We start from the raw sequence: 72089 nt of genomic DNA, 5'->3' as shown, positions 1-72089 counted from the left end.
GAAAACCTTCAATCTCTTTAGAGTTGCTTTAATATTTTATATTCTTAGATGTGCTACAAGACCCCATTATGTCAGAAATAGTAGACTGTTACTTTGTTACTTTAAGAATTATGTTTTCATAATTAAGAAAAAGTTATTTTTATTATATATACATATATATGCATGTTTGAGCATGTGTTTGGGAGTGCCTATAGAGGCCAGGAGAAGGCATCTGATACTCTGGGGCTGTAGTGAACCATGAAAGGTGGGGGGTGGGAACTGAACTCCAGCCCTCTGCAAGAACAGGAGGCACTCTTAAACACTGAGCCATCCCTTCATTTCCCCAATATTACCATGTTGGAAAGTAATCTACTTATGTCATGAACTCAGACTTGTGCACATACATTTTCTTAAATAAAATATTAAAACCTTTAAACACTAAGCTTAAATTAAATATATTTATCTTGACATGTTTGTCAAAAACTAATTGTGATATTTACACTAAAGAAAAGATGCAGATCATACATGGCTTCTGACACTCTTTGTCTCTGTGCCTCCCATCACTAGAGCTAGGTAATGAACATTTTCAGATTTGAGGGCTATCATCTTAAACTTGTATTGTCTTTCCTCTTTACTCTCTTTCTCCCCTTCTACTCTCTACCATTCTACATCCCTCCTTTTCTCTCTCTCTCTCTTCCCTTCTCTAAAACTTATTTATTTGTGTGTTTGTGCTCATGGCCCACATGTAGAAGTCAGCGGACAATTTGCAGGAGTCAGTTTTCTCCAACAATGTGGGTTTTTAGAATTGAACTCGGATTGTCAAGTCTAATGGCAAGCTCCTTTACTAACAGAACCATCGCATTGGGACATCTACAGAATGCCCTCATCATGTTTGATAATTGAAGAAATTAGATGGTAAAATAATTACATTAGGGTCAGGAAACAATGACCATGGTTATACAACACACAAAATCCATCTCATGGCCTATCTTTGTGAGATCTGCCAGAGTGCATACATGTTCAAAATGAAGACACAAAGACTCAAAATAATAATTGATTCAGACCAGTTAATAATTACAGAATAAAGTTAACAAAAACTGTCCTAGACTCCTAATGTATGCTGAAATCCTCACTTCCTGTCCATGGTGGCTGCATTGTCTCTGTTCACATGTGAATGATCAACCCTAACCAAATAAGAAGTGACAGAAAGGTCTCCTTACAGGTTGTTCTGTCTCAACATTTTTGTTTGTTTGTTTCATGTTATCCTGTCTCTCTTACTTGCACAGCCAACAGAAGCAAAAATACAGAAATTTATATTATATTTCATTTTAAAATTACTCTTGGCTGTTAGATCTACTAGACATATTCCAAATTGCTTTCTAACTGTCCTGCTGGTAGTGGAGGAATGTGTTCCCAGAACATGACCTTTAACGTCACTGTTTGTGGCACAGTAAGTTCTAATTCACAGAAACCAAGGACTCAGAAATTTTAGGTTGTCTATCCATTTCTTTCTCTTTTGACCCTTTCTTCATTTGAAACATATAAGTACTCTTTGGCAGATTTTACAAAATTCAGCCATGAAATGTATTTTGCCTATTGCATGTCCATGATCACTGTCTCATGATCTAATGTAAGGCATTGAGTGTTTACTATAGATTTGTACTCCAGACCCATGAATCTTAACATCTCAAGAGAACCCCAAACAACAGTACTTTCATAAGAATTAATCCGTAGGCACCGACAAACATAACAACCAGGGCATTGATGTAGTGACTAATTTCATGACAATAAAATCTCCCAATGACTAAAACTTAGAGGATATTTTTTTTTCCAAAAGTTACGGTGAGAATGGATGCCTGTTGTAAAATTAACCTCTTTATTTGTTAGAGCATTAACTTAGAATGCAGGTATTGGGAGGGAGAAGGGTTTTTCAGGAGTTTCAGGAATTTAACATTTAAATTCCATCATATGGCATATGGTAGTTGGGTGTGAAATTGATACTAAGCTGGGAAGCTCTTTGCTTTCCATATAGTAATCTGAGGCATAGCCCTTGACAGTGATGTCCTATCTTTGGTGATAAGCGTGATTTATCCTTTACCAGATGTTAAGGCAAAATGTAGAAAGAAAATACTTCTAAGACAAGAGCCCAATCTATTTTAATCTTTGCCTGCTTTCTCACCATTTATATTCTAGTCCAGACAATGTTTTCTTGTTTGATCTGATTTCAAGCATGTGAAACATTTGTGATTAATACATATCATCCGGTTGTTCATTTTAACACTTTCTGAGCAGCTGCCATTCCTTTCTCACTGATTTACTGTGCCTGTTGCAATCCTGCACTCTCACCAGGCTGCACCAATCCTTGCATAATAGATAAGTAAACTCTCAGCTTCCAACTCTTTCTCTACTTGCTGCCCTCTTAGTCAGTGGATGAAGGAGACAAGGCCAAGAAAGGACATGGAAGTCAGTGTAAGGCACATCCCATAATAAATAGCAGAGTTGAGAGGTTTGGAGAAGGTTTGAAAAAAAAAAACAGAGAGAAACAAAGAAATAGAGAGAGAGAAAAACAATATAGGTACAAACAAAATACTGAGAAACGAAGAATCTAGTCAAAAAGACAAGAAATAAAGGTAATTAAAAGCTGGAGAGCAAGGGTCCAGAATGAGCCCTAAGAGCCATCTGCAATTGCAGAGAATCAAGGTTTGCTTCCCAGAGCTCACATCAGACAGCTGCTGCTGGAGCCTCGATCCTTGGTCTTTGACACCTGTGAGCAGACACCCCAGCACACACACTCTCATACGTAGAGTTAAAAAGTAATAAACGTTAATATTTGTAAATGAGAAGTGAGTAGCTAAGAAGGGTTGTCTTGGGCTCTTCTCACTTGAGACCCTTCCCAGTGACTGATGGGGAACCTCACTTCTCACCTTCTTCTATTTAGCCTTCTATTTCAGCTTTGTGAAAAATCAGCACGACAGTCTGTACAGCATAAAGAATGCCTTACTGTTTGGCCTAAGTTTTGACAAATTTGTATAAAAAGACATTTTTTAGGATGCCACTCAAGTCAAAATTGTTTATTTAATGTATATCCATTCAAAGTAATTAACACACTAGAAAATTAGAATTGAGGGTAAGAAAGACACTAACTGACTTAGACCAAAAATTCACATGTGATTATGTATTTGAAATTGAGTGAGTCAACATTTGCTCTTCAACAGGAAGATTTCTCAAAAAAAACAGCAACTTTCTAATCGGTTCCAAACTTAAACTCTTAGATGCTGGGGTAGGAACACAATGTACAAATTAGATTAAAATATGGATAGTCACATACATGCACACATCTGCACACACACAAAACACTATCTTTTGCTTTAGAAACTGCTTTAAGGGATTTATTGTTCTGTTACCATGTAAACACATATAAACATATTTCTTTAATTGTGTCAGTCACTTTACATAAGCTCTTGCTTTATACTTACTGGCATCTAGGTTTCGAAGCTCTCAGTACATACGAAACTAGAAGGAACAGTCATAATGACTGGGCATAGTATTTTTGGAAAGAGAATATTCAATGAAAAGAAAATCAAGCAGCAAACTATGTCCCAACAATTCACCATTTAGAGAGGATACAGTGTGAATAGAATTGCTCAGAAAGTTGGGGGTGAGACTTAGTTTGTGCCTACATATGTGCATGTTGTTTGGTTTTTGTTGTTGCTGCTGCTGCTGTCTGTTGGTTTGAAAAAGGCTCTCACAATGTAGACAAGGCTGGCCTCAAGCTCACTGAGATCCACCTGCCTTTTCATTGAGTGTGATGGAAATGGTAAGAATACAGTGTAAGCCACTGCCTGGCCTGGGTCAGTTTTACAAGGATCAGCCTGAGACTCAGTAGGAAAAGTGAGTGTGTCTGTTAGCGATTATGCCAGCACAAGCATTTTAAAGTTCACCTGTAAACTACCTTTATCTTTTGCCAGTGCTGTGAATGTTAATCAAAAACTTGGAATAGTGCCTTCAACTACAAGTGCTAAGTGAGGATTGATCATCTTACCCCTGGTCCTCTTTCTTGTTTATCCTCTTTAGGTGTACAGATTTTGGTATGTTTATTTTATAGGTCTAGTACCCACTTATAAGTGAGTATATACCATGTGTGTCTTTCTGCTCCTGGGATACCTCACTCAGGATGATCTTTTCTAGATCCCACCATTTAGCTGCAAATTTCATGATTTCCTTGTTTTTAATTGCTGAGTAGTATGCCATTGTGTAAAAGTACCACAATTTCTGTATACATTCCTCAACTGAGGGACATCTGGGTTGTTTCCAGGTCCTGGCTATTACGAATAAAGCTGCTACAATCATGGTTGAACAAATGTCCTTGTTGTGTACTTGAGCATCTTTTGGATATATGCCTAAGAGAGGTATAACTGGATCTCGAGGAAGCAATATTCCTAATTGTCTGAGAAAATGCCAGATTGATTTCCAAAGTGATTGTACAATTTCACATTCCCACCAGCAATTGAAGAGGGTTCCCCATTCTCCACAACCTCTCCAGCATGTGTTGTCACTTGAGCTTTTGCTCTTAGCCATTCTGATGGGTGTAAGGTGATTGGAAGTAGGAGAAAACAAGTAACAGAATAGGAGCCTACTGTGGAGGGACTCTGAAAGACTCTATCTAGCAGTGTATCAAAGCAGATATTAAGACTCATAATCAAACCTTCAGCAGAGTGCAGGGAATCATATGAAAGAAGGAGGAGTTAGTATGACCATGAGAGGACAGGAGCTCCACAAGGACTGAATATATCAGGGCACAGGGGTCTTCTATGAGGCTGTTTCTCCAATGAAGGACCATGTATGGATATAACCTAGAACTCCTGTTCGGATGTAGCCCATGGTAGCTCAGTATCCAAGTAGGTACCCTAGTAAGGGGAACAAGGACTATTTCTGACATGAACTCAGTGGCTGGTCTTTGACTCCCTCCTCCCCCCTGAGAGACGAGCAGGCCACAGAGGAGGACTTTGAAGCCAGTCCTGAAGATACCTGATAAACCAGGGTCAGATGGAATGGGAGAAGGACCTCCCTTATCAGTGGACTTAGAGAGGGGCAGGGAGGAGATGAGAGAGGGAGGGTGGGATTGGAAGGAATGAGAGAGGGGGCTACAGGTGGGATACAAAGTAAATAACCTGTGATTAATATAAAAAATAAAAATTATATTAAAAAACTACAAGTGCTGTCCCCACAAAGGCGACTCATACGTTGAGGAGAGCTTGCTCTGGGGCTTGTATTTTGTGGCACCATCAGGAGGAAGCGGAAACCTTAGAATGTAGACTCTGCTTGGAAGTTCTGGGTCTGCTGCAAGAACTCTTTTGAATGTTATATGTCTCTACTCATCTTCTTTCTCTCTCCTCTCTCCCACTGGCACAAGGTTTTGCCTTGCTACTGCCCTAGAAACAACAGATCCTCATGTTTGGAATCTCTGAAACTTTCTCCTTTAAACTGATTTTTTTCTCAAAGACTCACAGTAACTGAAAGTTGACATAAGGAAGGATTCAAATATGAGTATTTCTCCTCACAGCTGATCCAAAAGTCATCCTTAATTAAATGGAAAACACCGACAATCTCAATTATATGTCAACATATTTGTGTTCTTGTATAAATTTACCTGATGGAAAAGTGAGTTAGGATAAAAGTGAGTTAGGATGGAAAAGTGCTCAAACGTACCAGGGACTGGTTCTTTCCTCCTACAGCCTTGTAAGAATGGAGATTCCAGAATTTTATATGGAAACATAATTCCCAGAATAGACGGCATTGTCTAACCTCCCTACTATCCTGTTACCATCTGGCCAACATCTGGCCAGGGGAGTGAAATATATGAAATTCCCGGGATATTTCTTTAGATGGGTGTGGTTTGTGCTGTATTTTTCCTGTAGACATGAAGTACCCAAGTCCCAGTGTGGAGTTCACACTTACTTCCTGATGGGAGAGAGAAGAACTGACTATGCACATTCGACTGTGACCTCTACGATAGCTAAAGCTCCAGTAGAAACCAGAACGACCCCATCCTGCCTCCTGGATAAAGGTATCAGGGACTTAATGACACTTAAACCCCATTAGCCTGGGAGGCTGGAGAAGTGCATTAATTTCTCTGAGCTGCTACTTTTTGATAACTGTTAAGAGAAACCTGAATGAAAGGAAATTACACATAATTACCCAATCTAGTTTGACTCTTAGGAGGCTATGTGTGTCACTGCTGCCTCAGATTTCAAGCAGTCATTCAAGAAAGAAGTTCATGGTTTTGTTCTTCTGACAAGCATTAATCTATCATTCAGAGAGTTGGCCATTGGTTTCCAGAAGCAAGTTGACCTTTGCAAAGTACGTCTTGTAGATAAATCATCTCGATGTGCCCTGCCTCATTCTGTCTAGAACAGAATGAACAGAATGGCCAGTTAGAGAAATGGTGTTGACCTGAACATCTCGTAGTTATGGCTGTGAATGTGGTACTGTTGAATTCATTATACAATATGTGGGATCACTGGACTCATCTAACAAATGAGGCCATGTGGCCCTCTTCTCAAAAACATCAGACTATTTTCTTAATAAAGTTGTCAAAAATAAATTTTCCTGTTAACCTTACTATAGATTTCTAAATTATAAAAGTCTGGGTATGAGTTTCTGCCTCAGAGTCCTGATAGTAAATGACTGTGACAGTAAGATGTCCAGTAAGATAGTAGGACAATAACAGCATTCTATGCTGGCACACTAGTACACATATAGTTACATGGTATTTTCTATGGCAGTCACTCCCTAGAAGGGAATGGAAAATGGAAAAGCTGCTCAGACATCTCTGACAGAGGGCTAATATCCAGCATATATAAAGAACTAAAGAAGCTGAAAAGCAGCAAACCAAGTAATCCTCCTATTGTGTATTAATGTTTATCACATTTACCATAGTATGGCAATTGAGCTTGGCTGCTAAATTTGGGGAATAAAATGACTCATTTTTCACATTTCATGTTTTTTTCTAGATCTTCCTACAGAAGAAAGACATAATTCAGTAACTCCAAAACTATTACATTATGGCTCTGTTGGTCTCCCCCAAAAACTGAGCCCTGGGGGCCCTACAGAGACTGATGCCCCAACCAAGGACAATGCATGGAGAGGACCTAAAACTCCAGCTCAGATGTAGCCCAAAGACTCAGTCTCCAAACGGGGTCCCTAATAAAAGGAGCAGGGGTTTTCTATGGCATAAACTCTGTGACAGGCTCTCTGATCACCTCCCCCATGGGGGGAGCAGCCTTGCCAGGCCACAGAGGAAGACAATACAACCGGTCCTGATGAGACCTGATAAGCCAGGGTCAAATAGAAGGGGAGGAAGACATCACCTACCAGTGGACTAGGGGAGGAACATAGCAGGAGAAGAGGGAAGGAGAGATTGGAAGAGATGAAGGAGAGGGACACAGCCAGGATACAAATCGAATAAATTGTAATAAATAATAATAATAATAATAATAATAAAATGTTTGTTAAATTAAAAAATAATATTACATTAGAAAACAACTTAGCAGTTGAAGCCATTATTAATATGTATGTGTGTGTGAGTGTGTGCATGTGTGCGTGCATGTGTGTGTGGGTCTGTGTGTGTGTGTTTGTTTCAAAGCCTGTAATTTAAGTTGCTACTGTGGAAAACAAAAGCATCCATACTAATGTATGTTATCTTATTGTAAATTAGATCCTTGAAATAAATGTATGTATTTCAGGTAAGAGATGGACTTTGCAGCCAGCCCTGAAGATTCCTGATAAAACAGGGTCAAATGAAAGGGGAGGAGGTCCTCCCCTATCAGTGGACATGGAAAGGGGCAGGGAAGAGACCAGGGAGGGAATGTGGGGTTGGGGAGGGAATGAGGGAGTGGGAAACAGCTGGGACACAGAGTTAACAAAAATGTAACTAAAAATAAAAATAAAATAAAAAAAAAGAGATGTGTTAAGAAAATGTCTTCCTTTGATGTGAGTATAATAATAAGATAGATACATAACTTTTGGCCCATTATGACAGTTATGATTTGATATATCCTGATAAAGTAGCTCAGATTTTTATTTTCATCAGTTAGTGTGCTGAAGCAGGAGAATCAAGAATTCAAAAACAGTTTATAGGATGTTGAGGTAGGAGGATAAAGAATCCAAGAACAGTTCAAGATATCTAGCAAATCCCTGTCCAAATAGCCTGACATCCAGAAATGATTCTGTTAAAGTGAAGAAGGGGTCTGCATGAAATCATTACTTTTTATATCATTTTGTCTTTTTTCTTACTTTATAAAAATAAAATTGCTCTAAGAATATCACAAATTCAGCAACCTGCCACCTTCAAGTTGTCCTACTCACTATTATTTTGCTTTGCAGAGTAACATCATTCAACTCTCTCGTGCTTGTCTTCCTCACTTGTTTCTGATTGTCAAGTAATGTGTACAAAAACATACATAAATCATTTTTTTCTATATGTATATAAATATCAAAGGCATATATACATGCACCCAAATAACATTCATTCAGGTTTTACTTTGGTCACCAGAGCGTTTTCTCATAGTCTAGACATGGAATGGTGCACTCCTGAGCCAGGTGGCTGTGAACCATCTCTGTGTGACTGACATTCTTTTTTCTTGGATTTTCTCACTGCTCAGTCACTTTCTCAGAGAGTACTTTGCTTTTTCATTAAATTTCTCAAATTTCTGCAACCAGATTCACCAGTGGCTGCGCTAAACTGCTCTTCTCACATTTGCTCTCTTACTTCATCCTCATTTTACTAGATGTGAATTCCAGAGACAAGTTTTGTGTCTCCTTTGCTCAAAAAAAATATTTTATACTACCGGTATCATTGCTAAGCTTCCTCGTTTGAAGGCTTCCTCAGTCGAAGTCCTCTCTGAAATTTTCAGGCATCGCCTTCACCTTCCAGCACCCTGTGCTGTGAGGGAGCCATCATTCCTGATGTAATCCAAACTCATCAGAAAAGAAGGCACTTGCTTCCAGCTCCCAAGTAGAGGCAAAACTCCAGCACTGGTCTTGTAAGTCCACATGTCTTCTATTTTTTTTTCTTTCTAATATATTTGTTCCTCAGGCCTTTACAGCTTCATTATTAAGCCTTGTGCATGACAATTGTAACTTCAGCAACGTCCCACTTAATTTCTGATAGCTATTTTATATTCAGCTGACTAGAAGCTAGTTCTGGGGCACACTGACCTGAAAGGATGTGGCTTTTTTTTTTCATTCCGGGAAGGGTGTGACATGCTAAAATCCAACATTACGACCATTCTGTTACTAAGGAAGAGAATGTGGTTAGCAACTACAGCCTCCTAATGCAAATTCCAGACGACTAACTTAATATCAGATAGAATGGTGTATTACTTTTCCATCACTGTGACTAAATGCCTGACAGAAACTTATAGGACGAAGAGATTTATTTTGGCTCACAGCTTTCCAGAGTTCAGTCCACAGGTGCTTGGTCCAATGTATTCAGGCAGAGCACCATAGTATCAGGACACTATGTCTAAGAATAGATGTTTATACTCAACAAACCAGGAAGGAGAGCATTACAATATCATGGACCAAGCATAAACTCCAGACCACCCATAGTCTTGACAGCAGACCCATGCTCCAAAAGTTCCGCAGTTCTCAAAACATGCTGAATGCCAGGTATTTGAAACATGAGCTTGTTAAAGGAAGGCTTGTATCAGATTCAGGCCTTGATAAATACCAATGAAAATATGGTATTAGCTATCTGTTTTTTTTTTTTTTTAACTAAAGACTTTCCCACCATGAAATAGAATACATTGTAAGTAGTAACAGCTAGAGAAAATTGGTTTATATAGGATAATTACTTGAAAAGAGTTTTGAACAAAATACATTCTCATTTCTAAATTCAGAATAAGACTTCAACTCATAGTTGATCAATCGCATACTTACCATCTTTTTCTCTTCTGGGACAGGGTCTTAGGTAGTTCAAACTAACTTCAAACTCCTTATGTAACCAAGAACTCCTGATCCTTCTGCTTCTCCCTCCCCAAAGCTAGAACAACATACAATCACCACTGGGATTTTATGCTTTCTGAAAAGTCGCCTCAGGGTCTCAAGCGTTCAAGAAAAGTCACTCCACCAATTAAGTTGCAATCTACATCCCTCATACCTTTTAAAGAATATAAAATATGATAATATGAATAAATTATAACAAACTGCCATCAGAAATTTCATTGTCATTTAAATATTAGAGTAGAGTTTTAAGTTACTTTGATACCCTGCAGAAGCCTGGATTACTTACTACAGAAACAGTGACACCCTTTGGCTGCTCCAGTTTTAGAAGATGCACTTGGGGGCCTGAGAAAGGGAAGAGGAGTTTAATTTCATCAACACCCACCCTCATCCACACAGCCATGTATGTCACAGATCCTTCATTCTCACTACCCACAATTTTTTTAATTACATTTTCATTCTTTATCTGGTCAGTTAAACTAAATCAGAAACTTAGAATAATTTGTATTTACTTGAATAGCTGCCATATGATAATGAAACCATCTTTTTACCTTAGAAATCAAGCATCTGTAAAGAGAAAATGTCACTGAAAGGTTAAAAAAAGCATCTCTCGAAATCTCTCTGAATGGGAATTGCACTTGAAACAGTATTTCCTAATGGTTGTAGCTGCTTCAATTCTACTAAGTTAATACTAATATTTCTAGCTATTAAATATTTAAGAATTATTGTTGTTTAAAGAAACTAAAAAGAAATTGATTAGAATGCTCTCATTGGGTTTTATCTTATACCCATCAGAATAGCTAACTAAGATTAATAAAAACAAGTGACAGCTCATGCTGGACAGACTTTGGAGTAAGGGAGCACTCGTTCATTGCTGGTGGGAGTGCAAACTTGTATAGCCTCTATGGAAACCAGTGTGGTGGTTCCTCAGGAAGATGGGAGTTGATCTACCTCAAGATCCAGCTATGCTAGTCTTGGGTCTATACCCAAGAGATGCTTCATTCTACCACAGAGATAGTTGTTCAACCTGTTCTTTGCTGCTCCATGCATAATATCCAGAACTGGAAACAACTAAGACATCCCTCAGCAGAAAAATGTATTAAGAAAATGTTATCAATTTATACAATAGAATATCACTAGGTGGTGGTTTAAGTGATGAAATGTCTGCACATAAATGGATGTAACTAGAAAAAAAATCATTCTGAGTGAGAAAGATAGAAAGACAAACATGGTGTGTATTCACTTATATGTGGTTATGAGTTGTTGAGTCAATGATAACCAAGCTACACTTCATAGAACCACAGAGGCTACGTGTGAAGTAAGGGGCTGGGTCAGGCAGATAAACTCCCTAGGAAAGGGAAGTACAATAAATAGTTATAGATAGAGGGCCAGAGTGGAAAGGGAAGATCAAGTGGGGAGGGGAATGGACAGAGGGAATAAAGGAAAAATCAGCCAAAATAAAGGACCATTTGGATTGTATTATGGAACCCTGATACAGCAGAAGCTTCCCCAGTATGCACAGATATGAAGACTACCCTAATGAAGTCTCGGAGTAATGAGGGTGGGATGGGAGGCTGGAGTCACCACTAACATCTCTTGTCACCAAAGCTTCTTGTATCCAGTCCCACTAGGGGAGAGCCTAGTTGGGCACAAGGAGCTTCCAATAAATCCAGTTGAGTTGAGTGTCGTGGGGATTCCTCCAAAAAACAAAGCTGTTGCAAAGGCTCTCTGTTGCTCTCCACAAACTGGCAGTGAGGCCCTGTTGTTGAAGACAGCACCCTCACAGATCATTGAGCATAAAGAAGTCAAAGCGGTGCCTCCATAGAGCCTTCACCCTCTGAGCTAGTATCTTCCATGCAGGGAGGTACTCTGCTCACTACCAAAGGAGAAACATAAACACCAACCCAGCCACAAACCCTTTGATCTTTACTGGTGTACTGGTAGCAAGATAGGCTAGGATAATGGTGCCACAAAACTTGTAGGAGTAGCCAACCAATATCTGATTTGCCTAAGGCCCACTCCAAGAGATAGAACCCATGCCCAACACTACTTCTGTGACCAATAATCAAAGACTAGATAACCCAGGGATCTAGGATAAAAGCAAATATTACTTGTCTAAAAAAAATACATATAGTGATAAAAGACTACTAGTGACACTCTGCTCTACTCATAGGTCAGTGCCTTGTTTAACCATCATCAGAGAAGCTTCATCCTGCAGCAGATGGAAACAAATACAGAGACCCACAGCCAGATGATATGCAGAGAGAGAGATCTTGGAATACTAAGCCCTCAATAAGATGTCTCCATCAAATCCCTCCCTGCAGGGCTCAGGGAACCCCTTGGAAGAGGAGGGGAAAAAAGGGCATAAGAGCCTAAGAGGTGATGGAGGGCACCATGAAAACAAGGTTCTCTGAATCCAAATGAGCACAGCTCTCATGAACTCACACAGACCGAGACACCATGCCAACAGAGAACAAATTGAACAGCATCTTTGGAAGTTACTTTTTTTCATAATGTCAGGTCAGGGCATTTTCTTTTCTTTTTAAAATTTTCTTATTTATTTTTGTCTTATTTATATTTTTTTCTTCCTTCTTTTAACCCTAAAGGTCCTTTGTGTGTGTGTTACAAATCTAGGCTTAGTGTTTTTATGGGACTCCCGAGTGCGTGGCTGAGTGGGTCTTGAGCTCTTTTCCTTCTGTTTTGTTGTTGTTGTTGTTGTTGTTTTTCCTATTTCAATTTGTCAGTTTTTGTTTTGTGTTAGAAGTATGTTTTTTTGTTTTGTTTGTTTTTTCTAATTAGAGACAGAAAGGGATTGTGTCAGGATGGAAGGGGAGGCCTGGAGGAACTTGAGGGAGGGGTACAATCGGAATATATTACATAAGAAAAATATCTATTTTCAATAAAAGGAGAAAATGTCCTTAATGTTTATTTTATATTCATCATTGTTATATTTGAATTTATGCTCTATCTTTCAAAACAGAAACATTAGAATTTCTGTTCATAAAGTTTTGCTGCTGGGCGTCTGCATGAAATATTTCTGGGCTAGTGGCCTTTGTTTTGCTGTGTTGGGTTGTGTTTTTAAGAGACTCACACAGAGATTCAAAAGTAGCAAGAAAACTTTGTTTCAAACAAAGGGATAGTAAAAATCAGAATACACTTCAAGCGAGCAGAGGGTCACTTGAATTTAGATACTCAAGAGCACTGATCATTGCTTAGGGTGTTCCTTCATGGAGTCCAAGGGAAGCATTTGATTGCTAAGAGGTTGGGGGTGGGAGGTGATGTTGTATGACCTAACCTATCATTTAGGATATCCTTTTTGTACTGTGATACCCTTTCCCACAATGCATATGATTTTAATCACATGCAGGCCCAATTATGCATAGGCATAAGATGGTAAACAGGAATTTTCCCTGAAAATTCACTTCAGAGTGCCCATTTGCCTTAGGAATTACGTACCCAAAACCAGTCCAGGCTGGATCAGCCTTTCCATTCTTTGTATTGAATGCATTGGGAATATATCTGAATAAAAACTGGTTGTTTGTTGTCTGAAAAAGCCAACATACCATACCATAGTTTGCTGAAGAGTTTGTGTTAGCCCGATGCAGAGGGGTCTGAGGTTGCTGGGTGTTTCCTTCATAGTGGGATGGCCGTGCATGAAATAGCAGGTAAAGGAGCTAGGCTGCCAAATGACTTGCTAGAAGGTGGGTGGCTGGATAACAGAAACCAGATACAGTCCCAGGTTCCTAAAATCTCATGTTTGTCTGCCTCAGTGATCCCAGTACTGTACATTTGCAACACTGTAGCCAGCATATATATTTACAATACATCTCTGCAGATGCCATTGTCCTTGTGCGCTACAGCTTTCTCTTCTTTTGTTACAAATGAAACGACAAAAATATGAAAGACACACAAACCCAGACATATAGATCTGTCCAATCTTTTCTGAGACTGGAAAAACTCAAAAGGAACAGCAAGCTAAGCAGAGTCATTCGTGGTTCTGGAAACTATTGTTTCTGGCATCACAATTACAGCAATATTTGCAATTTCCAGAAATAATCAAGGTTTGGATTTATGATGAGGAGCTAAGAGCTATTCCTTATTTTATTTTTAAAGGTGGAAGATTTATAGTCCTTGTGGCTTGACCTGATGTGGTCCATTCATTCCAGAAATGTGGGATTAAAGGAATCTGAATCTGAAGCCAAAACATTCTACTGCACCCAGGTGGAAGCAGGACAGGAAAAGGGAAGCAACTAATTGAATGATTTATTTTAAAACGATTGTGAAAATTTCCTTTCAGCTTCAAAGTCTGGAAAGATGTTAGAGTTCTATCTACATCATTATATTATTCATTTCTATAGATATAAAGTCTCAGAAAAGTTTTATATTAATTTCAAGAAAATACCCACTTTTACAGAGATGCCAATTTATTTTATAATTAATGTGCAAGGGAAAGTGGTTTCTGCTTAATTTTTGCTCCTACTGCACCCCTTTCTACATTTTTATCTGCAGAAAATTTTCTATTTTAACGCTTTCAATCCCAATAATTTTTTTCGTAATTATTGTGATTTTATCATTATTTCTTAATTGTTTATTAATTACATTTTATTTACTTTGTATCCCCCCTCTAGTTCCCTCCTGCCTTCTCTTCCAATCCTTCCTTTCCTCCCCCTTCTCGACACATGCCCCTCCAAGTCCACTGGTAGGGGAGAGTTTCTTTTCCTTCCTTCTGATCCTAGTCTGTTAGGTCTCATCAGGAGTGGCTACATTGTCTTTTTCTGTGGTCTGGTAAGGCCGCTCCCCCTTCAGGGTGAGGTGATCAAAGAGCAGGCCAATCAGTTCATGTTAGAGACAGTCCCTGTTCCCATTATTATGGAATCCACTTGGACACTGAACTGTCATGGGCTACATCAGTGCAGGGGTTCTAGGTTTTCTCCATGCATGCTACTTGTTTGGAGTACGAGTCTCTGGGAAGACCCATGTGCTCAGATTAAGTATGGTACATTTACACAATGGAATACTACTAAGCAATAAAAAACAAGGAAATCATGAAATTTGCAGGTAAATGGTGGGAACTGGAAAAGATCATCCTGAGTGTGCTATCCCAGAAGCAGAAAGACACACATGGTATATACTCACTCATACAGACATATAATATAAGATAAACCTACTAAAATCTGTACACCGAAAGAAACTAATCAAGAGGAAGGACTCTGGCTAAAATGCTCAATTCCTATCCAGAAAGGCAAAGAGGATGGACACCAGAAGAAGGAGAAAACAGGGAACAGGACAGAACCTGCCACAGAGGGCCTCTGAAAGGCTCTGCTCTGCAGACTATCAATGCAGATGTTGAGACTTATGGCCAAACTTTGGGCAGAATGCAGGGAATCTTATGAAAGAAGTGGAAAATAGTAAGATCTGGAGAGGACAGGACATCCCAATAATTTTTACCCTCATGAAGGAAATATATTTTTCCAGGTACTTTATCATTTTTACTATTTACATTTTATTTTGTTCTACATTGAAGAAAAACAATACTTCACTCTGGGGTGATGAGGTGGCTTAACATGTTAAAGGTGTGTATTGTTCTTCCAAAGAATTGAATTTGACTCCCCCCATCCCCCAAATCCCTCACTCTCTTTCTGTACGCCTAACTTCTGTGATTATATAGATTGTAGCTTGCTGATCCTTGGGATAACAGATAATATCAACATTTAAGTAAATACATAGAATATCGTCTTTCTGGATCTGGGTTACTTCACTTGGAATGACTTATTCCACATCTATCCATTTAGCTGCAAATTTTATTATTTCATTTTTGAAAATTATAACCAAATAAAATTTAGCAGCATAAAACAAAACCTGTCACATCAAAGTCGTAGAGGACAAACCAACATAATAAAAAGAGCCCAAGAGAGGGCGAAAGAGTCACTCATTCATGTGCACACTCAGGAATCCCAAAAAAAACACTAAACTAGAAGCCATACTGTATACACAGAGAACCTGGTGTGTAAACCTGTGCTGGCCCTGTGCACACTGCCTCAGCCTCTGTGAGTTCATATGAGATTTGATCATGTTCATTTAGTGTCCTCCACCATTTCTTAGTGTCCTCCACTGGCTCTGGCTTTTCCACCCTTTCGACTTCTGAGCTCTGAAGCTAGGGGGTTGATGGAAACATTCCATTTATGGCTGCGTGTCTGAGGTTTCTCACTCTCTGCACATTGTCCAGCCGTGGGTCTCTGAAATCTGTTCCCACCTGATGCTGGAACTGCTTCTCTGATGGTGGCTGAACAAGGCACTGACCTATGAGTATAGTAGAATATCAATATTACTGAAGAAATAAGTTCCCTTCGTTTCAATTCTGTCTTATTTTAAAGATTTTTGAAAGAATTTTTTTCTACACAAGTTCAAGAAATATTTTGTACTAGAGAATAGCAGGATAAAGTGGTGATGTGAAAAATTTTAATAAAATGTACAGAAATTAATGCAGAGTTTAATACTCCACATTTTCCTTTTCTTTACCCTCCCTCCCTTCTTTCCTCTCTTTCTCTTTTCCTTCCTTCCCTCCTATATTTCTTCCTTCCTTCTTTCCTTCCTTCCTTTCTTGTTTCTTTCTTTTCCTTTTTCCTATCAACTTGTTCCTATAAAGAGTAGGTCACAGAGTTACTCATAGCTTTGAAAGGTTCATTCCAGTAGCAGAAGGTTGTTTTATAATGAATCCTTTTGTTGTTAAGATGAATCTCACAATGAAGAGTACAACTTTAAGTTAAATCAATGTGATCTGAATGAAATTATCTCCATAGTCTCATAGGGAGTTACACTATCAGGAGCTGTTGCTTTTTTTTTTTTTTTTTTTTTTTGATAGTGGTTGTGGTTTTGGGTGGGGGGAGGAGTGGGCTTTGAGGTTTCAGATACTTAAGCCATGCCCAGTGGTCACTTTCTTTCTTTTTTTTTTTTTGAAAAGTCACATATTACATTGTCAGAACCCATTCAGACAAAATACAAAGAATTATTTAGAATTTAAATACTTTTTAAATTTATAATAACATTGGTACATACACATAAAGCTTCCTACAAAGAAAACAAAGTATTTGATACTTATTATTGTGAAAATACTAACATATTAATGCTGATAAGACACAAAAGGGCACATATGAACTCACAGAGACTGTAACAGCATCCACAAGACCTGTTCAAATTCAAGCTAGTCAAAATCACAGCAGGGAGAAGGCAGGTGGACAGGAAGCCTGACCTCTAGCTGATGATCTATTTGCAAATGACAATGATGGGAGAGTGTGTGAGCACCTCATGATCGCACAATCCCTGAGGACAACTAACACAAGTAAAACAAGTGATGTCCAATTTTTGTTTGTAATTGATTTTAGCAGGATTTACATGGTTTTTTCTTTTATTCTTTTTTATTTTTAATTATACTTTATTTACTTTGTATCCCCCTCTATTTCCCACCCTCCTCTCCTCCCAATCCCTCTCTTCCTCCCCCTTCTCCACACACTCTCCTCCCCAAGTCCACTGGTAGGGGAGGGTTTCTTTTTCTTCCTTCTGATCCTAATCTGTTAGGTCTCATCAGGAGTGGTTGCATTCTCTTCCTCTGTGGCCTGGTAAGGCTGCTCCCCCCTCAGGGACAGGAGGTCCACAAGGAGAACAACAGAACCAAAAATTTTGAGCACAGGGGTCTTTCCTGAGACTCATACTCCAACCAAGTACCATACATGGAGATAACCTAGAACCCCTGCACAGACGTAGCCTATGGCAGTTCAGTGTCCAAGTGGGTTCCATAGTAATGGGAACAGGGACTGCTTCTGACATGAACTGATTGGCCTGCTCTTTGATCAGTGTCACTCTCTTTTCCTGCTGCGGGAAGATCTGGATGTAAAACTCTAGGCTACTTCTCCACCACCTTATCTGTTTACATGCCCACATGCTTCCTGACAATAATAGACTCATCCTCTGAAAGGTAAGCCAGCTCCAATTAAAAGTTCTCCTTTACATGAGTTGCCATAGTCATGGTGTCACATCACAGCAGTGAAAAACCTAACTAAGACATGAATAAAACAAAGCTATATATCTGTTTAAAGTTATGTTAACACATGAAAGCTTGGTTAGATGGTTCTATGTCTACGATGCTTATTTCTTTCTCAAGAAGTTAGACTGATATAGGTAATAATATATTAAAAAATTCAGTGGAAAGAGTTTATCCAGGATTTTATACCAGAGTTTTCAGGATATTTTAAGTTTAACTAAACTGTTTTTGTCATCAACTTTATTTCCTTAAAAATATTGAAAATATGGATAACACATGCAGACAAACATTTTTTTAGGTTATGCCATATGTTTTTAGAATAATAAATGGATTACTTCAGATAGAGTCATTTTAAAATATGCCAAATCATTTCCTAGAGTATGTGTCATGTGCCACCTAGTCTCAGCATTCCTACTTACTTACATTTGATTTATTTTTCCTCCATCTAGTCCTATTTTATATTTCTTCAGATACTCAATTGTTGCATGAAAAAAGATGTTTTAAACCACTAAGAAAGAGTGTATCACCTTATCACATTCGAGTTTCGTTTCTGGAATTCAGAATTAGAAACAGAAAGCAAAGACACTTGGCAACATCTTAAAATGCTTAGAATCCCCCCTTTCATGTTCACACGTCCATTTGTGTCATCCTGTTCCAGCTCATGCTTGGGCAGCCATGTTGGTGAGACTTCAGGGGCATAACTTTCCTGACATTCCTAGGAGACACAACCTCACCGCAGACATCATTTTCTTCTGGGTCTTGGAATATTTCTGTCTTCTCTTCCACAACGTTTCTTGAGTTTTAGGTGCAGAACTTGTTATAGGTGTATTACTGGCGCCTGGACTCTATGAGATTACTTGTTCTGTGTATTCTGATTGTGTGAGGTCCCAACGACCAACAGCTACAAGCAAGGAAGAATCCCGAGAGCAGAAGGAAGTAGTCTTCTCCAGGGAAGAATCCTCCAGTTGGTTGTATACAATACCCAGTGGTAAACCTTGAAGTCATACCCATACTTGTCATTTTGTATGGGCTAAGCATGTTGTATTTATATATTTGAAAATATATACAAAAGGGACAAGAAACCCTGACTTTGAGAGAGAGCAGGAGAGGCATGCTGGATGGGTTGCAAGGAGAAAAGAAAAAAAAAAAAAGAGGAAGATGCAATATTTTAATTTCAGATAAAACAACCAAAATAAAATATCTTCATTAAAACATGAAAATGCTCAGAATTATCTCCCCACATTTAACTAATTATTCTGAAGCTGAACTTCATTTTCTAACCAATATCATTCTCAAATTCTTAACCATTCCTTTAGAAATATACCAGAAGTTGATATATGCCTTAGACAGTTGGTTTTAAGATTAATTATACTTCAGAAGGTTTAGAGGAATTCACAAGTGTAACTTTCAGTGACGTTGTGAAGTTTTAGTTTGTAAAAGAAACTTACGCTAAGTCTTCTGTATGAGAGAAGTGTTCACTGGACGGATTCTGCAGCATTTCTGCCACCAGGCTTTTTGAAGGTGCTGCTTGCCATGCAAAGCCGAGAAGCTTTCTTGGGAAAAAAAAAATGGCTTCTTCGTTCTGAAAATTATCCAGAGGGTATAATTATGGTATAAATAAAAATTAGTTTATTATTTTCAGAATATAATCTACATATGAGTTTTGATCATTTCTGGTTTTTTATTCTCCCTCTTCTCTATACACCCAACCTTGTGTACTCAGCTTTTGATATGTTAAGTAATAGTAAGTGTGTGATTTGCAGCCTCACTAATAGTGGAAAAATGTGTCACTTCTTCACAGCTTCTTCAGAAAAGTAAGCTGTGAAACTTTTTGCTCCCAACTTCTGCTTGATAGTGGTAAATAGTGTCTCATTGCACTTCCTAAATTCATCTTTTTATAATTGACTTTCAATGTCTTTTCCGAATAATTGAAATATTCATATTTTTATGAAGTAGTTGTATTTTTCCTTTCTCAGTTTTCTGGTCTTTTTTTCCTATCAAGTTTTTTTTTTTCTCCTTAAATATTTTTCGAAGAATAAATGTACTTACAATCTTTTCATGACATAACATTTTTACTTTATTTACATGATTTTATTGCATGGTTAGTGTTCATCAGCAATGGTCTAAGGTCCTGAACAATCTATCCAGTGGTTTTGCTTTTTACATGAAGTTGTTGATTCAAACATTTACTCAGAAAATTTTAGAGTTATTTACTGATTTCATCAAAAATTTCTATAAAAAATCAGTTTCAATAAAATAATTCTGACAGGAGCTCCACAAGGAGAACCAAGAAATAAGAACCAAGAAATCTGAGCACAGGGGTCTTTTCTGAGATTGATACTCCAACCAAGGACCATGAATGGAGATAACCTAGAACCCCTGCACAGATGTAGCCCATGGCAGCTCAGTATCCAAATGGGTACCCTAGTAAGGGGAACAGGGACTGTCTCTGACATGAACTCAGTACCTGGTTCTTTGATTACCTCCCCCTAATGGAGAAGCAGCCTTAACAGGCCACAGAGGAAGACAATGCAGTCACTCCTGATGATACCTGATAGGCTAGGGTTAGATGGAAGGGGAGCAGGACCTCCCCTACCAGTGGGCTTGGAGAGGGCCATGGGAGGAGAAGAGAGAGGGAGGGTGGGATTGGGAGGGAATGAGATAGGGGTCTACAGCTGGGATACAAAATAAATAAACTATAATTAATATAAAAATAAAAATAAATTAAAAAAGAAATTTATTTTACTTAAGATAAGTTGACTTGGACTCCAGTCACATAAAAACACTAAGCAGGGTAGTCAACTCACACTATATGCAGGTACAGCTTCGCTCTCCGGAGTTCTTCTCCAGCTGGCGACTAGAGAACCGTTCTTTTCCATTGTGATGCCAAACCTTGCCAGGAAGAGCATGGGTAATTCTCAACAAGGCTGAATGAAATGTGTGCCACCTCTACACAGGCCTGAAGGCCAGAAGAAAAGAAATTTTATATATATATATATATATATATATATATATATATATATATATATATACCTGTGGTATTGCCCCTGCCAATAAGCAGTTGATTGGAACAAGATTTCCTTATGATTAGAACATTACTTCCACTGGCTATTATTTCTTAGAACATGAATGAAAGACACGCAATGTGGAATCTTTATAGATAACTCCGAAATAACTATAAGTTAAAAAAATGTAAAAGGAAAAAAATTACAATGAACTGCTACCCCAGTCTCACAACTGAACTACATTGTGTCCATTTTGAAAGGGTATCAAACCTTCTCCCCATTGTTTACCAGTGACATAAGGTCTGTGCTCTAAATAGCATGTGGCTGTTTCCGGTTAGTATACACTTCCAGACATTATGACTCTGAGCTGTGCTCGATTCAGTCATCTCCATCTGTTTAAGAGTATTATTGAAATCTACCTTCATTTTTAAATCATAATTTCCGTTTGTGGAAATGATGATTCATTTACTTCTTATCTGTTGCTACAGTCATTTTAAAACGTGTGACTAAAAAGGCAAAGAGAATGTCAGATGTTTTCAGAGCTTGGATGACATTTTTTCAGAGTTGATGTCAAGGCGCCCCTAAACAAGGAGAGCTCCTCTATGACAACCCAGAGCATTAGGCCTGCTGGCAGCAAGATAAACATGATTACTCTATCTCTAAATACTTCCTTCTTGGTTTCACATTGCGTGAGAGTCAGTTTGTACATCACTACATGTTTTTATATCACTACCAATATCATAAAAGGAGATTCCTCAGATTTACACTGAATGCTTCATCTTGTTAACATATGCTCTTCTTCCTCAAAACTCAAGTCTGTCTGCATTGTCTGTATGTTTCTCCCATGCTTCCAAGTATCCTGAGATTCTTTGTTTAGGACCAATAATTTATGTGTCCCACTCTTGCTGGCCACAACTATTCATCAGTATGGGTGTAGCTTCTTCATGAGGCTGGGGGACTCTGAAATAGCATTTTTGCTTCTAGATCTCTTTGAAACTTTGGGGGGAAGACAATTAACTCTCAAGAGAAAGAACTCTGATGTCTTCAAAATTCTAATAGTTTTTCTTTTAATTCTTCAAAAATTTCACACATTTATGCCATGTATTTTTAATCATACCCATCTACCTCTGACTTCCTCTCACTCCTTTTATTGACCCTACTGACTATGACTCCAAATATGCCTTAATTTTTGTTGTTATTTATAATGCAGTGAGTCTATTAGTGCTATTCATATGCACAGGGGTGTGAGGCATCCATTGGAGCCTGAGCAACCTAACAGTGGCCAAATCTCCAGAAGACAGAGGCTCTTCTTCCCTCAGTATGGATTAACCCCTCCGATAATACAGGGCACTCCAGGCCCCTCCTCTGGCCATGCTAGAATTTGGGCTGGTTTGATCTTGTGCAGGTCTTGATCACATAACCACAGGCGCTGTGGATTGATGTATGACATGTGTAAAATCTATCTCATCATGTTCAGAAGTGAACATTTCACAGCTATCCTTCCCCATCCACCGGCCTTTACATTCTTCCTGCCCCTCCCCCACCTGCTTGTGAAGCACTCTCAGCTTGGATGGAAGAGGTAGATATAGAGGGTCCATCTGCCGCTGAGCCTTCTGGTGGTGTATACTCAATGCTTTAACTGGTTATGAGTCTGCATTAACCACTCCTCGTCTCAAAAGGAAGCTTCTCTGACCAACGTTCTGAGCTGCACAAACCTATTTTTAGAATGCAAGTCACAGCATGACCATTTAGGAAAACAATGACAATAAGGGCCTATGATCTCCAATCATAGAGTTTTGATGAATACTACAGTGCTTATAATACTATAAGCAAAATGATTCCTGTGGAGTAGGAGGCCTTATATCCAATCAAAAATTGGTTGGTTATCCTTATGATTGCCTTGTCACTATTATATTGTAAATACATCTTTCCAGGCAGGAGGGTGTTATGGCATGCAGGATCCAGTGCCGGGTAAGCCCGTTGATGGAGTTTCTACTTCAGCAGCCTGAAAAGCACAGTCTGATGCTATGAAAGGTAGCCAACAAGAAAAGATGTTTCTGGTCAGTTCAAGGTGGATTTCTCTACGTCTTCCATCAAAAGTGAGTGACGTTTTCAACACTAGGGTCTTATCTTCTAGGTACAGCAGGCAAACAAAAGCAAAAGCCCGTGTTGTTTGGGTTACCTCTGGAGTCCTCTTTACCAATAATTCACAGGGAGTTACTTCATAATGGGAACTATACCTTCTGAGAGCAGCATTGTCTACCATGTAGGGGACTTATGTTCATGCTCCACATTAAAACTTTAATATATAAATATATTAAAGTATGCTTGTAATACATAAACATATATTACATTGTATAGCTTACAAACAGTGGATTTCCATAAAAAAGGCTTCTCCATATATCTCTACTTTGAATAACCCAACCCTTACAATCAATTGCTTTTTTGTTATAGGGTATTTCAAACATAGGTCAACATAGAATACTAGATGTCAAATGCACAACATTTGGTTTCAATAATTGCTCAGATATTTTCATTTTAGTTACATATATATATATATATATATATATATATATATACATATACATCCTTCACACTAAGCCCAGATAGTTGTAAAGCAGATCTCCTACACCATATAATTTTATATACACATATACACAATCACATGTATTTTTATGGGCATGTGTATGTATATAATATCACATAATCCAGGTATAATTCATGTATAGCCACTGTGAACAACAACAAAGCAAAAGGACTAATGTGTGTGACAAGTAAGCTCACTCCACCTGACCCTTACTCTAGCTAGACCATAAGCTATGCCTACTTCCTATTTTTCTCTTCCTACCCAGAGTATAAGATGAAGTCCCCTTATTTAAATGCAATTCCTAAATAAAAGAAGACAAAGGCATCGACAACATCCCATGTGAACGGGGAGAAACGTTTTCACATTTCACTTAAAAGTGATTCAGAACTCTCAACACTTGCAGGTTTGGACAAGCCCTCCTGTTAGAATTTCCATGAACTCTGTGTTCTAGGAAGTCTTGGGAAAAGGAAAAGTCAGACTTGAACCGATAATAACAATCACATGGGATCCTAATTAGAAGTTGAGGTCCATTCCCTATAGAGTGTGAAGTTTAGCTGGTAAACACACAGACACTATCATTCATTGTTTCCTCGGAACAATTTTCTTTTGCCTCATTGAAATTCAGATTTGGCAATATGTGTTTTATATGGCATTCCTACTAGCTGATGTTGGAGAATCATGTTGCTCAAGTGCACGTCAGATGGTTCTTATTACGAGCCTTGAACAGACACTGGGGGACGTTCCTTTCTAGCCATTCTTTCCAAATCACCCCTAACATACCCGTGCTGGCCAGGTAAATGTCTCCAACATCACTGTGAGTTACTATTGATGACTACTTTGCTGTCCTGCAACCAAAATTATCCAGACTGCTCTGCATATGCCACTGGGGCTTGGTTCCATCTTTTGTTGATTTTAGCACTAAGATCCTATTTATAGTTTATATTTGTAATTCATAATAATCGTTTTTATTTTGAACATCAGAAAAAATTCTCAAGACACACTAGAAGCTGCAAAAGTGTTTTTTGTTTGTTTTTTTTAAATTTGGAATTTAACGTCTTTTCTTGACCTTCAGCTTATGACATCATTTGAATTGAACTGAACAGTGACAACAGTTTGATGAACCTTAACTCACAGTTTTCTCTTTAGAGATTCCTTGTCTGTGGAATGTGCTTATTCTCTTGGGCAAATGAAGCAGGAACTGAGCTTCCTGGCTCATAGGATACATTCAGGGGTCAACTGTTTACAAAGACGTTTGCCAGAGGGCTCAAAAGAAAAGGATGCAGATGGTAGATTAAATGCCTCATCACATATAACTCCCTGGTGGATCAGTGATGAAAACACTGCAAGAGGCAATATCTGTAATTTGACCTGTTAAGTTCATGAAAAAATCAGCCTCATAGACTTGGAAGGTTTGATGCTTCAGCTATTTCCAGATTTCTGAAGTCAAGGTGTGAGAAACTAATTGCCAAACTACAGAGATGGATTTAATAAGCATATCTCAGCCCGGCATCAATAGCTGAGAAACCCAAGAAAATTTCACAAGTTGATTCTCAGAACGCTCACGACCTCTTGGAACTTTCCATTAGAGAAAACGCAAGCAGATCTGCTGAAGCAATGCTATCCTTTCATGATAAATAGACTTCTTCAGCAACCTCAGAGGCCTCTGATGCTTTTTATTTCAAAAGTCCCAAATGTTCATCAGGGTTTTACACTTATTTTCAAAGACTTAGAGACTTTTTTCACTTTACAAGATTCATATTCTAGGGCCACTGAAAGATACATTAGGACTCTTTCCTCCTTTATCAGGGCCTTCTGGTGAATGGAAAGATGATGCCATACCAAGATGGTTGCTTGGCTGTGCCCAAACTAGGACTTGAAATCAACACAAATTGATAAGGTCTTATAAAACGATTGTTGCTGTAACTTTTAGGAAACATTTAACTTTATTACTTTATTGAAAACTTTGGCTACTCATGGCTGCTTGCCCTCACTATTTATCCCAAACAGTTCAACAACTACAGCAGAGAACATTATCGCTTGTCAAGAAAAGTCATCTGGACTTGCATTCAAGCTACAAAGTATGACGAGTGTGTGATTTCTCCAGCAAGTGTTAGAACTCAGGAGAGATGAAACAACCCTCAGGATGTATGAACTGCAAACTAGAACTTTGAGTCCTTAAACAAGAGGTTTGTGCTATATTATGCAAGCTTCCTGATGTCATTGGATCTTCTTGACTAGTGCTTGAGCTAGTCAATTTATAGTTGTTTTTGAAGATTTAAATTATCTCTTCTAAGCAGTATTCAATTCAGTTGCAATTGTTTTTAATGATAATACATTCGAAGAAAATATTTTAAGATAGTAATGAACAAATATAAAGCTACAAGGAGAGAGTTTGATTTTGTAGCCTGCATTGTTAGAAAGTAACCAGAGAAAATAAAATTCCTCAGTACATTCTTAGAAGATGAACCACAATTTCACAGAAAGCAGAAATGTGGGTTTAAGTTTGCTGACTATAAATAAGATTGATTTTTAATTTATTCAAATATAATTTCAATTGCTTACTATTTTTAATAAAGTTTATATTAAGATTTTCATTCTATAAACATATAAATATTTTGTAAATCAGATATACTGAGTGATACACTGAGAAACACCCACCACTACCACAAATATTGTTTCCTGGTGGTATGAGACAAGGAAAAGCACAATATCTTTATCTCTATCGTAAGATTCTTTAAGCATAGCAAGACTTGAATGCAGTTTCTGTAAGTTTTTAACTAAGAAGTATATACTGAAAAAAATTTACTCATAAAATAAATTGACAATGTAGTGAAATTATACTATATGAGCTATTACACAAGAGTATAAAGGATATTTTACCTGTACAACTGAATAGAGGAGAGGGTTCTGAAAACAACAGTTTGATAAGTCTGTATGACAATAACACACTCTTTTCAAGGAATATACACATTGGCCCAAATCAACCAAGAAAGTTTAAAAAGCCATGTTATCTTTCATAAGCCATGCAGTCCAGCTTTTTTTTTTAAACTACTGAAGGATAATACTTCCCTGCCCAGAGCTATAACCTATCTAACAAAACCCCAATACCATGCTTGAGAAAGTTCCTTGCCAGTTTCTGGTAGGAGAGATCAAGAAACTCCATAACAATATAGGCTATTTCTCTTGCTCTTGGTTTCCCACCAGAACTTTTTAGTCCATGGTGCTGATAGTAACAAACACTTTGGCACCCAAATTGGAAGATTCAAGCTGATTCTGACCTGAAAGTCTTCTCCTTGAGGACTACCTTTCAAAGTATAAGAAAGTGATATTCAAGCTGTTAAAGAGTGAGGGCATGTTTCTTAGCTGTCTTGAACTGACATCTAAAGGGCTTTCAGGAAAGTAATAGGGATGACGGTAAGGACTTGTACTGACTGAGCTGTTTATGGGGTGCCAGAGGGAAAGGTGAAGCAACTAGCTGGTCACAAAGCTTGGAGATCCCAAGATGGAAGACTCGAAAAATGAACAACAAGAGATATCGCATAAAAGAATGTGAAGGATGTACTCAAGGCAGGGTCTTGTGAACACACCACACTGAGTCCATGATCCACGACACTGATCAGACTCCGTGGGGTGAGGAATTCAGCCTGTTCTGGGAACATGGAGCTATTAAGCACTGTTCATCACGAAGTGGACATTCCAGAAAAGTCTTAGAGTGGAAGAACAGAAGAGTGAGCAGTGAGGAGAATGCGGAGAAACTGTTGTTTTTTTTGTTTTTTGTTTTTGGGGTTTTTTTTGGTTTTTTGTTTGTTTGTTTGTTTGCAAACTTGATGAAATGTGTTTTCCACTAGTGTCGCTTATAGTAACATGCTTAAACATTCCTACTCAGTCAGTAAAGCAGTCTGCTTCCATCTCAGGAAAAAAAAAATCATACCAGTGCTATGTTTCACATAGACTACCCTATAAAGGAAAACAATCTTGTGTAAACAGAAGGAGGGGTACAGTTACATTCTCATCAATCATGCCGCTGTGACGAGACTGAGAGGAATCAAACAGAAAAACAGTATTGAAGTGGGTTTCTATAACTGTGAATCGAAGAGGAAAAAAATGCCTGATGCACCCATTATGAGTGAAAGAAAATAATATTTGCTGATGGGAGAGGCAATAAATCATACATTTTGTTTAGCTTTAATGTTACTGTTTGAATTGTTTGCTTTTAAGACAGAGCCTGATTATCTATCACTATACAGAAAAGCTGAGTTTGGACTCACTGAGTCCCGCCTATCATTGGTTCCTGGGTGCTGGAATCAAAGGCATGTGCCATTGTGGCCGACAAATAATGCTTTTAAGTTAACACTCCCAAACAATATATGTGGGTTGTTTTGGCACCTGTTTCAGTGTCTGCTTTCATCACTACATGCTTAACTTCTTTCTTTTTATGTATAATAACACACCTATATGTGGAATTTATTTCCTTCATTGTTCTTTCTATATTTTTCTTGTGTTTCTGTCACTCATTTTCTTTTTTATTTTTAATTTTTATTATTAATTGCATTTTATTAACACTGTATCTCATTCCCTCCCAATCCCACTCTCCGTCCCTCATCTCCTCCCTACCCCTTTCCAAGTCCATTGATTGGGGAGGACCTCTTCCCCTTCCATCTGACCCTAGCTGACCAGGCATCTTCAGGATTGGCTGCAAAGTCCTCCTCTGTGGCCTAGCAGGGCCGCTCCTCCCTTGGGAGGTGGGGAGGTCGAAGAGCCTACCATTGAGTTCATGTCAGAAATAGTCCCTGTTCCCCTTATTAAGGAAACTCACTTAGCTACCAAGGGGTACATCCTAGCAGAGGTTCTAGGTTATATCCATACATGGTCCTTGGTTGGATAAACAGTCTCATATAAGACCCCTGTGCCAACATCACTCATTTTCAACTTTCTGGGGCATCTCCCATTCATTCTTTTTGCCATATTCCCATGTTTTACTTACTTCTTTTTCTATTAATCCTGTTAATTTACTTTTCTGTTAATTTCTAAAAATTCTGTTAATTTTTATAATTAATTTTTTTATTCACTTTACATCCTGTTTGTTGCCCCATCTCAGCTCCCCTCCCACTCCCTCCCTCTTTCCTTCTCTCCTCTGGCCTCATCTATTCCTCAGAAAAGGGGAGCTCCCTTTCCTATCCACTGAAGCTCATCAAATTGCATCAGAACTGAGTTTGTCCTCTTCCCTTACGGCCTGACAAGGAAGTTCTGCCACGGGGTAGTGATCAAAAAGCTAGCAAGTGAGTCCATGTCCTATGCAGTCCCCACTTCCCTTACTAGAGGATACACATGAAGCCTAAGATGACCATCTGCTACATCTTGTAGAGGGCCTAGGTCCAGTTCATGCATGGTCCTTGGTTGGTGCTTCCACCTCAGCAAACCCCTCTGGGCCCTGGTTAGCTGGCTTTGTTGGTCTTGTGGAGCTCCTGTAACCTCCGGGTTATTTTCTCCTTCCTCCAACATTTCCGTAAGACTCTCTGTTTATTGCCCAATGCTTGGCTGTGAGTCTCAGCATCTCTTTTGAAGCACTAGTGGATAGAGTCTCTCAGAGGAAAACTCTGACAGGCTCTGGTCTGCAGGCTTAGCAGAGAATCATTCATAGTGTCAGGAGTTGGCACTCTCCAATAGGGTGGGTCTTTGGTTGGGCCAGGCACTGGTTGGTTATTCCCTCAATCTTTGCTCTATCTTTATTGATGTATACCTTGTAGGGCAGGGTAAGTCTTTGGTAATATTTTATGGGTGGGTTTGTGTTCCCCTCCCTCTACTAGAAGACTAGTATAGTTAAAGGGTGTCCACTCCAGTCTCTATGGTGGCCTCTGCTGCTTCTTGAATCTCCCTCATATCCTCCTAGGAGCATATGCTGATAATGAACTCAAGAAATCAAACACCAATAAATAAAATAACCCAAATAAGAATGGAGCACAGAACTAAACAGAGAATTTTCTCTTTTTTAATTTAATTTTTATTTTTTATATTAATTATAGTTTATTCACTTTGAATCCCAACTGTAGCCCCTTCCCTTATTCCCTTCCAATCCCACCCTCTCTCCCTCATCTCCTCCCTGCCCCTGGATGTAACCTAGAACCCCTGCTCAGATGTAGCCCATGGTAGCTAAGTATCCAAGTGGGTACCCTAGTAAGGGGAACAGAGACTATTTCTGACATAAACTCAATGGCTGGCTCTTTGACCTCCCCACCTCCCAAGGAAGGAGCAGCCTTGCTAGGGCACAGAGGAGGACATTGTAGCTAGTCCTGAAGATACCTGATAAGCTAGGGTCAGATGGAAGAGGAGGAGGATCTCCCCTATCAGTGGACTTGGAAACAGAGAATTTTCAACAGAAATGTTCTGAATGGCAGAGAAGCACATAAGAAATGCTCAATGTCCTTAGTCATCAGAGAAATGCAATCAAAATGACTCTGAGATTCCATCTCATACAGGTCAGGATGGCTAAGATCAAAATCTCAAGTAACAGCACATGCTGGCAAGGGTATGGAGAAAGAGGAACCTTCCTCCATTGCTGGTGGGAGTGTAAACTTATATAGCCACTTTGGAAATCAGTCTGGCACTATTTCAGAAAACTGGGGGTAGCTTTACCTCAAGACACAGCTATACAACCTTTGAGTGGAATATTCAACCATATATCAAGGACACTTTGTCAATTATGTTCATAGAAGCTTTATTCACAATAGCCAGGATCTGGAAACAATCTAGATATCCCTTAGCCAAAGAATGGATACAGAAATTGTGGTACATTTACACAATGGAGTACTACTCAGCTATTAAAAACAAAGAAATGATAAACTTTTCAGGAAATGGATGGAACTAGAGAAGCTCATCCTGAGTACAGTAACCCAAAAAGACACATATGCTATATACTCACTTATAAGGGGATTTTAGCCATATAATATAGAATGAGCATACCATGAGAGAGAGACCCCCCAAAAAAAATAACAAGGAGGATCCAAGGAAGGATGTAGAAATCTCACTTGGAAGGGGAGATAGAATAGACAGAGGTAGTGATTGAAGAGAGGGAACAAGTTAAGAGATGGGGTACAGAGAGTTAAGAGGGTAGAGATTAGACCTGGGCAGAGAGAGGGAGAGATGGCAGACGGCCTGTAGAGAAAAGAGAAACTGAGGTTGGGGGTATCTCTGTGACAATATTTTTCTTGTTGTTATGTTATACTTTACCTGAATTCCATTCATTCTTTCATTGTATACACACACACACACACACAGACACACACACACACACACAAAAGATTGGTCATAGTTTTGTTGTTGTTTTGTTTTGTTGTGCTTTAATTGCTGGCTTCTTTTCCTCTTCTGTTAGACTGCATACTCTAAGGTCTAAATAACTGTCTAATGTATTCACTGTTGTCTCCCTGGAACCTGATAGGGTATCAGGTACGAAAGAGGCATTCAATAGATTTTGAGCAAGGAAATTGGAAGCAAAACAGATGAGTACTATACTCAAGTGCTGGAGCAGCTTTTTCTTGTGGATGAAATCACTGATACAAGTTTTTCATATTACCAAAGACACAATCAGCGTAAGGAATGATGATGTTGAAAGTAACATACTTTCCTAACTGCATCAGTTGCATGTAAAAGCAATAAACAATTCTCAAGAAAAATCCAGAGCAAATACTTTGGTTATCCAAGAATGGGGAGGAGCTGCCCACCAGAGTTTTAGAGCAGAGTGATGACTGTCTTTTTCCATAAAGAGTAAGCCAATTCTGCAAAGGCCTATGAGTTCTTCCGTTGATTCTGTCACTCTGCTTCTTGAAACGGTATTTTCATGACAAGTGTCTGTGACTATAGAAGTTAGAGGAGGGTAAAACACCTAAACAATTCCAGGTGCATTACAACCCTATGTTCAATTGTTAAATCTACTTTAAATCTTGAAAAAGACATTAACTTTCTTAACACAAAGATGGGTTGTTTATTTCTTCTTGCCAATTTTTAGTGACTGTTAGTTTCCTTGGCGTGATTTCAAGGCTCCTTGTGAGGGTGAGCAGACATTTCCATGTCTGACATTAGTTCACGAAGCTTTATTTACAAGTAATTATTTGTTATTGAACTCACTACAAAGTTGCTTCTTCTTTAAGATTGGTGAACTTAAAATGTGGTCAAATTGTCTCAAGTCTTAGATGCCTACTCCACTTCAAAATAAACTGAACTTGTTCTTTTTTTTTCTTTATTGAAATAAAATTAATATGTAATTAAAGTCAGTAGTTTTAAGTGTACACTCAATGGGGTTTGAAAACTGTATACTTTCATAGGTTTGTATTCTCTTGTGTTATTGTAGGCACTGTCTTCCTCTCTACCCTACAACCCCATCTTAATCTGACAGAGCTAACTTTCTTTCAGCCATGTAACTTTCACTCTTTCTAGTAACACCTTATAACAGTTTGTGTATGACTTTTTTTCTTTTGACTTAGTGTAATGAATTTTAGATTCACATGTGCATCCTGTGCAAGTATTATGGTTCAATTTTATTAGACTTAGAATACAATTCTTATGGCTACACATCACAGTCTGTTTACATTTGGTTGCTATGACTACTGTGAACAATCATATAAAATATATCTGTGGCTATATTTTTTAAATTATCCAAAGTGAATACCTAAACATGGGATTCTTGGTTAGGGATACAATAACTTGCTGGTAGTGTCCTTGCCTAGTATGTGTAAGGCACTAGGTTTGACTTTTAAAAGAAGGAATTTGGTAGAGAGACATTGCTGAGTTTTATGATATACGTATTTCCTAAGTGATTGTGGCATTTCTTCTCCCTACTAGAAATGTATAATTCTACCAAAAAGAACAGAAATATATCAAGACATAAAATACATTGGTTAGTGTTTAATAAAAAATAGTAAATTAATTTTTGTTATTTTTTTTATTTCTGGGCCTGGAGAGATGGCTCACCAGATAAGAGTACTTGCTTCTCTTGCAGAGGATCTGGTTTTGGTTCCCAGAACCTACATTGTGGCTTACAACCACCTATAATTCCAATTCAAGGGGACCCACTAGATGCCACAAGCCTGTGAGCCAGCAAACACACACACACTCACACAGACTCATAAACATACTCGCACAAACACATGTATATGCACAGACACACAGAGACAAATACAGATACAAACACAGACACACACCCAGGCATATTCAAAGACACAGAAACACAGACATGCACACAGAGATGCATACACGCACTCAGACACAGCATATACACACAATGGCAAACATAAACAAAAATATTTAAAAGAAAGTTGTGAATTATGAGTCTCTATAGGTTGATATTTCATCCTGATTATGCATCACATTTTCCTGAATCTTTGATTATTGCACTCTTTATGTTTTCTAGCACTCAAATGAGCAGGAAAAGCAGCTAAATATTGAACAACACAGATAATAAATGAACAATGCACAATGCAAATTATGTGACTTTCACTTTTTTTCACTAGATTTTTGTTGTACTCTTTTAAATGGTATCAAGGTTTGTTTGACACTTATTTGCTGTAAGCTTTGCTAAAGTGGACATGTGTCTATCTTCAGACCAAGTCCAACACAAACTACTTCAAGGCAATAGTCTTGTAAGGGTTCAGTTCAATACCCTGGGAATGATGATCTCTATTCTGTTCTCATTCATGGAAACAGAAACTATTCCTGGATCTATTTTGATTCCTGCCTCACAGTATTTTTGTCTAGTGCTTGTCCCCCCCCCCACACACTTCATTAATTTTGTTACGTTAAAGGAAAATACTCAGCCAGTGACTCAAATCCCCCAACCTACCTCAGCTTTTTCACACAGATCTCTGACATTTTATCATCCACCGTTTCCTCTCTTGATTTCACAAGTGGGAGCTATTTTGACTCCTTGAACCTCCAATCTGCTGGTGCTGCTTATATTTCTCCTGTCTCTCTGCCACATAGGACATGCCTACAGTCAATAAACTGAGGCAACTGAATAATTTACTTTGCTATCTCTTTCTACCCACAGTAATTCCTGGTCTTACTGTTTGTATCAAATGCTGGAAAATGGTGATTATCTGTGAGTGAAAGTTGTTTGATAGGGATCTGAGTTTCTAGCTGCTTATGAAAATAAACGATGACCTGATGACCACAGCCAACATCAAAATCAAGAGATCTAACAGCCACTGGTCATTAATCTCTCTCAACATCAATGGACTCAACTCTCCAATAAAAAGACACAGATTAACAGAATGGATACATAAACAAAACCCAGCAATCTGTTGCATACAAGAAACACACCTAAGACACAAAGATAGACATTACCTGAGGGTAAAGGGTTGGAAGACGACTTTCCAAGCAAACGGACCCAAGAAGCAAGCAGGAGTAGCCATTCTAATATCTGATAAAATAGACTTTCAACCAAAATTAATCAAAAGAGATGGGGAAGGACACTTCATACTCATCAAGGGAAAATTCCACAAAGAAGACATCACAATCCTGAACATCTATGCCCCAAATACAAGGGAACCCACATTTGTGAAAGAAACGTTGATAAAATTTAAAGCACATATAGATCCACACACACTAATAGTGGGAGACTTCAACACCCCACTCTCAACAAAGGACAGGTCAACCAAACAGAAATTAAACAAAGAAACAATGTCTCTGACAGAGGTCATGAATCAAATGGACCTAACAGACATTTATAGAATTTTACACCCAAACACAAAAGAATTTACCTTCTTCTCAGCACCTCATGGAACCTTCTCCAAAATAGACCACATAGTGGGTCACAAAGCAAGCCTCAACAGATACAAGAAGATTGAAATAATCCCATGTATCTTGTCTGATCACCATGGAATAAAGCTGGACCTCAACAATAACAGAAATAACAAAAAGCCTACACACACATGGAAACTGAACAACTTGTTACTAAATGACAGCTGGGTCAGGGAAGAAATAAAGAAAGAAATTAAAGTCTTTCTAGAAATCAATGAAAATGAAGACACAACATACCCGAACTTGTGGGACACAATGAAAGCAGTGCTAAGAGGAAAGTTCATAGCACTAAGTGCCTTCAAGAAGAAATTCGAGACAGCTCATTCAAGCACCCTAATGGCTCACTTAAAAACCCTAGAAAAAGAAGAAGCAGACACACCAAGAAGGAGTAGACGGCTGGAAATAATCAAACTCAGGGCTGAAATCAATCAATTGGAAACAAATAAAACAATTCAAAGAATCAATGAAACCAAGAGCTGGTTCTTTGAGAAAATCAACAAGATCGAGAAACCCTTAGCCAGGCCAACTAAAAGGCAGAGAGACACCACCCAAATCAACAAAATCAGAAATGAAAAGGGGGATATAACTACAGACACTGAGGAAATCCAAACAATCATTAGGACTTACTTCAAAAGTCTATATGCCACAAAATTTGAAAATCTAAATGAAATGGACAATTTTCTTGATCGATTTGACTTACCAAAGCTGAACCAGGACCAGGTAAATCAACTAAATAGACCTATATCCCCCAAAGAAATAGAAGCAGTCGTCAAAAGTCTGCCATCCAAAAAAAAAAAAAGCCCAGGACCAGATGGCTTCAGCGCAGAATTCTACCAGACCTTCAAAGAAGAGCTAACACCAATTCTCTTCAAACTATTCCACAAAATAGAAACAGAAGGAATATTACCAAATTCATTCTATGAAGCCACAGTCACCTTGGTACCTAAACCTCACAAAGACTCAACAAAGAAAGAGAATTTCAGGCCAATCTCCCTTATGAACATTGATGCAAAAATACTTAATAAAATACTTGCAAACCGAATCCAAGAGCACATCAAAGATATTATCCACTATGACCAAGTAGGCTTCATCCCAGGTATGCAGGGGTGGTTCAATATACGGAAATCCATCAATGTGATCCACCATATTAACAAACTGAAAGAAAAAAACCACATGATAATCTCCCTAGATGCTGAAAAAGCCTTTGACAAAATCCAACATCCATTCATGTTCAAAGTATTGGGGAGATCAGGGATACAAGGCACATATCTAAACATAGTAAAGGCGATATACAGCAAGCCTATAGCCAACATCAAACTGAACGGAGAGAAACTTAAAGCAATCCCACTGAAATCAGGGACAAGACAAGGCTGCCCACTCTCTCCATCTCTTCAACATAGTGCTGGAAGTCCTTGCTAGAGCAATAAGACAGTTGAAGGAGATCAAGGGAATACAAATTGGAAAGGAAGAAGTCAAATTATCACTATTTGCAGATGATATGATAGTATACGTGAGTGACCCCAAAATCTCTACCAGGGAACTCCTACAGCTGATAAACACCTTCAGCAAAGTGGCAGGATACAAAATTAACTCAAAAAAATCAGTAGCCCTCCTGTATACAAAAGACAAAAGGGCTGAGAAAGAAATTAAGGAAACAACACCCTTCACAATAGCCACAAATGACATAAGGTACCTCGGAGTAACCCTAACCAAGGAAGTCAAAGACTTGTATGAAAAAAATTTCAAATCTCTGAAGAAAGAATTAGAAGAAGATATGAGAAGATGGAAAGATCTCCCATGCTCATGGCTTGGTAGGATTAACATAGTAAAAATGGCCATCTTACCAAAAGCAATCTACAGATTCAATGCAATGCCCATCAAATTACCAACACAATTCTTTACAGACCTGGAAAGAAAAATTCTCAACTTCATATGGAATAACAAGAAACCCAGAATTGCTAAAACAATCCTCTACAATAAAACATCTTCCGGAGGTATCTCCATCCCTGATCTTAAGTTGTACTATAGAGCAACAGTTTTAAAAACTGCATGGTACTGGCATAGAAACAGAATGGTGGATCAATGGAACCGAACAGAGGACCCAGAAATAAACCCACACACTTATGGACACCTGATCTTTGACAAAGACGCCAAAACCATACAATGGAAAAAAGATAGCATCTTCAACAAATGGTGCTGGTCCAACTGGATGTCTACATGTAGAAAAATGAAAATAGATCCATACTTGTCACCCTGCACAAAACTGAAGTCCAAGTGGATCAAAGACCTCAACATAAAACCAGACACATTAAATCGGCTTGAAAAAAAAAGTGGGAAATACCCTAGAACTCATTGGTACAGGGGAAAACTTCCTGAACAGAACACCAACAGCACAGGCTCTAAGAGAAACAAGCAATAAATGGGACCTCATGAAACTGAAAAGCTTCTGTAAAGCAAAGGACACCGTCATCAAAACAAAGCGACCACCTACAGATTGGGAAAGAATCTTCACCAACCCTTTATCTGACAGAGGACTCATACCCAGTATATATAAAGAACTAAAGAAGCTGAAAAGCAGTAAACCAAGTAATCCACTTAAAAAATGGGGAACAGAGCTAAACAGAGAATTCTCTGTAGAGGAATACCGAATGGCAGAGAAGCACTTAAAGAAATGCTCAACCTTACTAGCCATTAGGGAAATGCAAATCAAAACAACCCTGAGATTTCACCTTACACCCATGAGAATGGCCAAGATGAAAAACTCAAGTGACAACACATGCTGGAGAGGTTGTGGAGAAAGGGGAACCCTTCTCCACTGTTGGTGGGAAAGTAAACTTGTACAACCACTCTGGAAAGCAATCTGGCACTTTCTCAGACAACTAGGAATAGCGCTTCCTCAAGATCCAGCCATACCACTACTGGGCATATATCCAAAAGAGGCTCAAGTACACAAAAAGGACATTTGCTCAACCATGTTTGTAGCAGCTTTATTTGTAATAGCCAGAAGCTGGAAACAACCCAGATGCCCCTCAACTGAAGAATGGATGCAGAAATTGTGGTACATCTACACAATGGAATATTACTCAGCAATGAAAAATAAGGAAATCATGAAATTTGCAGGTAAATGGTGGGATCTGGAAAGGATCATCCTGAGTGAGTTGTCCCAGAAGCAAAAAGACACACATGGTATATACTCACTCATATAGACATACAACATAGGACAAACCCACTAAAACCTGTGCATCGAAAGAAACTAAGCAAGAGAGAGGACCCTAACTAAAATGTCCAATCCCCATCCGGAAAGGCAAAGAGGATGGACATCAGAAGAAGAAGAAAACAGGAAACAACCTAGGAACCTACCACAGAGGGCCTCTGAAAGCCTCTGCCCTTCAGACTATCAAAGCAGATGCTGAGCCTAATGGGCAACTGTTGGGCAGAGTGAAGGGAATTTTATGTAAGAAGTGGGAAATAGTAAGAGCTGGAGAGGACAGGGTCTCCACAAGGAGAGCAACAGAACAAGAAAATTTGAACACAGGGAACTTCCAAGAGACTCATACTCCAACCAAGGACTATTCATGGAGATAACCCAGAACCCCTGCACAGATGTAGCCCAGGGCAGTTCAGAGTCCAATTGGGTTACATAGTAATGTGAAGAGGGACTGCCTCTGACATAATCTGATTGGCCTGCTCTTTGATCACCTCCCTCTGGGGGGTAGCAGCCTTACCAGGCCATAGTAGAGGACAATACAGCCACTTTTGATGTGAAGTGACAGACTAAGATCAGAAAGGAGAGGAGAACCTCCCCTATCAGTGGACTTGGGGAGTGGCATGCATGCAGAGGGAGGAGGGAGGGTGGGTTTGGGAGAGGAGGAGGGAGGGGCTTATGGGGGGATGCAGAATGAATAAAGTGTAATTGATGAAAAATTTTAAAAAAAGGGAAAAAATAATTAAAAAAAATTAAAAAAAGAAAGTAAACGAGCTTAGTTGTCCTTACCTCACTCACATAACAAGTGGAAGCCTTGTCATTTCACTATTGGGTAAAGACAAACAAATAGTAATAAAAACCACCCTCACTTATGTAGTAGGTTGAGAATGATAATCAGTGTGAAGGAGCAACATCGTCATTATTGTATAAGTGCTTTTCTGATTCTTCATAAAATAGCTCCGGTAGTAATTTTTTTTTGAATCTTCAATTTTGTTAATATTTCTTAACATAGCAAAATTGAAACAATTCCTATCTGTTTTTGGAGGATAGTTCAATCTTTAATCTCTTACCAGATATTTTAGTTGATACAATTTGGATGATTGTACTTTTGATATACAACTGCATTTTTATCATGTATCTCACTCTTTTTAATAAACCTATGTACAACAGTCAAGTTTACCATAAATTTTAACATTTAAAAATGGAATGTAACTCTAAAATACATGAAAAAAACCCTAACATTTGACCTTTCTTTTCTTAATTAGTTCCATGGCATTTTTCTCCCTTCCATAAACACATTTCTCTATAATCACACTACTTCTGACTTTTCTTTGATTTTATTTCACATGTTTCCTTTGGGCTTTCTGTATATTTGCTTTGAAGCTGTTACTTGCAGGACCCCACTGTTCAATGGCTTTGGAGGAGGACTGTACAAACTTCTCCTCAAAAAGAATTTTGTGTAGATATTTTTTCAATAGACTAGATTGTTTCCGAACTATGGTGAGATTTCAGTATCATATTAAAAATAGACAGGGCCAACAGAATGAAAGTTCTGATGACTGGAAAATACAAGTTTGTGATTAACACCATGCAAGTCAGAAAGGTCAGGGGTCAAAGACTGAAATTTTGTCCACATACTCTAATCACTTATTTCTGCTCTTTAAATTGGAAGCTTCTATTCTTCTGTTATGCATGTCTTTATCTTAAAGCAATCGTAAAAATGAATGTATGAAAGATGGCACAGTGATATTAGTTTTCAGAGCTTAATGTGACAGTTGTAGCAAATGTCATTTAGAAAGCAAGTGTGTTGGAACACCTGAGTTGTTTCCAGGTTCTGGCTATCATGAATAAAGCTGCTATGAACATGGTTGAACAAATGTCCTTGTTGTGTTCTTGAGCATATTTTGGATACACGCCCAGGAGTGGTATAGCTGGATCTTGAGGTAGCACTATTCCTAATTGTCTGAGAAAGCACCAGATTAATTTCTAAAGTGCTTGTAAAAGTTTACATTCCCACCAGCAATGGAGGAGGATTCCCCTTTCTCCACATCCTCTCCAGCATTCATTGTCACTTGAGTTTTTGATCTTAGCTATTTTGATGGGTGTAAGGTGGAATCTCAGGGTCGTTTTGATTTTCATATTTCTGATGGCTAAGGACCTTGAACATTTCTTTAAGTGTTTCTCTGCCATTCTATATTCTTCTACAGAGAATTCTGTTTAGCTCTGTACCCCATTTTTTAATTGGATTACTTGACTTGTTGCTTTTTAACTTCTTTAGTTCTTTATATATTCTGGATATTAGCCCTCTGTCAGATATAGGGTTGGTGAAGATCCTTTCCCAATCTGTAGGCTGTCATTTTGTTATGACAACAGTGTCCTTTGCTTTACAGAAGCTTTTCATGAGATTCATGAGATTCTCATGAGTTTCATGAGATCCCATTTGTTGATTGTTGATCTTAGAGCCTGTATGTTGGTGTTCTTTAAAGGAAAATGTCTCCTGCGCCAATGAGTTCTAGGCTCTTCCCACTTTTTCTTCTTTGTGGTACATTTACACAATGGAATAATACTCAGCAATTAAAAAGGAAATCATGAAATTTTGCAGGCAAATGGTGGGATCTGAAAAAGATCATCCTGAGTGAGGTATCCTAGAAGCAGAAAGACACACATGGTATATACTCGTTTATAAGTGGATACTAGACATATACTATAGGATAAACATACTAAAATCTGAACACCTAAAGAAGCTAAGCAAGAAGGAGGACCCTGGGTCAGATTATCAATCTTCATTCAGAAAGACAAATGTAATGTACATTGGAAGAAGGAGAAAACAGGAAACAGGATAGGAACCTACCACAGAGGGCCTCTGAAAGACTCTACCCAGCAGTGTATCAAAGCAGATGGTGCGACTCATTACTAAACTTTGGGCAGAGTGCAGGGAATAATATGAAAGAAGAGGGAGTTAGTAAGAACTGGAGAAGACAGGAGCTCTACAAGGAGAGCAACAGAACCAAAATATCTGCATACAGGGGTCTTTTCTGAGACTGATACTCCAACCAAAGGCCATTCATGGTTATAACCTAGAATCCCTGCTCAGATGTAGCCCATGGTAGCTCAGTATCCAAGTGGGTACCCTAGTAAGGGGAACAGGGACTGTCTCTGACATGAACTCAGTGACCTGGTAAGCTAGGGTCAGATGGAAAGGGAGGAGGACCTCCCCTATAAGTGAACTTGGAGAGGGGCATGAGAGGAGATGAGGGAGGTAGGGTAGGATTGGGAGGGAATGAGGGATGGGGCTATAGCTGGGATACAAAGTGAATAAAATGTAATTAATGAAAAAAAATTTTAATTAAAAATGTAACTTATAAAAAAAGAAAGAAAGCAAGTTTGGTGCAGATTTCGTGACACAAAATTGTGAGGTAAGCATCTTTAGCTCCATTTTACAGTTGCATTTAAGTTATTTAGATGCAAAGAACACTTTGCTCAAAGGTATTGAGGTGAAATTTTTAATGAAGGATTTGAACCTTATTTGTGCAGTTTTGATTCCATGTTTTCTCTGCCATACTTGCAGCTTCCTGTGTCTATCAATGATCACTGTGGTAGACATGGATCAGAGCATGTCAGGTCTAAGGACTGAAACAGGAGCTCGGGATAAAGGCATAATTTAAAGCCAGAGAATGCCAACTAACCTTTACAATGGACTCATGAAAGAAATATGGTTACAGGCTTTAACATATGAGCTTGGAAAAGAAATTCATGCACAATGTGACTGCTAATTATGATAATCAATGGCTTTTTTACAAGAAGAACAGGAAATTCCATGAAGAAGGAATAAATTCTTTCTGCAAAGGTGCTAAAACAACTGGACGTGTGTGTGTGTGTGTGTGTGTTTAGTATATCTTGACAGAAACATGCCAGCTTACACATACACAAAAGTTTATCATCTCATATCTAATTTGAAAATATAACACAAATCTACAAAATTTCTAGAGGAAAACATTTTTTTTAAATCTGTCTGGCCATGAAATTGTGGGTGTTTTTTTTTTTCTTTAAATAGAAATAGTGACAAGAGTGTTACAGATCTGTATTAAGTCTCACCTGGCTTTTCATGTTGGTTCTTGAGTTTAAGTTCATGTGATCATGTGTGGCAATACAAATGTGAAAAGCCCTGTTATCTTAAGCATTTGAATATTTATTTCTCAGTCAGTGATGCTGTTTGGGGAGGCTTAGATGGTATGGCCTCCTAAGAAAGTAGCTTATAACCATGTATTTTTGGCTTCATTAACTAGGTGTGTCTAGAAGTAATGGTATTCATGTAGCTATGTAAAACAGTCTTCTTCAAGAAAAGGAATAAGCAAGCACTCTTTGGAGAAATAGTGATGCTAGGATGAAATGAGGAAAACCCACCATGAGGGTAGAAAATATTTTCACACAAAGTAAGAAATTTTCCAATCAGGAAATAATGAACCAGACTAACATGATTCAGAAAGCAACTGAAGAGCTCACAATGGCCAATAGGGAATTATTTGACCAATCAAACATAGTTTTATTCCAGAATACAAAATAAGTCCATGAGTTGATACTAATATATATGTGCTTAATTAAAATAAATAAATAAATGGAAGAGAAGGAGTAAATCTAGATTAGAAGCAAAAGAAATGTGGAAGAAAGTACCTAAAGCAAGGAGAAAAGAGTAACAAATTGGGGATGCAGGAGATGGGCCCCTAGGCAGATTTCTTTTCTCTGTCCTGTGTAGTAATAAGTTTAACATTTCAAATACCTCAAATACGTCTTCTGAAGCAGTACAAGAAGGCAAGTATAAACTACAGCAGAAAGTCGGGAATGTCAAGTTACTTCAGTCCAAAGTATTTATTCACTCAATAGTACATTTGAGAGAACACAGGTCAATCACAAAGATGATCCTTTGTGGGAAACAGCAAATGAGAGCAAGAACTAACAGATCCCCCTTTGCTTCTTCTGGGACATCTAAATGAGAACAATGATGAGAGGGATAGAGAACATTCCTACATCTTTAATTCCTGCCTCTCTACCAGTAGTGATGTGCAAATCTCCAACCACCCCAATCTCCCACTCTTTTATCATCAGAACCCTCTTTCTGCCTTGAGGTATCCCTGTCATGTTTGGTTCAATATTAAGAACTGTGCTGTATATTTCACAAGATATAAAAGAGGAAAACTAGAACTAGCATTTGGATAATTTATAACCGTCCCATAATGCTTCTGTGGACCTGCTTCATCCTGTGCTGTTCTTTAATATCCCAACTTTTTAATCACCCAACTGAAAAAGCAAATGAATTATTTCCCATGGCATGACCTGACATATGAAATTAATGACTGGTCAGGATATTATTTTAAGCTTTTAATTATGTGCCCTGCCAGCAATGAAATTTATTATGTTTTCTATAAAAACTAATGTTTTCATAATGTTCTTCTCATAGTCGGTATGATAATTCCAAATCCATGACAACGTAAATGATTCTGGTTAAAATTAGTGGGTCACAAAAAAAAAAATCAATGTGAAAGACTTGTGGGAAAGAGGGACACACTACACGAGTAGAGTAAAAGGGAGACTGAAAAAGTTATGAGGAAAGAGTAAACAGAATGTAAGCAATAGATGTATAAAATAATCAAAGAATAAATTTAACCAGTAATGAGACACTGCTCCAAGAAATAATAGGTTACTAAACCAGAGCCTCAGTGCCAAGTATAGTATACATTCTTACAATTCGTTGACCAGGAAACCTTCAGAGATTCCCAAAACAGTAGAAGATACTGCTGCTGCTCTTGGTTGTCCACCAGAATTAAATATAATAAGATCCTATTGCTGAAATCAACTCACACTTTGGATACACAACACGGAGAAACAAAGCTGGAACTGATCTAGAACCATCCTCCTGATGACAAATGTCCACAGTACTATAAGGCACTGTGCAACTGTTAGAAAAAAAAAAACTACAAAAACCAAACAAACAGACAAACAAAAATTAATCTACACCAAGAACTAGCTGTGTACCTACATGCAACAGTGCTGATCTGCAAGTTACATATAGGCTTACAGGTAAAATCATAACATGATTGTTCTGGGAGGAACAAATGGCTTCCTAATTGAATCTAAAGCCTACTCCATGGAAAGGAATATTTGTCTGGTACTGTAAATCTGGATATATTATCTACTTTTGTTTCTGTAATAAAACACCATGACCAAGGAAACTTATAGAAAGAAAAATATATTTGGGTTTATGGTTTGAGAGGGGAAGTCGATAATGGTGGGAGACGCATGGCAAGAAGCAGAAGGCACAGCAGTAGGAATAGAAAGCTGAGAGACTAAGCTTTTTATCCATACTCAGAATTCACAGAGGATGACGGAGAAGTGGAACAAGGCCGAACACTTTCAAAGCCTACCGCAGTGGCATACTTCATCTAGAAAGTGTCACACAGAAGTTTCATAAGCACCCCAAACTTTGCTCCTGAGTATAGACTAAGTATTCAGTTACTACAACCTTTGAGACACATTTCTCATCCAACCAACTAAATCCCCCTCCCTGGCTTCTATAGACTCATGGCCATATGTGGTGTTTTGGAAGAGAAGTTCTTCATACCTCTAGGGCATTTAAACAATTGGTTCCCTGTTGGTGGCTGTTCAAGGAGGATTAGGAGGTGTGGCCCTGCTGGAGGAAGAATGTCATTGGTGGCAGGCTTTGAGCTTTCAAAACTCTTATGACATTTCCTGTGTACTCTCTTGGTGTCTTGCTTGTGGTTCAAGATGTGAGCTCTCATCATTTCTTGCCACCATGCTTCACTCCACCCTCATGGACTCTCACCACCTGAAACAGTAAGACCAAATAAACTCCTTATTTTAAAAGTTACCTTACTCATAGTGTTTTATCAGTGCACTAAAAGGTAACTGAGGCAGAATATCATAAAGTGCAAAACACTTTTAGTTCAATTTCAAAAGTCCCCATAGTCTTTAACAGTCTCAACAGTTTAATAATCTGTGTTGGTTTTCAGACCCAAAGCCATCTTTAAACTGTGGCCCCATATATCATCAAGAGCAAATTTCCTACTTCCATCATGTCATGGCACAAAATATATATCCAGAGTTCAAAAGACAGGAATGTGGGCATAGTAAGAAATTACTGAACTAAAACAAAGCCAAATTCAAGTAGAGCAATAATAAATCATGTAGTTCTATGCATGGTCTTTGGGACTTCAGTTTCTTAGGGCTCAGGTGACTCTGACTTTTCTGTCTGTAACACACATCTCTTCCATTGGATGGTTCTACTCTTGGGGCCCCTATCACAACTCATACTTCCCTTTCCTAGCTTCACACAAAGGCTTCTCACAGCCTTTTTGCAGGGACTCTTCTGTCACATGTTGTCTGGCATCAGTGAATCTGTAAGACCATTGGAGGAAAAATTCATTACCCTACTCACTCTTGCATCTTTCATGCTTCCAATAACAGCACCACACAAGTGATGCTGCTAAATCCAGTTAACAGTGTGGGATGTATTCAACTATTGGTCTTATTGAAGCAATTCCTTTCCGGGAGGAAGTGATCCCCTTGACTTTCTCATTTCACAAGATGGAAGCATAACAGATTGGGATTTTGTCTTGAAACAGCCTTCTCTTTGCTTTAGTGCAGAACAGGCCTCTCCTTGATGACACTAATCTCCTTAATAATCACAGCCCATCTTACATCACATGCCTTGGCTCTTACATTAAAAGAGGAGGAGATTGCAGCCAGTCCTGAAGAGACCTGATAAAGCTAGGGTCAGATGGAAGGGGAGGAACACCTCCCCTATCAGTGGACTTAGAGAGGGGCAGGGAGGAGATGAGGGAGAGAGAGTGGGATTGGGAGGGAATGAGGGAGGGGGCTTCAGCTGGGAAACAAAGTGAATAAACTGTAACTAATATAAAAAATAAAAATTTTAATTAAAAAAATATCCTGGCACTTTTTTTTCTTATAAGCTGAACATCTTCTATTTCATTCTGTCCCACTTGTTCTTTCTCACTGTAGCCTTCATAAGAGCTATCATTACCAACCCAACTCCCAACTCAATATTGTGTTGTCTTGAAATTTGTCTGTAAAATAAATTGGTTGATTATTTCTTAATTTACCCCCAGACAAATTTTTAGAGCATGGTCTGAAGGCAACCAGACTCTGCCAAGATATCACAGGAATAGCCTCCAGCCCAGTTCCTGATAGAGACCTAGGTTTCCTTTGAAACTTCACAAGATGGGGATGAAGAGTTCACATTACTCTTAGCACTACTGCCTTCTATGTTCCTAGTAGAATGACCCATTCATCTCTGATAACAGCATTGAGTATTGGATTTTCTCCTACAGGTTGTAACCTAATCAGGCACAGGATTTGGTCCAGTTAACAGTCCTAGAAATGAGTTCCATCTTGTGGAGCAGGCCTTAAATCCAATCGGAAAGACAACATCCATGCCACCTTTATTTGGACAGGTGAGCTTGTCTTACCTGGCCAATTGTTATTGTAGCTTGCAGTTTGGATTGAAGGCCTATAGAAGGCCTCCACTGACTAATAATCCAAAAAGAAGTAACCCACACCTGGGCTTTTGGTTTGAAAGCACGCCTTATCTGGGAGAGAGACAGCTCCCTAGCTATGGGATAATTCCATTCATAACTCATTTTATATATGTGTACCAAACTTCTAGAGTAGTGGGTATCCACATGGCTTTTCAGAGGTCTTTAGTGTAAATTCTCTCTCTCGATACCCACTCCCGAATGATGGCCTCCCATACTCCATCCCTCTTAACCCTTCTTGCTCTATTATTCCCAGTTCCCACTTCATACCTCCTGTATCCCATTAGAATGCTTCTCCATATTATACACTTATTAGTTTCCTGTTTTCCATGGGCACTCTGGCTTAAACTTAGATATCTAAGGATTTAAAGTTATTATCTACATATAAGACAAAATAAGGATGTTTGTGTTTGAGGTTTTGGGTTACCTCACTCAGAATTATTTATTCCTATTTCCATCCATATTATAGCAAATTTTATTATTTTTTTACATCTGAATAATATTCTATTGTGTAAATATATTAATTTTTATTATCCATTCATCAGTTGATAGACATACAGATGGTTTCCATTTCCTGGTCATTTTGTCTAGAACAGTAATGAACATGGATGAGAAAGTATCTCTATAGCAGAATGTAGAGGTCTTCAGAAATATGCAAATCAGTATGGTAAATCCTTTTCTAGCCCTTTGAGGAAACTGTACATAGATTTCCAAAGTGGTCGTAACAGTTTGTATTCCTATTGACAGTGACCAAGTGTCCTCCTTTCTCCATATCCTCACTGGCATTTCTTGTCATTAGTTCTATTGCATTTAACCTTTCTGGAGAAAAATGAAATACCAAAGTAGTTTTAATTTCCATTTCCTTAATGGCTAATAATTTCACAAATAATATATATAATATTATATATAAATATATATTTAATATAACTAATATTATATATATATATGCACATCTTTTGGTCATTTGTATTTATTCTCTTGAGAACTCTCTGCTTAGATGCAGGCCCCAGTTATTAGTTTGTGTTTCTGGTGTTTAGTTTTTTGAGTTCTATATATTTGCTAGACACTAACATCTTGTGATATGTGTAGCTGGTAAATATTATATTCACAGTCTGTACTGTCTCTTCTTATTTTTAAGGATACTTTGACTTCTTCCTTTCCTATTTGTATAGTTTGTATTTCCTTCTTTTGGTTTTTGTTTATTTGTTTGTTTGTTTGTTTTGTTCTCGTTAAGGCTTTTAAGACTTAATCGAACTGGAATTGAAATAGTTGACTTCCTTGTCTTATTGATTTATAGGAACTTCTTTGCAATTTTTCTCTGCCTTAAAATGGTGTCATGGCTACAGGCTTGTTTTATGTTGCCTTTATTATATTGAGACCTGATATTTCTCTCCTATATCCTTCAATTCTCCAGGATTTTTATGAGTAAGGGATATTGAATTTTACAAAAGGTCTTTCTGCATCTAATGAGACAGACATTAGACTTCTATCCTTAAATCTATGAATTCAGTAGATTTTTTTAAAGTATGTATGTTAAGCTATCCCTGCATCTCTGGGATGATGCCAGGTTGATAGTATTGGATGATCTTTTTGATGTGTTCTTGAATTTTGCTTTTGAGTATTTTATTGAGAATTGCATATCTACATTCACCAGGGAGATTATCTTTATATCCATAAGTTGGTCCTGAGTTACACTTCATACCGGTATGGTTGGGCTATTGTGCACTGGTCTGACCTTAGCCTAGCAAGGCCTAGGTGAGTAAGACAGGGAGAACCACCAGGAGGCTGGGTCAAAGGACAGTTCTTCATGTGAAATGGTGGAGCTAGCACAAGTCAGGGAAGAGAGGAAGACAAAGGAACACGGGAAGAAATGGACCTAATTTGTATATGTGGGCCTGGTTGAAGACAGGCAAATGTTAAGGACCAACTCAAATAGCAAAGCACAGGAATCAGTACAGAGAGGAAGGGCTTCAGCCCAGGAAGGGGTTCTCAAGATCTATCAGTCAGATTGGCAAATTGCCAATCACATGATTTCTTAGAAGCCAGTTCTCTGGCTGGGAAAGAGAAGTTTAACTGACTTTATCATAATGTGGCCTTTGTTTCTGTGGAGTTGAGTAGGCTCAGGCCTGATCTGGGTAGGGAGTGGCTCCACTCCTGCTATTCTCTCTGAGAGAATTCTGGGTTATGGGCAACACTCTACCATCCCTTATCTGGCTTGGGAACCCACATCCATAGACTAGTACATATCTTATCTTTCATAGGAAAACTTTCTTTTTGCAGTAGATGGTGATTATTATAGGGGCTCAGAACTGGCCAATGTCCAGAGAATGAGACACTGTGGATTGCTTAGATCTACCTCCAAGGTTCAGGGGTCAGTATGGAGGAGAGGGTGAAGTATTGTAATGGCCAGTGGATGTCTACAGCTGGACACAAGAGAGCCCTTGTGGAGCTGAACACACAGCATCTCTGACTGCATTTGTAAGACCAGAACCAGATCAGGTAATTAAAAAAAAAAAAAACAGCAGAGATAAGGATAGAAATTCCCAATCCCCACTGAGGAGCTATTGGCAATTGATAGCCCCTTGGAGAAGGAGGGTTAGTGTTTCCTTCAGATACTATCAAAGTGCCCCTGCTCTGGTAGAAGGTCCTATACTTATGCTCACACAGAGAGCACTAAGTGGATTCAAGCTACAAAAATGAGCACATGAAGTTTGGAGGGATATGTGTTAAAAGGGAAGGAAGTGGAGGAGAAGGAAAGGAGGGAGGATTTGATTTAAAAAAAAAAGACATTATAATATGTGCATGAAATTGATATATAATATACACATGAAATTATAAAATAATGAAACAATTAAAAAGAAAAGAGAAATCTGCCTTTAATAAAGTTTGAGTGGCTCTTTTTAAAAAACTTGAAAAGTATCATAAAATGTTATACTTTATTACTAAGCATAAGACATATATTTGCAAAGAAAACAAATTGCAGTAATTTGGATAGCTAGCTATCCCTGGCAAAACTGAATGAGGATTTAACTATTAGTAACATGTGTTCTGCCATGTCAGCTTTGTGTCTTTGTCTCTACATTGCACCCCAGGGCTGGGTGCTGTTGTGAATCATCCAGATATTCTCTTCTGGACCAAGGTTCTCATTTCTCTAGAGGCTGGCAGTGTTGTCCGTGGTGATGCTCACGATGCTCACTCAACATGCTCTCTTGGAATTGGTCTAGAACACAAGCAACTGTTATATGAAGACAATCACCTGCTCCACGTGAACAACCTTTTTTAAAAGACCTCCTCTGTCAGATGGAAACAGTTGTAGAGCCTCATTCCTGCTCCCAAGAGCTTCCTGGAAAGACAAGGCATTTGCTGTGCTTGAATCACAGTTTAACTTCTTTCTACACCAACTTCTTGCTCCTCCCTAGCTCCCTTGGAAGAATGTCCCTTTGTTATTATATGATGGCCTCCCTGCACACAAACCTTACTCTCTATATCTGCCTTCTGGGAAACCAACTGCTGACAATCCTATCTTATGTTCCAAGGGAAAAAAAAATATAATATTGGAAAGAAAGATAATTGCCTGGGTGCAAGTTTTTTCCAAAGTGTTTACATCTGGTATTTTTTTCTTTCCGAAGTGTAAAACAGAAGTTAGGATGTTTCAGTCTATAGTCTATTGTCTAGTGGTTGCTTAGTTTGGGCACTCCCTTGCCAGGTACTAAAACTATGTAAATCAATTGAACGTGACTTTTGAAACTCCTTGCCCCCAATGCATATGCCAAAACAAACATCCTGCCATTCCTTAACTGAGCTAATAAATATCTAATGAGACATTTTAACACTAGCATATGATGGAAAACCCAAATCTATGGCAAATAAAATTGGAAATACTTCCCTTTACTTCTGTGTTCCATAACCCAGAATGAAAAGTTCACAGTTATTCCTACCATTTTTACACTTAATTCACTTAATTTTTAAAATTTCAAATTGCCTTTATTGGCAAGAAGCCTACTTTTCTCACTGAGTCTGTAAAAGAATCCAAAACGATGTTAAATTGTATCCTTAAGATTTTCTCTATTTCACAACTGGTACTGTAACCATAGTCAAAACTTATGGCTTGGGGAGTCATAGGTCCAACAGAATATATATTGGCTTTTTTTTCTTTTTTTGCTAAATTTATTTTTTTAATATATACATAGATCTGTGCCCCTCCAAATTTTGGTCAGAGAATCGTCTTATTGCAGTGGGCAGTGGATAAAGAAGAGGTGCGTTAGTGTTCAAAGGGCTAAAGGTAAACAATTGTGAATGCTCTGTGGCAGACAGGACATCTAGATCAGAAGGAAAGGAGGTGCTGTGAAATATTGTGCTCTGGATAGTATGACTCTCACACCAATGAACTCACAGCTGCTGAGTGACCTGAACAAGAACAGACCTGATAGGCTAGGGTCAAACTGAAGAGGAAGAGAACCTCCCCTATCAATGGACTGGGGAAGGGGCATGGGAGGAGAAGATGGAGGGAGGGTGGGATTGGGAGAGGATGAGGGAGAGGGCTACAGCTGGGATACAAAGTGAATAAATTGTATTAATGAGAAAAATTTTAAAAAATGTAAATTACAAAATGGATTTGTGAGGGAATCCTAAGCTCTTATGCCTAGCTGAGGAACTATTGAGAATTTATAGATATTGAGAGTACAAACAGTCACATTCCTTTAAGAGTGTGAGAGGTTTAAAGGTAGATATTTACTAAGATACAAATGTATAAACTTTTCAAAGAATAAATAAAAAGTTTTTTGAGAAAATTCACATAAAAGATAAGTCTGCAATAATCATGTGAGCTGCATATATATTCCTATATTCATGTCAACATTTTTCTGTATTTATAAAGGTTTTTATAAAACACATTACTAACCCTAACAAATAAAGTAAATCTAATCTTTTTTTTAAATTTTCTTTGCTTGAGCACCCAGTGTTGTATAGACAAGACAGGTTTCTGTTTATTATAAGTAATGTATATAATGAGCAGTTCAACCTAAATTCTTTCCAGGATCCTATGCATCAGTGCTTACTTAGCCATGTGCATGGTCCATGAACAAGATGTCTCTGCCTTGGAAAAGTGGCCATATCACCTGCATCTCATCAGTGCAGGTGTGCGTTGTTTGGACTGTGACTCTGTGCAGAAATACTCTGGGTAGAGTGAGCTTGTGCTCAGAACAGGTCTAGGTTTAGTACTCAGTAACTTTTGCTTTTCCTTCCTTTCACTTTGCTTTTCTTCCTCTACAGCAGTCTTCACTTTGCATGCCAGAGTAACAGGTTTTTTTTTTCTCTCTTTCTTTCTTGATTCCACTCAAATATCTCTAGAATTACATTCAGCAAAAGTACATGCAAGCAAATATCAAACAAATGATGGCATGTATCCAGATCTTCCTTGGAATACTTTAAAACTGCTAGTTAAGCTTATCTGGAATCTACCTTACACTTGAGAAGAAGAGGCAAGTGGAACCTTTAAGAATCATTGAGTGAGGATAGATCACCTTACCCAGGGTGCTCCTTCTGGTTTAGCTTCTTTAGGTGTACAGATTTTAGTATGTTTATCCTATATTGTATGTCTAATATCCACTTACAAGTAAGTATATACCATGTGTGTCTTTCTGCTTCTGGGATACCTCACTCAGGATGATATTTTCTAGTTCCCACCATTTGCCTGCAAATTTCATGATTTCCTTGTTTTTAGTTGCTGAGTAGTATTCCATAGACATTGGAATAGGGAGAAAATATGGAACAGGATAGGAGCCTACCACAGAGGGACTCTGAAAGACTCTACCCAGCAGGGCATCAAAGCAGATGCTGAGACTCATAGCAAACTTTGGGCAGAGTGCAGGGAATCTTATGAAAGAAGGGGGAGATAGAAAGACCTGGAGGGGACAGGAGTTCCACAAGAAGATCCACAGAACCAAAAATTTCTTGGCACAGGGGTCTTTTGTGAGACTGATATTCCAACCAATGACTATTCATGGAGAAACCCTAGAACCCCTGCACAGATGTAGCCCATAGCAGCTCAGTTTCCAAGTGGGTTCCCTAGTAAGGGGAACAGGGGCTGTCTCTGACATGAACTCAGTGTCTAGCTCTTTGATCACCTCCCCTTGATGGGGGAGCAGCCTTGACAGGCCACAGAGGAAGACAATTCAGCCAGTCCTGATGAGATCTGATAGGCTAGGGTTAGGGGGAAGAGGAGGAGGACCTCCCCTGTCAGTGGACTGGGGGAGGGGCATAGGAGGAGAAGAGGAAGGAAGGGTGGGATTGTGAGGAAATGAGGGACGGGGCTACAGCTGGGATACAAAGTGAAAAATTGTAATATAAATAAATTTTTATAAATTAATAAATTTTAATAAATTAAAAAGCAAGTTTTATTAAATATGAAATATAGACCAAGATTTTAAAAAATCATTGAGTGGCAAGGCGGTAGTGGCACATATCATTAATCTCAGCCCTCACAAGGCAGAGGTAGGTGCATCTCTGAGTTTGAGGACAGCCTGGTCTATAGAGTTGCATGACAGCCAGGGTTACACAAAGAAACCATCTTGAAAAATGAAAAACAAACAAACAAAAATAACCATTCGCTCACATAGTAAGTCTCTTAGAGGCATATGCCTCACACTACAATTTAGAAATGTTTCTATCTAATTATACGTGATTTTACTAAGCCAAATAACCCAGGTTCCATGTTCTCTGGATCATATCGAATGGGATAAACTGAATGTCAAAATGAACAAGGTTATAATAATTAACAACCGTTAGGCTTGTACAAGAGAACAGGCTGAAGGTCTATTAAAACTGAGAACAATACTTTTTTGATACAGGCTCTGGTGTAGCCGAGGCTGGTCTCAAAGTTACTATGCAGCTGAGAATGATTTTGAGTCCTCTTTCTACCACATCTGCCCTACTGTGTCTGATTTTATGTGGTGGCTGTGATGAAAAACGGCTTTGTGCATGCCAGGCAAATGTTCTACCAACTGAGCCGTATTATCTCCAGCTCCCAAAACAGAAAATTAAAAAGAACAGTAAACTGTGTTGGGGGGTTAAAGACTCTCAATTTTTAAAACCTCAATTAACTTTAAAGAGTTTTCATATTCCTGCCCATGTGACAACAATGTCCTAATAGAGGCCAAAGTAAGCAGCATAAAGACAGTGACTAGCAAATCAAAGTCTAGATAACAAGTTTGAGACTTTTTTTTATTCCAACCGAAATAATAGAATTAAAATATACATTCAGGAAGAGGGAAGGGGCTACAGCTGGGCTACAAAGAGAAAAAAATGTAATTAATTAAAATAAAAATAAAAGAATATATACAGTCAAGCTTTTATTACAATTGAGGTCTAAAATATCACCCCTGGGCTTAATATTTTTCTGGCTTCCATATTCCGTATCGGCAGCCTCCACATGGTGCTGCAGCTGGAAAAGGCAAAGCTATCGGAACAGCTGTAGTAATGTAGCAACGCATTTGTGAGATTTAAGAAGAAATGTGTGAAGACTATTCATATGAATGTAGTGTAAATTATGGTATCTTCCTTTGACTTCCACTTAAGAAAAAAATTATTTTTAAAATTCTGAGGCAATAATTAGAGTGTTCTATGCGGTTTGAGGATAGCACCCTAACTCTTCATCCTCACTCAGTGTATTTTATTGTACAAAAACTTATATGCCCAGCAAATTTACAAATTGTGCTTGTTTAGCTAATCAAATAAAAAATTATAAAACTACCATGTCTTTTTATTCTTTTAAAAATTGCCTATTAAGAGTTGAACGGAAGCAGAAAGATGCACACAGTATATACTCACTCATATAGACATATAATATAGGATAAACCTACTAAAATCTGTACACCTAAAGAAACTAATCAAGAGGGAGGACTCTTGCTAAGATGCTCAATTCCTATCCAGAAAGGCAAAGAGGCTGGACATCAGAAGACAGAGAAAAGAGGGAACAAGTCAGGAGCATGACACAGAGGGCCTCTGAAAATCTCTGTCCTGCAGACGATCGATGTAGATATGGAGACTTATGGGCAACCTTTGGGCAGAGTGCAGGGAATCTTAGGAAAGAAGTGGGAAACAGTAAGATCTGGAGAGGACAGGAACTCCACAAGGAGAGCAACAGAACCAAAAAATCTGAGCACAGGGGTCTTTCCTGAGACTGCTATTCCAACCAAGGACTATGCATGGAGATAACCCAAGACCCCTGCACAGATGTAGCCCATGGCAGTTCAGTATCCAAGTGGGTTCCATTGTAATAGGAACAGGGACTGTCTCTGACATGAACTGATTGGCCTGCTCTTTAATTACCTCCCCCTGAGGGGGAAGCAGCATTACCAGGCCACAGAAGAAGACAACACAGCCACTCCTGATGAGACCTAATTGATGAGGATCAGAAGGAAGTAAAAGAAGACCTCCCCTATCAGTGGACTTGGGGAGGGGCATGAATGCAGAGGGTGGAGGAAGGGAGGGATTGGGACGGGAGGAGGGAGAGAAGCACAGGGGGGATACAAAGTGAATAAAGTGTAATTAATAAAGAAGAAAGTTAAAAAAATAAAAAAGATTTGAACAATGTTTCTCATCAAATAGATTCGAAGCTTTAAAGCAATCACTTAGAAATACAATTTTATATTTCATTATAGGTGAGCTTCAATATATATGTATATATTTCTTAAACTTATAGATGTCAAACAATGACTTACAAAGCCATTCCAATTAGAGGACCCATCCTATTGGAATTTCTGATGACAGTATTTCATGTCATCCAATACACTACTATTATTGAGAGTCCTGTCATTGTCAGTAACTGTCATGGCTAGTTAAAAGACATGAATAAAAAAACTTTTTTTGCACATGTACTTTATTTGTTCATCTACTTATTTGTTTATTTCAAGTAAATAAATTATATACATAGTACCGAGTGTCTGACCACTACCAGAATGCACATAAAAGTCCAAGGTTCTTACACAATGCCTGAGTTCCTTCATAACCCATGGAACTTACACTCTTAGCCTTTGAAGATTCAAATTGGATTCACCTATAATTGGTACCTCTTTGCATGTATCAAATCATTTCCATTCAACACTGGGCCTCTCAGTGTCTTGCAAGCATCTTACCACTCAGTGGAACTCTTTTTATCCCCTTATTTCTTCTACATCTTTTTATGTGTATACAGCTCACTACTCTTTTGAGTAATGTAATGTAGTTGTTTCTGAAGTGAATCTATTTTTTGATGCGCCATGAATCATTATGATGTGTATCCAAGTCCATTTAGTAAATTATGTTCTAACATCATTTGTTATCATAACTATTATCTCTTGAGATAACTAGCCAAATCTTACCTTCTGTTTTACCCCCAAACCATTGTATTTGGCACAGGGAAGCCCTACATGCACCTAAGGGGAATTATATTAAATGATATCCTAAATGTTTTTTAAATAATTGAAGCTTCATTTAGCTTTAGTCCACAAAGAAATTTTATTAAGGGATTATCCTTGTTAGTTTTCCAAGAGAGTATGTCTGTGATCAATTTGAAACTGATAGAAATATTTGTGATACGTGCAGTTTTTAAACATCTAAAACCATTCAACTGATTCTTGATTGACAGTGTTTGCTAAGAAGAATGTTATAATTCTGTGAAATTTATCACACACAGAAAATAACATCATTTGTAGCAAGGTGCTAGAGATTGCTTGTAATTTTATACTTCCAGAGAGGAAGCTAGACTGCAGAGACAATGTTTCCAGTAGCTTCACACATTCTTACAAATTTTATTGAAAAGTTGCTTTTGAAGAAATGATTAAATGAATGCTCTGAAGCGAGGAGAGCTGATGGCGCATGCACTGCCATGGGCATTCAGTTGTATCACTCACGAAACACCAAGTAAGCATCAGTCAGCAGGCCTTTCACATGGCATGCTGATTTCCTAACTCTGCCCAAAATGCTCATTTTATGGACAGGCCATCTTGAATTGCATACCAAAACGAATTTCCACAGACTCTGGTAATCCACAGACCAAAACAAAAGCACTATGAGTGAGATAGTAAAAACTCAGGGATAAACATCAGCAGGAAACTCCTGTCACTTAACGCCGTACTCACAAAGGGAAAGAGACAAGAGGAGGAGGATGTATTAGTGAGGACCAGCTAAACCACTATTGCTATAAAAAGTATGCCCAGACAAAAGGAACCCTCAGCAGAACATATGCCAGGGCAGAGTGTTTTCTCTTCTCGTTGCCCTGACAATAAATCTTAATGTTTTCCAGAAATTTGGATGGACATGATAAGCAAGTATATTTATCGTAATTTGATTACACTTGTTAAATTTAAAGCAGATAGAAAGTTGCTCGTGTATTCTTCAGGAAACAGTGGGTAACTAAAGATCTTGGCATCTATAGAAATTCCAGGCTACTATTGGTCCCAGTTAGCTCCTTTGAGCTGAAATAAGGAAAAGATTATATATTCTATGAGATTCATTGCACATGAACTTTCTTACTTTGTCATTCTCTTCCTGATATTGAGTTTGTTTTCTTGTTCTTCTCTAAAAGCTTTTCTTTTTTTTTTTTATTATTCTCTAAAGTTTTTTTTTATCAGTTACATTTTATTAACTCTGTATCCCAGCCGTGTCCCGATCCCTCATTCCCTCCCAGTCCCTCCCTCCCTCCCTCATCTCCACCGTGCCCCTTTCCAAGTCCACTGATAGGGGGGACCTCCTCCCCATTCATCTGATCCTGTTTTATCAGGTATCTTCAGGACTGGCTGCAAAGCCCTCCTCTGTGGCCTAACAGGACTGCTCCTCCCTTCGGGGGTGGGGAGACCAAAGAGCCAGTCATTGAGTTCCTGTCAGAAATAGTCCCTGTTCCCCTCACTTTGGGAAACCAATTGGTTACTGAGCTACCACAGGCTACATCTGAGTGGAGGTTCTAGGTTATATCCATACATGGTCCTTGGTTGAATGTCAGTCTCAGAAAAGACCCTGTGCCCAGATATATTTGGTCCTTGTGGAGCTCCTATCCTTTCCCCATCAGACTAACTCCCCTTCTTTCTTATGATTCCCTGTACTCTGCCAAAGGTTTGGTCATGAGTCTTTGCTTTGAAAACACTGCTAGTTAGAGTCTTTCAGATGCGCTCAGTGGACTCCTGTCATACGTTCAATGCACATCCCATCTGTCTTTCTAAATGAGGATTGATCATCTTACCCCATGTCCGCTCAATTGATTATCTTTTTTAGGTGTATAGATTTCATTATGTTTATCATATCTTATAGGTCTATATAAGTGAGTATATCCCATGTTTGTCTTTCTCCTTCTGGGATATTTCTAAACAGAGAATTCTCGACAGAGGAATATCGAATGGCAGAAAAACACTTAAAGAAATGCTCATCCTCATTAGCCATCAGGGAAATGCAAATCAAAATGACCCTGAGATATCACCTTACACCCATCAGAATGGCCAAGATCAAAAACTCAAGCGATAACACATGCTGGAGAGGTTGTGGAGAAAGGGGAACCCTCCTCCACTGCTGGTGGGAATGTAAACTGGTACAACCACTCTGGAAAGCTATCTGGCGCTTTCTAAGACAAATAGGAATAGTGCTTCCTCCAGACCCAGCTATACCACTGCTAGGTATATACCCAAAGTTTGTTCAAGTACACAAAAAGGACACTTGCTCAACCATGTTTATAGCAGCTCTATTTGTAATAGCCAGAACCTGGAAACAACCCAGATGTCCATCAACGGTGGAATGGGTACAGAAATTGTGGTATTTTTATACAATGGAATACTACTCAGCAATCAAAAAGGAGGAAATCATGAAATTTGCAGGCAAATGGTGGGATCTAAAAGCTTTTCTAATGCTATACTTCACTCATGCTACAAAGTGAATACTCCAGTAGACGCTTGGCACTTTTGGATTAATCAGAGAAATGTTATTTTGCATAATTTGAAATCTGATTTATTCAGTTATACAGTGCATCGCAAACTTTCCAACATCTGCTATTGAAATTCTTCTTCTTCTTCATTTTCTAACTAGTAAAAGATTAATTTTTAAGTAGAGTAGGACTATGTGAGACGGATACTACAGTTAGCAGAGAAAGAAAGTCAGCATGGCAGCTGAAAAGTGCCACTTGCCCATCGAGGGCACGCAGGTGGGTAGTGGCCGCTCTGCTACCTTGAACCAACACCCCTTAAGCGCTGTTTTCTTTCAGGAGACTGTCTTGTCATGAGACATCCCATGTCAAAAGCTACAAAGTGGCAGTAGACAAAAGCAGAGCTGCTTTAAAGGAGCAAGTGTTTATGAGGCTGAACTCTTTACCCAGAGGTCGCTATTTATCCCCAAATGTCCTCTGAGCAGCTGACTGAGCTCGGGGATCCCAAAAACACATTGTGGAAAACATCCATTCGGTGTATTGCTCAGAGAATTAACTAAAATTTGCTACATTCCAGGTGCGCTGGGAATCCAAAGGTCAAACTCTGAGATGTGACGGGATGAATCATGGCACAGTGCACATGAGTTGGTATCACTGAAATTTCCGTCCAACTAAGGGAAGACACACATTTTCTTTATTTGTCACCTGCTTTCCTAGGAAAATTGAAAAGGGCAGGAAGAAGTATCAACACTGTGATCACACACCTGTTAAGAGTGTGTTCACGTACTTTAGGAACGCCATTCTTCAGGTGAGGAACACTAAGGAAGGTAGTTGAGGGTTGAGGGGTTGCTTCATTAGGTTATAAAGGCTTGCTGGGTAATTTTATTTCTTTAGCCAAACCCCAAAATATCTGAAATGTGTGCTGAGCCCTAAACAAGGTGCTGAAGGCTCAACTCAGGAAGATGTCAAACAGCGGGCCCCAGGTCTGACTGCACATTAATGTCCCCAAGGGCAGCCTTCAAATACGAGGATACCTGAGACCCGGGTCCCCTAACTACATGGATGAGGCTTTAAAATGTGACTTACTGTTATTTATGGGCAAGGCAGAGTAACAGGTACAACTTCAGCTGGGTTATACTGGAACAGAGGTTAAAAGTTGTGGCAGTGGCCATAAAGTTATGAGACAATCAAAAACATTGTCATTTCTTTAATACAAAAATGTTAAAAACCCATTTACTCAATAAAAATGTTCGGGAGATCATTTCATGATAAATCCATATGACTACAATGTTGACGAACTTATAAACCCGTATGGAAAGTTTCTATCTTGAATTTTTATATTTTTAATCTAAGCAAGGAAAAAAATAGAAAACTTAAAGTCATTGAATTGTAGTTTAGAATTGTTGACTTTCTGTCCCGGTTAAACTGAGTTTTAGTTTTTCTAATGTGAGAATAAAAAAAAAAAAATAGAAAATGCTTTAATAATAAAATTATTTTACAGTTAGGTGTGGTAGCACATGCCTTTAATTCCAGCACTTGCACTGGCAGAGGCAGGTAGATCTCTGTGAATGTGAGACCAGCCTGGTCTTCAAAGTGATTAAAGGACAGTCAAGACTATACAGAGAACTCAGTAACCAAGTGTGTTTTCCTAGTAAAAGGAACAGGAACTATCTCTGACATGAACTCAATGGCTGGATCTTTGACCTCCCCACTCTCCAAGGGAGGAGTAGCCCTGCTAGGCCACAGAGGAGAACTTCGAAGCCAGTCCTGAAGATACCTGATAAAATGGGGTCAGATGAAAGGGGAGGAGGTCCTCCCCTATCAGTGGACTTGGAAAGGGGCAGGGAGGAGATGAGGGAAAGAGGGTGGGATTGGGAAGGAATGAGGGAGCGGGATACAAATGGGATACAAGTTAATAAAATGTAACTAATAATAAAAATAAATTAATAATAATAATAAAGCAAACCATAAATAAATAAATTTACAGGAAAGCTGCTTTCTTAAAATATGTGGTTTTTTGGTTTTTGGTTTTTTTAATTTTTATTAATTACAGTTTATACACTTTATATCCCACCTATAGCTTCCTCCCTCTTCCCCTCTCAATCCAATCCTCCCTCTCTCTTCTATACCCATGTTCCTCCCCCAGTTCACTGATGGGGAGGTCTTCCTCTCCTTCCAGTTGATCCTAGTCTATCAGGTCTCATCAGGAACTGCTGCATTGTCTTCCTCTGTGGCCTGATAAGGCTGCTCTCCCCTCAGGGGGAGGTGATCAAAGAGCCAGCCACTGAGTTCATGTCAGAGACAGTCCCAGTTCCCCATACTAGGGTACCCACCTGGGCACTGAACTGCCATGGGCTACACCTGTGCAGGGGTTCTAGGTTATCTCCATGCATGGTCCTTGGTTGGAGGATCAGTCTCAGAAAAGACCCTTGTGCCCAGATTTTTTTATTATGTTGCTCTCCTTGTGGAAGTCCTGTCCCCTCCAGGTCTTACTCCAGGCCCACTTCTTTCATAAGATTCCCTGCACTCTGCCCAAATTAGGCTATGAGTCTCAGCATCTGCTTTGATACCCTGCAGGGTAGAGTCTTTCAGAGTCCCTCTGTGGTAGGCTCCTGTCCTGTTCCCTGTTTTCTCCCTCTTCTAATGTCCACCCTCTTTGCCTTTCTGAATGAGGATTGAGCATCTAACCCAGAGTCCTCCCTCTTGATTACTTCTTTAGGTGTATAGATTTTAGAATGTTAATCCTATCTTCTAGGTCTAGTATCAACTTATGAGTGAGTATATACAATGTGTGTCTTTCTGCTTCTGGAACACCTCACTGAGGATGATCTTTTCTAGTTCCCACCATTTGCCTGGCAATTTTCAGGATTTCTTTGTTTTTAACTACTGAGTAGTATTCTGTTGTGTAAATGTACCACCATTTCTGTATCCATTCCTCAACTGAGGGGCATCTGAGTTGTTTTCAGATTCTGGCTATTACAAATAAAGCTGCTACAAACATGATTGAGCAAATGTCCTTGTTGTGTACTTGAGCATGTTTTGGATATATGGCTAGGAGTAGGATAGTTGGATCTTGAGGTAGCATTATTCCTAAATGTCTGAGAAAGCACTAGATTGATTTCCAAAGTGACTGTACAAGTTTAAAATTCCCACCAGCAATGGAGGAGAGTTCCCCTTTCTCCACATCCTCTCCAGCACATGTTTTCACTTGAGCTTTTGATCTTGCCATTCTGATGGGTATAAGATGAAATCTCAGGGTTGTTTTGATTTATATTTCCCTGATGACTAAGGAGGTTGAACATTTTTAAGTGTTTCTCTGCCATTCTGTATTTCTCCACTGAGAATTCTCTGTTTAGCTCTGTACCTCATTTTTAGTTGGATTATTTGATTTGTTGCTATTTAACTTCAAAGGACATAAAGTACTTTGGTGTGACCCTAACCAAGCAAGTCAAAGACTTGTATGAAAAAAAATTTCCAATCTCTGAAGAAAGAAATAGAAGAAGATATCAGAAGATGGGAAGATCTGCCATACTCATGGCTTGGCAGAATTAACATAGTAAAATGGCCATCTTCCCAAAGGCAATCTACAGATTCAATGCATTTCCCATCAAATTACCAACACAATTCTTTACAGACCTTGAAAGAAAAATTCCCAACTTTATATAGAATAACAAGAAATCCAGAGTTGCTAAAACTATCCTCTACAGCAAAAATATAATGATTTAAAAATCATTAGTTGCTCTAAGAACTTACTAGAATCCAAATGTGATACACACACACACACGTAAATAATCCTGATCTTATTTTTTCAGCAGCAATATTGGGTAATGATAAATATTCCTTTAAACTAGAAATACTAAACTGCCAAACATTAATGAAAATAATAGTATCATTTCTGTGCAAAACTTACTTGAATATTTTTTTTTCTCACACTACGTGGACTCTATGGCAGAAATGTGGAGATGTCTTACAACTTTAAATGAACTTTGACTCCATTAATGTATAAGATTTGAACTAAATAGCATGGACTAAAACCAACTACTATAAAACATTTAAATAAAGTCACATTTAGAATAATAGTGCTCTCCTCAAAATCCATAAGCTGACAAAACCCAGTACTAGGAATGGGAAACTTCTCTTCAAGCAATTGGTCAGAGAAGTTCAAGAGACACCACAAATGATGCTGGCATCCCCCTAGCCATTGGTTAGATAAGACCCTATTTCTGAAGGTGCCACACACTTCCAACACGGACTTGGAAGAGCAGCACTGGCATTTACCTGAATCCTCCTCCCTGAGCTCCTGCTCTCAAGGCATCAGTGGGCACTCTGCAAAGCTACCAAAGGAGAAAACAATTAAAAACCCGGCCAAACTGTAAAGCCCCTGAACCACAGTGATGACCTGCAGGGCAAAAGTGCAATGGTAGACTTTACGTGTCACGATAAACAAGAGTTACCTAAGGGAACTGAAGGCTTACTCAATAGGAGGAAATTTATACCTGGTGCTGTAATCTAAAAACTTGCTGTTTTTGCTAACCTGACTGGCCAGCAAGTTTTTCAGGCGCAGTGAGAGACCTGGCCTTAAAATCTACCTGGGAAGTAATAGAGAAAACACCTGGCATCAACTTCAGGCTTGTGTACATGGTATATGTACTTGAATGTGTGCGTGGGTGATACACACACGCACACACTAGTAATGAGAGATTTCCTTCACTAGGACTGCTTTTATGTCTAATATGTTTTGTTATAGGACTTTTTCCCAGCCTCACCACTGGGATACTATCATCACAAAACAAAGAAACAAACAAAACCTGCTCAGATATTGGGCAGTCTGCTCTGCTTCCTTGGACGTGCAATAGCTTCTCTGAGTTTCCCTGTCCTTGTTAGTGACCTGCACTTAAAGCAACCTTGCTTCTCCAAGACTTCAGTTATTCACCCTCATGGTGGGAACTTGGGAGACTTGGGGAGGGGCTTGAGGGAGAAGAGAGAAGAGATGCAATTATACTTTAATTAAAAAGGCATTTTAAATAGTAAAAGCAATACAAAACATAAATTAAAGAAAAGGGAAATTAAAAAATATTAATATGAAAAAGCAATAGTGAAAAGAGAGCCTGAATTATATAGTAAATATGTGCTTATAAATATTAGTATTTAAGTTAGCTTTTATGATTCATATTTGGAATCCACACCCACATACACATAGGCAAATTGAGCCTTTATTCTAAGCTAGATATACAAACAACTGTTTTGGAACTGGGTATCATTTAAGTTTTTTGTCTTTTTGTGCAGTTTTAGAGACCCAAAACCTAGTTAGTTATCATCTAACTAAATAAAGCTAATAAATTTCTTTTTTGATTTCTTCATTCTTTTTGTTTTATAACTGGACAAACCGAGAAATAGAGAACTGTGTGTTGACCATGGAAGGGACAGGCTGAGCTACAGAGCATCTGCAAAGCATCGCTGCTTTTGGTACCTTCCTGGTACCATGAACCCAGCACTAACTATCCAGATGGACACAGTTTCCACCTGATCCTTAACCAATGTGTCCTCTTCTGACTTATGCTGCAGACACATGTGTTTCCTGTTTGTAGTTGGATGTCAGTTCACATACTACTGGAACATTGGGTCTACTGTTACACAACTGAACTGGAAGAGGTCCACTGAGGAGACGTAGAGCAGGACCTAAAGACCATCAAAGAGATATGATGGCCCTCAACGACAGTGTGAATTTAGCTGCTCACACAAGAAAAAGTCTTGATTTTGTTTATGTTAGAATTAATATTTGAAAAAGAATATCTTCATTTTACTCTATATTTTAACTCTACAATTTTTAACTTATCTACAAGCATGTTATTAAGTATATTATAAATTACAAGCTGTTATAAGTAGATAATAACGCTATATAAAATCTTGTGTAGTTGAAAGAATAATGCTGGTCATCTTCATATATGCACATATGCACTTCCAAATATGCTACAATTATGAAGATACCAGATGAAAATCTTTATTTATAACGTTTTGTTTGTTTGTTTGTTTTAGGCAGAATAATTCACATTGTAATTTCTCACCATGAAGAGCAGTGTCACTTCTGTTCAGAATCAGGATAGTTTAAATGGGGTAGGATTCCCTGAAAATTCTCTCGCCTTTAATTTTACAAGAATGTAAGAATGTTCTCTGTTCCATTCCATGGAGTCATAAGCTTTCCAGTAAAAGATCAATAAAAGGGGGAAAACTGAGTGAGCAAAGGAGGAGCTATCAGTCCTCTTTTGTGGATTCCTCTCAACCTTTTTAGTTCAAACATACTGATTCCCTTTTAAATTTAAATTTGTGAGAGTTCAATATATGAATACACATTCATATTCTTTCCACCCTGCCCTTTTCCTCTTCCAACTCCTGCCTTGTCCTCCATGAGTCTGTAACTATTATTGTTACACACACACACACACACACACACACACACACACACACCTGTACACATAGACATACACGCAGAAACACAATTTGCCTTGACCATATACAAATATTCTTAATGCTCACTACGCATGACTGTGGGAGCGCATATCTAGAAAAAATAGATTCTCCCTCCATCAGTAGCAGTTAACTATCTATAGATTCTCAATTTATGGATGGGGTCTTGCGAAATTTTCCCCTATCCATGCTGAAATGTTGACTGGTATGGGCTTGTACAGGCAACCATATTGCTGGGAGTTCATGGTTGCGACATTATTGTTATGCCCAGAAGACACAATCTCAGCCGAAATCTGGGTCTTCTGGCCCTGACAATCTTTCCATTCCTCATCTGTGATGTTGAGCCATAAGTAGACAGACTGTATTGAAAATAGCCCAGGTAGGCCTGGATATCACATATTCATGTGTTCTCTTCATTTTGACCAATTATGGATTTTTACAATATTCTCCTTGTGCAACAAAAAGAAGTTTACTTCATATAGCAGAGCTGAACTTATCCACCAGTATACATATTTAGAATATATTTGGAAGATATGGGCTTTCCTGTGCTTTTTTCCAACATCCTTAGTGTTATTTATCACTGTTCTCTCCTTAGCCCTCTCTATTGCTATTTTTTTCTAGTCTCTGGTTAATTCCTCCCATTTTTCCCATTTTGGGGCTATGATCCTCATGTAAAAATGAATAAATTAAAACAAAGAAATCAATTTTTCATATTTAACGCATGTTAAGTCTGATGACAAAACAGAGGTTTTTATCTAAAGTCTTCCCAGAACAAATACTGACCCTGCCGAAAACAGCAGACCTAAAATTCAGTCTCTGGAGTATTCTCAAGCTTGACTTTGCTAATTGTCACCTGACTCTGGCCTGGGAAATCTGTCACTCATGCCAGTGAAAATTTGATAGCATGGTTGACAGGTCTAATTTAAATTCTTCTTTGTGAAACGTACTTGTTTGTTCTAGTTTTTTTCTTACTGTTCTGAAGTCTAGCAGAAGAAATTTTAGTTTTTATAATTTTTTTAAATCATAGATGAATAATGTTATAAATTATAGATTAATTTCATTTTCTGCACATTATTAATTATATACATTATTCACTAAAATGTGGCCAATAATTGAAATTAACCTTAATGCATCACTTAATAAATTTAGTATTATGTAAAACATTCACGTACAAGATAACAAAATAGAAAACACATATTCTAGGCTTTCTCTTTCCTCCTTCTGCCATAAGATTCCCTAAACTCTGCCCAAAGTTTGGCTATGAGTCTTAGCATGTGCTTAGATATGCTGCTGGGTAGAGTCTTTCAGAGATGCCCTCTGGTAGACTCCCGTCCTGTCCCCTGTCTTCTCCTAGTTCTGATGTCTATCCTGTTTGTCCTTCTAAATGAGAATTGAGCATCTTCCCTAGCGTCTTCCTTGTTGTTTAGCTTCTTTAGAACTATAGGTTTTAATATGTTTATCCTATATTATATGGCTAATATCGACCTATAAGTGAGTATATACCATATGGGTCTTTCTGCTTCTGGGTTACCTCACTTAATATGATCTTTTCTAATTCCATCCATCAGAGGGTTAATATCCAAACTATATAAAGAACTCAAGAAGTTAAACACCAGCAAACCAAGTAATTCAATTTTTAAAATGGGGTGCAGAGCTAAACAGAGAATTATCAACAAAGGAATATCGAATGGCAGAGAAACACTTAAAGAAATGCTCAATGTCCTTAGTCATCAGGGAAACACAAATCAAAACAACCATCTTGCACCCGTCAGAATGGCTAATATCACAAATGAAGTAACAACACATGCTGGAGAAGATGTGGAAAAGAGAGATCCCTCCTCCATTGCTGTCGGTAATGTAAACTTGTACAACAAATTTGGAAATCAATCTGCTACTTTCTCAGAAAATTAGGAACAGTGCTATCTCAAGATCCAGCTATACCACTCCTGGTCATATATCTGAAAGATGCTCAACCATACAACAAGGACATTTGCTCTACTAAATGTAATTTTTTTATAGTCTCCAGTCCAGTGATGAACTCAGTGGGCCTGATTGCCTGACATAGGATAGAGCCATTCAAATCTCTAGGCACCACAACATACTGAGGAGCTATAGAAAGTGGGCATTTACTGGGGAAGGGTGAATCATTTTTTTATGGCCATTAGTAGGTTTTTCATGATTCAGTGAATGGTCCTACACTCATGCTCAAAAGGGCTATACTAACTAGAATAAACAAGTCATTTTCAAAACATGAAAATACATGAAATTTGGACCAGAGCATGATGGAAGGAGATAAGATAAGGAGGATAAAATGGGAGGCAGATATGATCATACTTTATTTTATATGTATGTGCAGAATTCTTCTTCTGTTCAATTCTGATCATTATATGTTTTGATTGTATCCAGAGCTTTTAATATCCTGTAGAAATATAAGCAAACCCACATCCCCAACACAAAACTTTTGCTGGCTTCCATTCTGATATTACACATATTTTTATAGTATATAGCCTGATTTAATTTCACAGATTTTTAATAATCTGGTGACTCTCAGCAGCTTTTGCCTGAAACTGCTTGTAATTTTTGCTGCTGAGCCTTGAGTCAGACCCCCAAAAGTGTTTCCCAATAATAAGAAATTGCTTTGGATATCATTCTTGGGCTTAAATTCATTGATCCAATTACAGCCCTTACCATATCGCCTGCACACCTCTGGAAGCCTAGGCATTTTTTCCGGTTTATATTTAGAAAGCCCATTGTACTAGAAACAGCTTGTTTACTTCTCTGGTGCAGAAAGTACCATATTTTTCACAATTAACACACTGGGCATTTTGAGATCTGAAAACTTTAGCGGCTTAGTCACAGTCTCCTTACAAATGAACGAATTTCCTGCAATTGAAGCACAAGGTATATGATATCGGAGACCTTTAGCTATAACTTGATCTATGATATTTGAATGGTACACATGAGAACCAGTATCAGTTGCTTCCCTTATCTACTCATCCATAGGTGATGGCTGCACCTTTAATGGTCTAATAACTTTTTTTTTACCTTTGCCATTCACATTTTCATATTCCAAGGCCATATGTCAGAGTATGATAGGACTTTGTTCACAGCTGAGACTAATCTTTGTACAAAATCAGTGAAGGTTTCTTGAGAACCTTGTATAATCTTTGTAAATGAGGTGGACCTTTACAGGCTCCTCAACTTTGTCCCAAGCTCTTAAAGCCACTAAGTGGCATTGTTCTATATTGGTATCATCAAATTAAATCTGTTCTTGTTTATCAGAAAACTTCCCCTTTACCCAGCAACTGATATTTTACTATATTTATTCTTCTTGCTCCATTTTTCTGTTCAGAATTTTTGGCTTCTTCCCTCCACCATGTTAACAGTTGCAACTGAAGACCAAATTTTAGTATAAGCTGTTACAAATCCCTTCCTGTCTTTAGAATAATTCTATTTTGAGTAGCCCAGTTATTTAGAATTTATTTCACATAAGGTGAATGCATCCCATATAAAATTATAGATTCTTTAAACTGCCTTAGATCTATCATTTACATAAGATGCCATTCTATCTCATCATAACCTTTTCCCACTCCATTACCAGGCATATGCTGTATGACTACTGAGAAAGTTTAAGGTGATTTTATCTTTTCTCTTGAAATGGGCTATTTCATCAGACTGTCCTCTCACCTTTTCAGCCTTTCTCTGACCTGACTACCTTCCTGTGGAAACTTCCATTCTTTTGCTCAGTCAGTGGGACTGGGCCCTTCATTTTCCCTTTCTAGTGCTACTTGCTTCCCAAGTGTGTCTATTTCCACCTGCAATTTTTCCAACTGTTCAGACATTCTCCCAAGAAGAAAAGGAAAATTCAGAAAATCCCTTTTGGGGGCAAAGCTGGGGGGTTTCTGATGGAAACAGCTGCAACTTTTTTTCTGGTGTCTTAAAACAAAATACCCATTCCTTTATCTCATGCCATTTCCTCTAAGGTATTTAAAGTCAGATTTCCCATTCTCCTTAGTTCCTGACTAGTGGGACTTGTAGCTACTGTTTTGGTGACTCTGTGGATTATTTTTTTATTATTATTTTTTCCTACCCTTCTCCACACCTTTACTTCTTCCCTTTTAACCCCATAACACTAGATAGGAGAGAAAAGAGGATAGCTGGTAAAGAAGAAGTTGTTTTTCATTAAACTGCTTCCTGCTGTTTGAGATATTGAGTTCCTTGGGAGAAGTTTGATCTTCAAGGTCAGGATATCTAATCCCTTCTTCTTGTTTCTTTATCCACGACTGCTTGACAAACTGGAGCCAACAGCAGCCAACATCATCCAAACACCAATCATCCACACCTATCTGGGCTTTAGCTTTTTTAGATCCTCGGAAAAATTCCCAGAATTCTAACCACACTCACAGAAACTACCTACATCTGGCAAAACCATGCCACTACTAAAGCATGAGGCAAATCATAGTCAGTTTCTGTGAAATAGCCCCATATCTTCACACCTGGGATGAAAATAAAAACATTCCCATAATATTTGTGATTTATTTTATTTTATTTTATTAATTACACTTTATTCACTTTGTATCCCCCCATAAGCCCTTCCCTCCTCCCCTCCCTATCCCACCCTTTCTCCCCCTTCTTCACGCATGCTCCTCCCCAAGTCCACTGATAGGGGAGATCCTCCTCTCCTTCCTTCTGATCTTAGTCTATCAGATCACATCAGGAGTGGCTGCATTGTCATCTTCTGTGGCCTGGTAAGGCTGCTCTTCTCTCAGGGGAAGGTGATCAAAGAGCAGGCCAATCAGTTCATGTCAGAGGCAGTCCCCCTTCCCATTACTATGTAACCCACTTGGACACTAAACCGCCATGGCTACATCCATGCAGGGGTTCTAGGTTATCTCCATGCCTGGTACTTGGTTGGAGTATGAGTCTCTGGGAAGACCCTTGTGTTCAATTTTTCTGGTTCTGTTGCTCTCCTGCAGACTATCAAAGCAGATGCTGAGACTTATGGCCAACTTTTGGGCAAAATGCATGGAATCTTATGTAAGAAGTGGGAAATAGTAAGATCTGGAGAGGACAGGAACTCCATGAGGAGAGCAACAGAACCAGAAAACATTTGTGGTTTTTTAAAAGAAAGCAAAATTACAAAGCTCTCCCTACAATGGATAACAAAATGTCATTAGAAGTCACTTTACCACTATATTTCTTTAGCAGGGCTACAGAACTTGATTTTCTCTTAGGCCCATGTTCAATCTAGTCTCAGGTTCCTGGCCTCTTGAACATTGTCAGATATGGGCTTCATCTTATGAAGAGGCCCTAAATTCAATCAAATAGTGGCTGGTTTCTCACATAACATTTATTCCACTATTGTACCATTTGTGTCATGTAGGCAGGTCGCCAAAGCAGATCAAAGAGTTTGTAGCAGGATTAATGTTTACCTTTCTCTTCTGCTATAATGCAGATTGCCTTCCAGCATCATGAACACTAGTCAATAGGGGAAAAGGCTTTAGTTGGACACCAGCTTGAATTCTCCATGTTCACTGAGATACATAGGTGTTCCCTTCAGCAATAGGGACTTATCTTCAATTTGTGGAGAGCAATGAATAATCTTGGCAATAGTTTGAGTAGTTTGGGGTTTTCCACAGGACAGATACAAGATAATAGAGATGATTATGAAGAGGAGAACACACAGTGATGTGCTGATGTGCAGTGTTGCAGTTTACATCTGAAAGTTTATGTGTTGTCTTGGTTCCCAGCTGGTGCTGTTTTTGATGGATGGTAAACACTTCTAGAAATGATGCTTGTATGGAGAAACTAATCCTAGGCTATCAGGTCTCATTAGGACTGCCTGCATTGTCCTCCTTTGTGGCCTGGCAAGGCTGCTCCCCACTCCGGGGGAGGTGATCAAAGAGCCAGCCACTGAGTTCATGTCAGAGACAATCCCAGTTCCCCTTACTAGGGTACCCATTTGGATGCTGAGCTACCATGGGCTACATCTGAGCAAGGATTCTAGGTTATCTCCATGAATGGTCCTTGGTTGGAGTATCAGTCTCAGAAAAGACCCCTGTGCCCAGATATTTTGGTTCTGTTGTTCTCCTTGTGGAGCTCCTGTCCCCTTCAGATAAGGATAAAAGAAAACTCTCCAGGTCTTACTATCTCCCCATTCGTTCATAAGATTTCCTGAACTCTACCCAAAGTTTGGCTATGAGCCTCAGCATTTACTTCAATGCCCTGTAAGGGTATTGAGGCTTTCAGAGGCCCTCTGTGGTAGACTCCTGCCCTGTTTCCTGTTTTCTCACTCTTCCAGTGTCCACCCCTTTCATATTTCTGAGTGAGGATCGATCATCTTACCCAGGGTCCTCCTTCTTGCTTAGCTTCTTTAGGTGTAACAGATTTTAGTATGTTTTTCCTATATTATATGTCTAATATACTTTCTTATTCCGGGAATTTCACGAAGCTACATCCTCTCTGTTCAAAAGATAGCATCTTTAGATAGCTACTCCATGAGTTACCACACTCTACTTCGAAGGAAAACTGTGCACTGTGGTGAAAATGTCATCTTACTTTGCATTACAGGGGCTACAGCAACTGTGAGGGGAAAAGAGCAGATTACCCAGAGGTTTTGAGATTGCTGGTAACACACAACATCCCTTGCAGAAGCAACTGTGTTTGACTTAGAGTTCCACTCACTGTAAACACCGCCTTATCTTGAGTTTTGTAATAATGAGAAGAGTGACATTATTAAGGACTAATACAGTTGATTAAAGCAGGTGGGAATACAGCTTCAAGGAGTCAGGGGCATGAGCTTTTTGATATTTAAGTTCATTTAATAAAAAACTTTTGAGACTGTACTATGTTCACATTATAAAAATTCATGATTGATTTACCTAATTAAATTGGTACTATTATTTTGATTCAGAAAAATATGTTTATAGAAATAATCATAATATAACTCAGGGTGTGCATAAGTTTCTAGATGTGCTGTTTTTCCAGGTGTCATGTCACAATTTAATGATCTCAAATGTTTTTGTTCATATGCTTGTGATATACAAAGTGACCTTTAAGAATTACACATGCTTGAAGCACTCTGGGTTGTTATTTCTTCATAGGAAAATGTTTGTTTACACTTTGTGATGGTTTGACATTTGGAGTATTGAATTTTCTGTTCTGAAAAAGTGAAATTGCTCGTACATCCCTGTCATTACATTTCAGTTTCATAACAATAAACTCTTTGCTTCTGGTAAGTCAAAGTAGAAGGTGAAATGTTTATAGAAGCTGATAATTACTTAGATGGCTTTAAATGTACTTTATGTGATAAGACCTTGTTCTCCTGTGGTTTTATTTCAATCCAGATATTATGACCTTCCCCAAATTCAGAAGAATATTCGGCATTATTGCTTCATCTCAGAACTATAGTTTTCAGCACAAGTTTCCATCTGAAAATGAGTCACTCAGGGATGTTCAAGAATTGTGCAAATTAAGGCAATATGGAACCCTGTCCAGTGGTATCAGCAAACACAAAGATCTTCCAAGCCTCAGCATGTTAGCTTTCCTGTTCGACTAACACGG

Source organism: Meriones unguiculatus, chromosome 6 (assembly GCF_030254825.1).
Source record: "Meriones unguiculatus strain TT.TT164.6M chromosome 6, Bangor_MerUng_6.1, whole genome shotgun sequence".
In the NCBI taxonomy this organism is placed as follows: Eukaryota; Metazoa; Chordata; class Mammalia; order Rodentia; family Muridae; genus Meriones; species Meriones unguiculatus.
Note: the sequence above shows the minus strand (reverse complement) of the source record.